The following is a 72,089-nucleotide window of genomic DNA, read 5'->3' on the forward strand; positions in this document are numbered from 1 at the left end:
ACCAAAAAAAGGGCTTGGGGATGGGTTGCATGAAGAAATACAGGGTAACAGTACAAAGCATATTCATTCTATGTTAGTAAGAGGTAGCCATTTGTATGTAACTTCCCATTAGGAAAAGTAAAAACACTGAACCTGAAGCTAGGCAAAATGGGATGAGAAGCAACACCCCATTTTTTAACAAGAGCAGTCAATCACTTTACAGTTCAAAAATTATTTATCTAGGAAAGGAACAAAGTATTCGTATCAAAGAATTAAAGTCAGACAGAGAATCTGGCATTGTGATATGAAATGTTGAGACAAACTTCCACTGTGCTCACCTTCTTAGAGTCTGTTAATAGCTTCCAGTCCCTCTGCTTTAGTTCCGATTGTCTACAGCACTACCAATGGCTCTCACATGGATCAGAGAGGCTGAGGAACTCTCTGAAATGAACCCAATATCAGGTCCTACACCAGAGCCTTGGAAACCCAGGTCCATGTGCGCTGTGAGCTACTGCTTCATCCTTCTGCTCTTTTAGTTCTCAATTCTTTTTCATTCTGCCCAGTTAGGTCATTAGCTTTGAAGACAAGAATACGTTAAAGTACAAACAAACAAAAAACCACAGTGGTGTTATTTTGTTTCTCTGGTGCTAGATTTTCATGTTTAGACACCTAAAAGTGACCTGCGAGTATTCATGTTTCCAATAATCAAACCTGAAGTATTTACATTTCCACATATCTTTTCCAGCAGTTCAAACTCTCCTAAGATTTTGCACTCTTAAATATTGACTTTCGCTATGTTTGCCATTTATTTTTCTATATGTGTACATATATATTTATATATTTAGGTACACATAATCTGTTCCTCCTTTGTTCTTGAATATTCCCAACCCCCCCCCCCCCCCCCGTATCTCTTCCTATTGTGTTCCTCTAAGAATCCAAAGCCTCTGACAATGGCTTGACAAACGATGAAAGATCAGCTTGGTGTTTCTGGACAGAGAGGGTATTTTCTTAATTTCTTCTGTATTTTTTCTTCAAATGAGGTATTTCAGTACAGAGCCTTAAAATGGCTAATTTTAAAATGAGGAAACCTGATAAGAATGTTTCTACCTCTTCTTAATCTGTGCAATGTGATGGCAGGGAGGAGAGGAGAGGAGAGGGGAGAAATAAGGGCACTTTAAACTTGTTTGCTCCTGAAACAATGTTGTCTGGAATCTATGTGCATAGCACATATAACCAAATGGCTGTATCTTGCCTATGTGACTAAAACTGTTCTTTTTACCAGATCTGCCAGTTCTTGTCACTCCACTTCTAATTTTGTAAGGAGGGTGAAAGCCTTAACAGGGCTTTTCCAAGAAAAGTGGAGAAATTTGCACCACACCCTGTGCTTTGAGATAGAAGTGAACCCTGATTTGTTGCATTGAGATTCTTGACAGAGAGCAGCTGACAGCCCAGAACCATGCTCCCAGTATGCTATGGAGCCTCTGTGCCCATCATGTGGGAGAACTGCTGACAGTTGTCCCTTGGCTCATGAGAGCCAGAATAGCAGGGCCTTTAGGCAGGATTCCAGGTGCTGTACTCCAGCACCTTTGCAGCAGACTGGTGCTGGGCTGCATTAACTGGAGCTGGTTGCTTTCTGTTTTGGTTGATAGTGTAAACAAAATGTAACATGAAGATTTGTCACAAAAACAAAACAAAAACAAAAAAAAAAACACTGTCAGGAACAAATTATTTCAAATATTGGAATGGATTTTTCAAACGAGAGATTGAAATACGCTTGTTTTGAAAAAAAAAATCAGTATTCAGATTTTCAACAGAACCTTTTATAGGGCGAAACAGTAGGGTTATTTCTTAAAAGTATCTTACAACAATTTTATTTTTAACCAGCCCCACTGTATGTATCTGTGGACTAAGTAATATTCCTAGAAGGCTTCACTCTGCCTTTTAACTCAGTTCTGCTATATCCACTTGTTCAGAGATTCTCAGAAGTGACAGGCATTCAGATGGACTGATTTCAGTGAATACCAAAGCAATTAATAACGATTAAACACTTAGATTAAATGTCATTCTCTGTATTTCAGTTAGAAAAGAATTTCTGGCACCTATTTTTACTTGAAGATAGTTATATTGCCCACAGAAAATTTCAAGTGCATCCTCAAAGTTTAGCAATTAGCTGAGATCAGAAGGCCAGGAGCAGAACAGACAGCGCTGGGCCTTTGGAGTTTGGGTTATTTCACAGGAGGCACGCACCTTCCCAAGCTGTTTCTTTCCTAGAATCAAGATTAGAGTAAACATGCAGAAAATCATTTCCGTTTCTTTTTAATAAGAGAGAGATGGGAGAGTTTTCTTTGTTGTTGTCACATTTGGTTATGAAAATGTGGAGCAGGAACAGATTGCAAGGCAAATGGAGACTCCGTTGCTCGATTTCCTTTGTGACCACACATTTTTATATGCATAGACATTAATGGTGGGGAAGGAAACAGGAGGCAATAAAGCAGTTTCATATTTCTCAGGCCATATAAAATACAATAAGCTCTGTAGCAGGGGTAAAAAGAAGATGAGGATTTAAGTAACCTCCAGGGATAGTTTGTCATTGATTTATGATTAAATCTTCTCCAAAAATCAAATTGGACTGGTTTCCAGTTCACATTTGCAGACCCTACTGTATTAGCAGCTTTGTTGGCTTCCAAAGGACAAAAGGAAACACAACAGTACAGTGGAATGATGCATATAACCTCAAGGCTATAGAAATTATTCCCCTTTTCTGCCATCATTGTGGACTGGAAGGACACGCTATTGCTGAACTTGTAACAAGAATCATAGAATCACCAAGGTTGGAAAAGACCTAAAAGATCACCCAGTCCAACCGTTCACCTATTCCCAATAGCTCCCACTAAACCATGTCCCTCAACACAACATCCAGTCTTTCCTTGAACACCCCCAGGGTCGGTGACTCCACCACCTCCCTGGGCAGTCCGTTCCAGTGCCTGACCACCCTTTCTGAAAAGTAATACTTCCTCATGTCCAGCCTGAATCTCCCCTGCCGTAGCTTGAAGCCATTCCCCCTGGTCCTATCACTAATGACACGAGAGAAGAGGCCGACCCCCAGCTCACTACAGCCTCCCTTAAGATTCAGTAGCTCTGATAAAAGTAAAGTCACAGTCGCTTTTATAGTCTTGATGGCATTTAGAGCTGCATCACAACTGGACTTTCAGTCCATGGGATGGCTTCTCCTTCACTAAAGAGGAAGATAGCTGAGTAAAGGACTACTATAGCTTCATCCTGGTCACTTGTGTGGTGGCCTTTATGAAGAAGAGAACTAGGGTAGGGCAAAATGTCGTTAATCCACCATAATTAAGACATCAGTTTGGTTGGCAGGCATGAAGAAACCTGAAGCAAAATGGCAGAGCCACTCAAGAAATATTGGTTGTTAGTCTCCAGTAACAGGCTGATGGAGAAACCCTGAGGAGGCTCACATCAGTCTGCTGCTAAGTGGCCTTCAGGGAGGCTGCCTGGCCTCTGATCCTGCAGAGCGCAACACAGCTGGGGATCAGTGTGAGTGCCTTGCTCGGTTATAAGTGCCCCAACTCTATGCCTGGCTCCTGCTGCATGACAGCTCTGTCCCCAGAGGTGCACAGGATTCTGCTGGGTCTCCAGCAAAGGCTGCGGAAAGAAGGAGAATTGACATTTTGCTGATTATCTTGACTGCTTTGACATCTCACTGACAGTACAAATGATCACTTATGTAAAGGTTATTTCAATGAAGGTAACATCCCTTGGTGTGACTTAACTGTGAGTGTTCCAGTTCCCTTCAGGTGTCCCTCTGGGATTTCTAGTCTCCTAAAGAGTGCATGTATTTCTAATTTGCCTGGGGGCTAAGAAAAAGTTGTAATCTCAAGTCTGCTGAGCTTGTTTGAGCTAGCAGACAGCACTGAAACTGAAGCTTACTGCAAAACGCTTTGCAGAGCTACCAATAAGACATGAAAAATGGGAGGAAAATCTGGCTCAAAGAGCTCTTTTCACTAAAATCAAACCAGGGATGGGAGCAGTCAGGAACTGCTGGAATGGTTGCTTGTGCCACCAGCATCACTTGGCAAGCAGTGGGCTTGTTCCAGCAGTGTCAGGCTGCTCTGCTAGGGCTTGCTCCCATCCTAGCCCTGGAACTCTCAGCCTTCTCAGGATGTGCAGAACAAGGAGACATAGTATAGAACTTGATCTTTTGGTAAACTGGTTTTTGTCAAATTAATCATACTTTGCTCAGAAATCAGTGCAAGTCCATGGTCACAGCTCAGCTCCTCCCTTCCTGTGAGTGTAGGAGAAGCACACCACAGCTATATCTTTATTTAGGAGTTATTTTCTTTAGGAGCTCTCAGATCATGTTTGTAGGACTTACTTGGCAGACTCCCTTAGGGCAGGAAAAGACATGTTGGCTTGTTTTGTGTTTGTTGTTTGTTTTGTTGTTGTTTTTTAATAAACACTGAACATTTCTAGATGAAACTATTTAACTCAAGGAGATGAAGTTTTAAGAACCACCATCAAGGACTGCAGAGGGCTCATGATACGGCAGCAAGTCTATGGCTTAGCTGTGACATGGACAGACTTACCCTCCTGCACTCCTGTTGTGAGTAAGCCCAGGGTGGGAATGAGGCAGAAACGTTTGAGCAGAATCCTTCTAAAAGAGGGAAGGCCAACATCCTGCTGCCCTACACCAACTGTGCTGCTCACTGTGCTGCTAGACCTCGCATTTGCATGCCCATACAGGCATTTTTTCAATAATTTTATATTTAACAATTTAACTGATATACACAGATGTATCTGAAATTTCTTTACATATTTGTCATGGAAAAATGCAAGTATAATTTCAGATATTGCTTTTTCTCATGTCTGAAAAATGCTCACATACTTCACTGCACTGATACTGGTAGCTCATGAGATAACAGGCCAAAAGAAAATTACCCCAGGTTACTGAAAATGCCTTGCCTCTGTAGGTCAATAAGCAGTTCATTTTCTAAGTACTTGCCGTGAGCTCTGAATTTGTCTGATGCAAAATCATTTTGAAAAGATCAAACCTGGGGGTTAATCTCAGTGCTATTTCATTGCACTCTAAGGTGGAGATGGTGGTCAGAAGCACTGAAAACTTCCCCATGTCTCAGTTCCCTCAGTTATCTACCTACGATAAACTAGAGCTAAGGGAAGAGCCCCCAGACATAGTATTGTAGAAGTGTGTTGACTATCTCTGTAATTATGCTCTGTCTTATGTCCAGGCTGGAGAGGGGTTGTGTAGAAAGGTAAGTCCTGTGGTTGGTTTACAAAATCTCCTATGAAGTGGTATCACTGTAAAATCATGTGAAGATCATGTAGTAGTTACCTGAACAGATTTCACAGTGCTCCTTTCAGAAGAGTTTATGTCATGATTCCGCATTCTTATCAAGTACACAGAAAAAAGCCTACATTCATATATTCCCTTTATATCTAAATAACAGTATTCTTCAGGAATGCACCAGAAATTCCTGATGTACCTCAAAGATATTAAAATTTGAGCCAAATCTTGTTGCACAGAGAAATTTCCATAGCTCTGGAGCTGGTGGAAGGTTTCTATCAGAGGGGCACAAAATATCAATTACTTTTCACAAAAGAAGATCTGCACTCACTCAGCTGACACGGAAGAGCTGTAATACGTTTGAGTCTGAGTGTAGAGGAGATAAACGGTGTTGTTTTTCTGTGTATTTTGATTGTGAAGTTTTGCTAAAGATCTTTGCTTTAAATAAAAATGTGTACCATAAGTATACTAAGAGCATTAGCTGATGCCAAGCTATAGCAGCATCTGGAAATGCCTGTTGGATTCAAAATTGCAATAAATTAGTATATGATGATTTTTATAACAAATTCTGAAATGCCAAGTTAATTATTATTTATTGGACACTTGTTATACAGTATTGCCTGTCAGTGAATGACTCCATCTGGTCTGAAACTGTTGCAGATACTCTGAAGCAAGACTCTCTAAAAGAGAAGAAAGAGCTTCATAACATGTAAAGTGAAAGGATGACAAAATAAGAAAGAACAAATATTTCCAATTTTCAATTTCATTTGCTTGGTATTTAGATTCAGTGAAATTCTTGTTAAGCTTTTCAGAGGCTAACAGTAAGGGACTGTTCCTCTGTGCAGAGATGACTGCATGAAGTTCCATGAGGCGCAGAATGACTGCTAACACAAGCTCTCACCAGCACGTGGGGCTGTCTTCTGTTCTACAAGAGGAGTCTACTGGCAATGATAGAAGAAAGGATTGTTATTGCCAATTCTAAAATAATTTCTGTGCTGAGGAAAGTTGGGCATCCATATCACCATGAGGGATACTGACTGAACAGTGCAAGGTGAAGTGAATTCAATGTGCTGGAAATCCAAACTAGAGGAGTCATCTTCTCTATAGTCATTCCAGAATGGTGCTGAAGCCATATTTAATGACCCTGCTTTGGCAGGCTGTTGTTAAGAACTAGCCATGCTGGTCAGATTTGTTTGCCCAAAATCAGTATGCTTGATTGCCTCTCACTTTGCTTTTTTCAGCTTTCTTAGTTTTTGTTATATTTTACCATTTGCTCTCCAGTAAGAGCAAAATGTTTCCTGTGCTGAATATATCACTTGACCTCCCACAAGCCATCTTCATTTCCTTCTAACTAGGCTTTTCAAATGATAAGCTGCAAATTAATTGCTGAAAAGCAATTGAGCATGCTTAGTGATAACAATATGATACTGGAAATAAGTGACTTCACTGATGTGACTGTTAGTCACTGTAATCCTGTAATCCAAGTGGGACGTGATGAGCTGGCCAAGCTTTGAACAAATATTGCTCAGACCCAAAGCTATGAGTCTTCTCAGGGTCTGGGTCTAAATATATTTCTTCTAGACTTGAAAAATAAAACTCCAGGTTTCTGTTGGATCTCTCAAACCACACAGTCAATGAGGATGATTCCATGATTCCTCTGTCTTTTGGATTTCACTGTGGTTTGGTTTTGATGATACATCTGCAGTCTCCCATTAGAAAGGATTTTACTTGAGTACACATCTGCCTATTGACAGCCAGCTAATCACAGCCATTTGAAATCCTTGGGCCAGAAACTCCACTGATGTCATTTCAGTCGACATACACTGATTTGCTGAAGGCAGCTGAGGATCAGGCAAGACACACAGACCCATCTTTCAACCTCTATTACCTATGGACTGCTTGATCAGTTTCTACTCAATGACCAGTTATTTTCTTCTCTTGGACCACAGTAGATCTGTAGGTTCTTTTCTCCTTGCTTGTTTTTCCCTTTTCTTTCTTAAGCAACAGTGGCTTTGGGGGTTATCTTTCTGCTTGTGTATGATGTGTCTTCTGAAGCTTCTTCTTAATTCCCTTTTTGAGTCATTTCTTTTTGCTTCCTGCAAAAAAACATTTTGCTTTTATCACTAGGCAACATCTGACAATCTTTCCTGTCCTTCTTGGTTGTCACTGTACGCCCTTTTGTCACAGGAAAAAAACAATGGCTCACTTACCAATCAATTTTCCACTTACCTTCCTGTTGTCCAACTGAAAAGGTTAATTCTCATTCAATCTCCAATTGCAGGCAACTCTAAAGAGGGGTGTCATACTTGCAACACTATTCTTTCTCAATTAAAACTGTTTTTCAAATAAAATGGTGCAATTTTGGGTCTGACTTTACCCAAATGAGCACTCTCTCTAAAGAATTTTCCAGATAATACTCCAGAAGTGCTTTTATTTTGCTCTGAACAAATTGCTTTCTTGCCGACCTCCAGCTGTCTTAAAACACAATCAAAGCAATTATCAAGTAAGACTGATATTCTGTGACTCAGTTGCCACTTGACTGCAGGATCCCTCCAGCATTTTGCTGCTTTTTACCTTTCTTTGGTTAGCACTTCTGGCAGTAATCACCTCATCCATCAGTGAGTTCTGCACACCCAGGACTGAGGCTCTGCTGCCTCCCATCACTACCAATTGTCACGATCTTACTAAGCGTAGATATTTCTGGTGTTTTATGAGAGTAACAGATGCTTCATTTTGGCCCACAATATTTCCAATAGCAGAGGAATTCTGGGCAGAAGAACTTTTTGGGCAAGAAAATGGAGAGGACTCGGAAACGTAAGATCTCCTGAGTGCTTGTTGAGGCACAGCCTGCCCCTTTCCCAGAGCAAGACATCCTCTTGCAGCTTTCTGCGCAGCTCTTGTGCCACAGGCTGATCAGGAATATGGAGGTGCATAGGCGATCTGAGTAAACCCATTGAAGCAGGTAGTCAAAGGAGCACAAATTGTGCTGTTGCTGGTGGTTTCCTGGCAACAGGGTTAATATTTTTGTTAGTGTTTCGGTTGCCCATGACTTCCTGGGCTGCCCTGAGCACCTGTAATCACCTTTACTCCCTGGCAAGCATGAGTGCCAAGGGGGACCCATGGGACCTTATTCTGTGTTATGGCTTGAGAGTAGGACAGCAGATTCCAGGGACAGATCCAGACTTTCAACAGGTGCAGTTACTGAGTAATATCTATTCTAGAGTGTATCATGCAAGAATCCTGGCTTTCTGCTAGAAGTAACTGTCTGTTTTTATGTATGTATTTTTTATCTGAATCCTTGGCACCTAGGGACTAACTGTATTCATATTCCAGAGAACTAGTAGCGAAGGCAGAATTTAGCAGTTTGTGCTCAGCGAGCAAACTACGCTTGTGTTGATTTCTTGTTTATTTTACTTCTGTGTTAAAATGTGGTGCTTAAGAACAGCATTTTAATTGTAAATGAAAGAAACACAGCCTTCTTGCTTCAGCAGGGTGAACGCCTACCTTCCAGGCTTGGTTCTCAGTGACTGGCTGTGAGGAAAAGGCTCTTTTCCTCTTTCCTCGGAACCCCTCAGGAAGATGGGGATGGAGGGGAACTCAGAGGCAGCCCAGATCCCCTCAGGAAGATGGGAAGCAGAGCACCAGGGGGCTCGGATGTGGCCAGGGTGGGTGCAGTGCACAGTGGATAGGCCATGAACTGGCTGTGATGGTGAGGGAGGCTGCCTGGCACTGACAGCTTTGGTGTGTGGATGGAGAGAAGGCTGGAAGAGTTTCCTGCACAGCAGGGGATACTGCAGTAGTTCCTTTAGGCTGTGGAGTGTCAAGGAATCATTAAGCATGAGCTCAGGATCAGCATCCTGATGTATGATTTTTCAGCAACTTGTTTTCCCTCACAGGTGCTCAGGCTCTCAAAACTCTGCATTTGTTGCCATAGCGAGAAGACTCAGCTCAGACAGCAAAGACTAGTTTTTTTTTTTTTTTTTTGACAGAAATCCAAATTAAAAATAAGGAGAGTCCTCCTTTGACTTCAGTGGTTGTCTCTTACCCAGGGAAAATTTATGCTCTTGGAAAGAAATGTGCTCTAGATGGCATGCCCTGGGGAGCTGCATTCAGAACTGGAGCCACTGAGACATGGCAAAGAGAGAAGGAATGCAGGGAAGATGTGGAAAGGGCAGTTAGTGTGTTTACTGGCTGAGAAGAGTAAGCGGTGTGGGAAGGAGGAAGGAACCTTGTCAGTATTGCCCGCAATGTGTGAAGCAGATTTCAAAAGAGAAAAAACATGTTCAGATATTTTTTGGAGGGAAAGACTAACGTGTGTATACAGGAGACATCTATCATGCTGTGTGGTCAGTTGGAATTTTGCCAGTGACTCCAATGGGGATGATTTGGCAAGAAAGGAAATGGGAAATATTGGTGAAGAAGGGAATCGGCTTTGCATTCGTAGAAGAAAATGCAGCTGCATTAGCAACTGTCCCATTAAAAGGTGCCCAGGGAAACCAAGATTCATTACTTCTATCTTCTAGGCATTAACTAAGCATTTTTACTCTACCTACTGATTAGAATATTTAATTGAACTAAGACCCATTTTTTTTCCCTTCTGTATGCAATGTAATCAACTCAAGTAAGAGTTAAGCTTAAAAGAAATGAGACAAGTGGATGAGGGTGTTCTTCCTACAGAGACTGAGATGCCAGGCAATGCCATGTGCAGACCAAGAAGTGACACAACTGTCACATCCAACTAGACATGCAGGGAGAGCACATTTTAACATGACCTTCACTACTGCATAGAAGTAGGAGAAAAGTACTGACCCTCAGCCATCTCACTCCTTCACAACTTTGCCACTACTCAGACTATGAAAGCAGAGAACTTACAAATCCAGAGAGTGGGACATTAAACTCAATCTAAAGATTTGGAGTCCCCTTCTGAAATTATAATCCCTCGTGGTAAAAAAATAAATGTGATTAATGATAAAGGAAGCAGGAATAGGCTGATTTCGTGGACTGGCAAAAGAGCAGAACATGCTCTGGAGGTTACCCTGGCAAGTATCAACTCTCTGTGACCTAATGCCAGTCACTTGAAAAAGTTTGTCTTGACTATCACAGCTGAAAGCAAGACATATCAGAACATCAGATACCATGTTAGATTTGAGCTGTCTGGATCAACATATCTTCCATAGCTGACAGAAGTTTTCTTTATAAAATTGAAGCATATTCCCTGACTTTACTAATCAGCTAAGTTTCCATATGTGGTGTGATTTTTTTCATTAACCAGATTTGTTCCTTCACTCTCAGAAGTTCTGTAAAATACCAATTCTTAAGGCTTTGCCAATCTATTAATTCTTATTTTCCAAAAGTCACTGATAAAAAAAAATTGGTTTTGAAAATATTGCCTTTCTGTGAGCAATTTCAGCTATCTTATGAAGTGATGATATCCCAAAATACTCCTAGCAAACAATACTTACAATTCATTACAAAAGCGAATGATCCTTTTAGTAGAGAATTGATGGCTACTTACATGGCTCCTTTCTTTATCAGTGATGTATATTAAAAAATCAAGCTGAACTAAAATATGGTTGCAGCAAAGATGAATGTTTCAGTATTTAATTTTTCCTTCTTTTGTGTAAACAGTATATTTGCATGTTTTGTATTCATGCATATTTGCATGAATATGAAAAATGAATCCATTGGTTGGACTTGCATTTTCTGCTAGTAAATGGGTTAATGTTATTAAGCAAGCAATATTCCATGCTTGTACCTTTCCTCATTATGTATGGCATCCTTCTTCTTGTAGTAGAATATAGTATAGAACCAAATTCAGAATATCATGAAGAAGGAACTGGGTGATCAGAGGACTAAAATAGATCATGTCATAGAATATTGATTAAAAGGTAATTGCACTTAAGGGAGAGTAACAAGACATTCTGAGGTGAATTAGGAATTCTTTGGTTTGAAATGAGAAAGAAGAAGAAAAACTTAGATGTGTTAGTCAATGACAGAGTGGCTGCCAGCAATAATTATGATAAAATTGTGAAAAATTCAGATTTGATACTAATGTGGCATCTGAAACATTTCAGAAAATAAAAAGTATAAATGTCATTGTACAGTGCAGCTCATCGCATATAGCTTTGGGTATCTATGTGCAAAAAAGATGAATTCAAATTAGAATTGGTGCAGAGTGAGGATGAGCAAGAGAGATGGAGATTAAAACATTTGGTTGATACTGGGAAAACATGTGATTGTGCTCTATAAATGCATAAAGAACATATGTAGTCAGAAAGGAGAGACCTAATAAGTAAAAGAACCAAGTAAGCACAGAACAAATAGATACATATATTAGGGTGGAAATTAGCAAAAAAGTGTTTCTAATTGTTGAAGTGGTGAGATACTGGAACAGCATCACCAAAGAGGTGGTTCTGGAAAGCAGAGATCAGAATGTAGTATGGCGATCTAAGTTTGCAGAATGAGGGACCCATGGGTTTATTTTCTGTTGCAATTCTCAAACTGTTTTCTCACAATTTCCTTTTCAAACAAGCTAAGAGAAGACATGAAAGATTTACAAATAGATAAGGACCTCAAACTGACAGTCAAATTCTACTCAAGTCATCTGTGTTTTGGCACAACAAATTACTGTGGCCAATGACCATGTTCATGGCCATTGCAACTGCTTTTCTTCAGAGAAAGTACACAGAATCACTGTCTGACACCAGGAAGTAAACTGTGAATCACTGTCTTCCAGTTAAATGTCAGAACGACTCAGTATCTCAGGCAGGGACTTGTATCAGGTATCCTTGGTTGTGGCTCAGCACCAGCAGCCTGTGCAGCAAAAATAGATGCAGGGTCCTCCCTCGGTTATACAGACCAACCTGCTGCAAAGCCAACGTTCTGTTGTTAATGTGACAAATGACAAATTCAGAATGTGCTCAACTGTTAGCCTGTTCCAGAAATTTTCTCATCTGGGCAGCAAATTTCATCTCTGCAACAATTTCAATTTAAGCAATACAGGGACAGAAGAAATATTCATAGAAAATTATTCTTTTCTAGTAAAATTCTCTATTTAAAATATTTGTGCTGTTGACCCTTTCTCTGCTTCTCTGATATTCCCTCCCTCCCTCAAGATGGGTATTTTTGTTTTCTTCCTGTGTCATGTGAAAAGTAATCTTTCTCATCCTCCACCACAGAGTTTCAGTTCTGATTAAGCTTCAGCCACTATTCCTTCCACTATTATGTGGAAGGAGTTGTACGCTCTTAGAACAAAGCAGTTTACTGCAGTTTACAGTTTGCTGCAATTCACCCTCAGCATTCTGCTATGTGTTGCATTTGGGGGAAAGCAATGAACTGAAATGACAGACAGAAGAGGCCTCAGACTCGGATTCCATCTTCATGCACTGAGTATAACACTAAGCATCCTTCGGCATCTTCTGTTTAGTATGAGCTATTTTATGCTCATTTCCTCATGATGCAATTTTGTTAATAGCTGAATTCAGTCACAAATCCACTTGTAAGTAAACACCTTGTTACGGATTATGGTGATCTTGATCTGCACGGCTCAGTCTATCACCCAATAAAATCTGCCAATATTGTGTATTAACTTCTGTCATATTCAAGTGTTTTTATGCACTAATGGAGCAGCTTGTAATTTCACCATATAGGCTACCTACTCCTGGATATACAGCACATATCAGATAAATAAGCTGTCCAAAAAAGACATTTGTATTGGATGTTCACTGTTGGTTTCCTCTCATACTGGCCTCAGATGCAGAACCTGCCCTGGGAGATGAATGTGCCAGGATAAGTTATCTGGGGCTCATAAAATCTTTTTTAGAAGATTGAAATAAAGTCAGTGCTTGCAGAAGACAAATCAATTGTGACATTTCTGAATAGAGTGCGATGCATTTAATTAGCACAAGACATACTGGCAAATGCTGAATTACCCAATAAATCACTGAATGCTGGAACCCATACAGCGCCAGGAATCAGCTGTCTTTTGAGATGTACAGCAAGTGATAATAGGAAGATCTGGCCATTTCTCCTCCATTTTCTGCTAAATTTCTTCCATTTTGACATTTGCGCACCAGACCATTTTAATTATTTTAAAGTATCGAAGAATTTCTCCAACATAATCTGAGAAATCTGTACCATTATCTGCATTTGTTGAAGACATAAACTTCTGTCTGATGATGTACTACAGTTTCACCTTTCAGTCTGAGGAAAAGGACGGGAGTTCAGGCTTTGGGAATAAAGGAATTTCTATTTGTAACAAAGTGCAAGGCTGCTCCCAAGGGAAATGTTACAGGACCAGCCTCGGGATCCTCCTGAGGCTTCCCTGTGTGATGGGCAGAAGGGACTTCAGCCTCACTGCAGCCAGACAGAAAGGGAGCAGCTATAGTAATAGAATCAAAGAATGCCTTAAGTTGGAATAAATGTGCTCCTTTGTTTGACGCTGCTGGCTATCAGCCTTCTCACCTTAATGAGGTCAGCAGCAAGGCTGTGGTTACATCTAGGTGGGCACAGGGAGCAGTACCATCCTTATGTGCAATCCCAGTATATTAGCCATGCCCTGTTACCACTGTCTTTACTCCTGCTGTGTGTCAGAAATGATTTGGTAGCTGTTCAGCGAAACTTCTATTAACGTATAAAACTCTTCAAGTTTTTACATTTGCTCTCGTCACCTCGCTGTTTGAACACCTCAAGAGGAGGCAAGCTCAGGAAGATTTTTATCAAAACACCATTCACCTGGGAAAGAGTCAATTCATGTACATTTTGGACTGAGAGGTATATCAAGTTGCTTCACTGGGGCAAACCCTGTTGATTTCCTTCAGTACTTTGGGTAGCACTCCTAAACACGACAAAGTTAACTTGGTTAATTAGGTAAGTAGGTGTCATTTTCCAAAGTTGGACACTTCAGTTACTTAAGAAAAAAAAGAACAAAGAAGCTGTTAAGATCCTGAAGTACGTACATGGCTACTGAATGTTTTGCATGCAGTAAATCTAAATTTACAAAAGCTTCTTGTTTGCTTGTTGTTATACAGCTTAATCTCATTTTCAAAATCTGTTTAATGGGGAAGGATATTACTGTTTCAAAAAACTTGGCCTCAAGCTAAACTGAGCTGTCTTTAGGAATAAGATACAAAAGATATACACAACTGTACTGCTGATTTTGTGCCTGCAGTGATAGAAAACTGCATATGCAACTACAGCCATGGAACAAAGATTTTGCACGCATTATGAGGTCTGTGATTCTTAGGATTTGGTATTTAATGATATTCCACCATTCAGGGTGGCCTACAGCCTCTGCCCAACATCCTCTATCAGGCAAAATATCACGGCCACTTCTCAAGAACAAATTCAGTTGCTTTGGGTGCTGCCAGTATTTGATATTTATTTAAATCTGTGTATCACCAGCATGAAAATAAATATAAATTTAGCTTCAGTTCATGCGCCTAATTTTTGTATTTCTTCTGGCTGAATACATTCAGTGCAGTAGTGATGCAGAATACTTAATAACCCATCCTTCTTCTATAGAGGCTTTACTCTCCTGTCAGTCATGCATGGTCCAATGCTTGTTTTCAGCCCACAGTTAATACTGCCCGGGAAGAGATGGTCTAAGCCTCTCTACCAGGCATGACAGGTAGAATGTATGTGACTCTTTTGTCTTCTCTCTGTTACTGGAGACCCCTTGTCCTCAAGAGCTCAGTGGTCCACTGGTTTTGGTTGAGATTACCCACAAGTAAAACGGGAACAAAATTGAGTAAAGAGGTTCTGCTTTTTTTGTTTTTGTTCCTAAAACATCAGCAGTCTTCACTCTCACCAAACAAGATCATGTAGCTACACAGTCTCTGATTCCATAGTCATCAGCATGGAAAAATTACAGCTATCTAATATACAGATATCTAATTAGCTGATGTTTGATGTGTGACACATGACTGATTTGAAAATTTCACTGAAAACCCTTAACCAGGAAATTCCAGTCTTTTCTTTTGCATTTGTGGAGCTGTAGAGATTTGCCTTCCACCTTAAATGTGCTGATTTCTATCTCCCTTACTTCCTGGTGTCAACAAGACCCAAATCTGGCCTTTTGTTGGAAGCAGCAAGCGACAGCGTGTACACAAAGCTGGGAATGCAGAGAAGGGCAGATGGGATTTCAGAAGCTGTTTTTGATAATTTGTCCTTACACATTTGTCCTAGTACACATGAGGCATAGCAGTAAGTGAAAGAAGGGAAAATTAATCCTCTTGCTAACAGAAAAAAATTCTCCTGGATCCTCCCAATGAAGGGAGATTGCACAGCCAGTTGTCTTTGTAAAATTTAAGACCCAACACGTAGTGGATATACATTGTTCTGTAATATGGAGTTTACCTGCTGCATTTATCTTTATAGAAGTTAATTGTGAGCTTTATTGACTATTTTCTGGATCATATTCCTCTTCATAATCAACAGAATTCCTTATTAGTTTATCTTCTGCAATACCTTGCAGTAACAAAGAAAAGTGAAGCTTTAACATTTTATATTAAGACTTATGTATTTTATTATCTTCTGTTTACTGCAGCTATCATAGCATCAAAGTACCTTTTTCCTTATCACTCCAAAAACAGTTTGTCATTTGACAATATATACATTTTGGTGGAGATAAGACGGAATTAACAGGTTGATGGTATTTTAATTATCTTATTGTGATGGTGTTGGCCCAGGATGCTCGTCAGAATTTACAAATGTGCGTTGATTTGTATTTTATTTTGTAAACCAGGCCCAAGAGGCTGACTAATTAGAAGCATGACTCAAAGCTATGAAGGTACTTATTGATTCAGATCATGAAAAGACCAGAATGATCAAAAGCAAACATCTATCTCCCTCTTCATCTGGGGTTCAGAAGGCTAAGTGCTATTTGTCTCAAATCCCTGCATTAGCTATATCTCTGTAGTCGAGAAGACAATTAACATCTATACCTATTCAGTTTTAATATGCACTATATTATTTAAAAGAATGTGTTGTTTTTCATAACTTAATTAAACCATGCACAACAAACTAATATTACAAGTTATTTCATCATGCGGTATTTTTGCATTTTACTTCCCATAAATTATATTTTCTCTCAATATTCTTAAAGTTTGGAATGTATGGCTTCCTTTTGGAATAAATAATATGACTGGCTAAGTATACAGGTTTTGTGCTATAAATCTCATTTACATGCCATGGCAACATATAACTTCATTGGTTACTTGGGACCAATCTTAAGTGATATTAAGATTTCCATGTTGTCATAAAGCAGTAAAAATACTAAAATGTTAATGCATTCATAGAATAGTCACAGAAAAGACAAAGCAGAAGTTTAATACTGTCTGCTCTGCTCCAGATCTCCAGTAGAGACTAGCTTCAGAGCTGAAAAAGGAGGAAACAGGGATGCTGAAAGCAGGCTCGGCATTTGGGCTTCTCCTGAAGGCAGCTGAGGGAGATTTTGTTCTGAGGAAGAGAAAAGACAGCTCCTTCTGCCCTGCGTCCTGCCAAGGGTGACCCATTCTGAGCTAATCTGAGTATATCCTTTTGATGCACCAAATAACTGCACAGGGATGTAGTGTTTCTGTGGGTGACCCAGATTTTTAGGCAATGCCTTTTTCAGGCTGAGGAGCCTAATGCAAGGAATATGGGTATTTTTCCGTGTGTAATAACACACAGATTAATGTCTGGGTCTTCTGACTACTGCTCTGTCACTCTGTCTGTGTCATCTCACCATGGCAGACACACAAAGCAGAGCTAATTGTGTTAGCACTGGGATACAGTGAGAAGCATGTTGGAGCTGGGGCTTGAAAGCAGGGCTGTGCTGCAACTGCCTCTGCCAAAGCATTCATTACTATGAGCAGGAAATATTCACACCCTCCTACACATAAGGACTGGATTGAAAAAGTTTCGTATTGCAGATTTATGGAAATTATTAAATAGAAAAACAAAAGATGTCTCATATGGGAAATGAACAGATTGAGAGTTTAGTGGTGTTAATGGAAGGCAGGACTTTCCATTCCAGATCAATGGGCTTCAGTAACAGCCACTACAAAGTTTTTCATCCATTCAGTATCAAAGTAAAAGTGGCTTGATGCTTACAGCACAATCCCTGCAGAAGAAAACCTATTTTCTGTAATGGCAACATTCATGGACTCAAGTGCAAGCTGAGCACTCAGCTTTCATGCTGGGAGCTGTAGGTACCAGCCTCTAGTGCTCTCTGCACTCAATGTTGCTCATGTCCCCTGAGTTGAGAATTGCAGGCTGGGGCTGAGGCCTGTTGCAAGCATCAGGCATCATCCCTGTGGATGTCTGCCCATGTTGTTCCTGTTCAGGAGGTAAGAATTTGAACAGTACGGGGAGCAACAGAGGTGGAAGACATGGTGCTGTAGAGTGGTCAAAACATTAGAAAGTTTTTGCCTACCCCAATTACCCCAATCCAGCTTGCAATCTGTTGTGCTAAACACTAAATCAATTCAGCTCATTTGCCCTCGGTCAGCCTTTAGCATGGCAGGGCTATAAACCACAAGTGTACAGGAGCATATTCAAAACCAGATGAAAAAACGTATGCCTGGAAACATCTTCTAGAAAACTGGATGCTATAATCAAACCTGATTTAGACTGCAGCCACTGGGACACCTGATTTCTTTAAGCTAATTGTGCAATTATCTCCCAGAGAATGTAAATGTAATACATAGGTGACTCTGAAAGTAATGCCTCCAATTTATTTTCAGGAAAACTACAAAAAATTCAAAGAGCACACTGGCACTGTTTGGTAGAGCAAATTCTCAGCTACAAAACACTATTTTTTAACATGAATCTCAACATGAAAGATGCTTGTTTCTCACCAGAAAGGAAGGTCCCAATGACTAGGTCAGACGTGGTCCCTTCATTATAGTTGTGTAAAGCTAACACTACTAGTTAACATTCCTACTCAACAAATATTCTTCCTTTCTTCAACATTCAATATATTGCCTTTGTTCCATGAAATATTTGAAATGCAATGACCTTGCCTCCTTACTGTTTTGTTCTGTACCTTATTCATTTCTTGCTGCAAATACTACTGAGAGGACATTGTTCTTTGCCCGATGTACCTACTTACTGCAGAATGCTGTGTACACTGCTGTATAAATAATATCTCTGAAAAAAAAATGAATAATTGAAAAGGATGGAAAACTTTGTTCAGTTAGTTGACCGAAATAATCTAGTAGAAGCTGTATGAGAACAGAATCTACTGGGACAAAATTTTCTGACCTTATCTCTGAAGAATTAATGTTGGCAGTTCTGTCTGGAGTTCTGTACAGATACAAGCAAGTCAGCACACAGCTTTGGACACAACAAGAGGATGACAGCAGGGAGCCCTGCTCCAGGTGGAGTTCATCTTGCTGATGCCTGTACCTAAAACTCTTTGACAGCTGGAATTCCTGTTAAAAGAACTGTTTTGTAGTCCAATGTGAGGAAGAAGCCACTGTTTCCAAATAGGCCGAATGGTTTCATTTTCTACTGAGGTCATGAAGTGTTTGGCAGTTGTGTTTCCACACTGGGTTGTGTTCAGTTTTCCAAGTCCTGCTGATGAAGGTGCAAGCACTTCTTGTGGGTAGAACTTGCTGTCCCGCTGTCTGCTATGACATGAAGATTGGACTACAAGGACTTTCAAGGAAGACCCTTCAGGGCTGAGTAAAAGACTGGTCAGGTTCAATTTGCATTGCATTAGATGAGGGATCTGTGGTGAAGCCAATGATCTTAGTGGAGGGCAAGTGACTCTTTCATATCTGTTGTTCTAAGGGACATGGTCTAGTGGGGAAATAGTGGTAGCAGGGAGATGGTTGGACTAGATGATCCTGGAGGTCTTTTCCAACCTTGGATATTTCTGTGGACAAATTCAAATTATTTTACTTTCTCTTTGTGCCCTGCTAAGGATTTTGTAATGTGTGAAGAGACGTACCATGTCTTTTTCCCTATCTTATTTAGAGGAAAGCTCTTGGCTGTGCATTTTATTGTGTACATTTACACTATCTTACACACTGCGTCTCTCCTGGGGATTCTGTATCTTTCAGTAAAACAGGCAAATAATTTATTAGTTAAAATTAATCTACCTTCATGTGGTCTCAGTGGCTCTAATGCTTAAGTTATAGCAACTTTTATTAGTTCCACAAAAATTGTAAATATTTATTTAAAAAAAAAAAATCAGAAAAAAATTATCATTATAGAATCACAGAGTGGTTTGAGATGGGTTTCAGGGGCAAACATTACTTCCACAGACCAAGTTATCATCTTAAAGTAACTTAGGGGGAATTAATTGTGGAGAGCGTATGTTGCAATTCTTCTTTAGTATAAACAAAAGACACATTTAAGGAAAGTTACAAAATGAAATTCTTAAGTTCTTGAATTTTATTGACAAGCAAAAAAAAAAAAAAATCAACCCCCCCCCCCCCCAAAAAACAAACAAAAATAAAAAAAAACACACAAAAAACCCCTTTGTGTAGGAACTGTTGAGTCACAGCCTGAACCACTGATTGATCACCTGAGGCAATGGCAGAGTCAGCCCTGGGAGCACAGGTGAAGGCAATTCAGCTGAGTGACCGGAAGAGGTGGAGCCTGGCTGCACCTCTCCTAGATCCCGTTTAAGGGCTGACTGCCACGAAGGAAGGGGTTTTTTTTCTGGAGCTCTCTCCTTTTGAAGTTTTCTACTTTGAGCCTAGGATACAGGTGGGTATTTTATTTTGGATCATTAGTCCCCTAATGAAGTTTTTGGTCAGTGTATGTGACACTGTATGATTTTGATGTGTTTTGTTGCTATTTAAGATTGCTTTTAACTTTAGACTTTGTCTTTCTTGGGATACAGTTTGCTCTCAGAGACTTCTTCTTATAAGTCAGATATGGATAAGGAAAAGTCATTTCTGGAGCTATTTCTTGTAAGCCTCAATGAGAGCTTGTGACCTGAATGTGCTGGTGAGGAGCTTGCTGTGGAGCAGTAACTTGCATGGAAGGAAGTACGAAAAGTCAGAGAAAGAGGTTACATTGTACATCATAAGCTACAGTGAACACTGAATTAACAAATAATATGATGTTGAAAAAAAAAATAAAAATCAGCTTGTGTGGGTTCTGTATCTTCCTTGCCAAGAAGAACTCATGGAAACCTGTAGCTCTTCATGATAAAGTCTTAACAATGTAGCAGCTCCAAAAGTTTTGCAAAGAGATGAGTATTAAATATCAATTATTAATGACAAAAACCTCAAGAAATGACCAAGGGAGATGGGATACAACTGGGTCCACTTCACAAGTGGGAAATGGCATGTCCACAAGGGGCAGGAGAGGCATACGCACATGGGTTAGATGCCGCTGGGCAGTCTCCCAGCAGGGATCAACCACTGCAGAAAGAAAGGCTTCAGAGGAGTAGCAAAGATTTTCCATTTAGAGAGACTGTATAGCAGCGTGCTGGGGAACTTGCAAATCCAGACTTTCTGCCTCCTCCTCTTGTGAATGTGCTTACCCCGTGCATAACCCCATTTTACCATCTTCGTATGTTTGTGTAATTTTTCTATCACAGATAGACAGAGTGTTAGCAAGGCAAATGTTTCCCTGAAAAGTAGCATCTTCTGTATGCCTGTATCAGTACTGTCTTTTTTTTTTTTTTTTTTTTTTTTTTTTCAGTTTTCAGCTGAAGGTTTTATTTTGTTTGAAGTTATCCCTTTGTTTTTTCATCTTTTCCAGCCTTGAGTTGAATGTAGCCTTGGTGGAAGTCAAAGAATTTTCTTTTGCTCTAGTGACTGATACTTTCTACAACTATTTTCTGCCTGTAGTTGTCATTTTGTTGGCAGTCAGACTTGGTCCTTCTGTATTTGCTGTAAGATTGGCTTTAAGATCATATCTCTGATAAAACCCATAAACCTTTGCAAATTTTGTTTGCCACACTGTGTTAGACCTTAACTAATACATTTTCCTTACTCTTAAGATGTGAATGTATGCATATATAAGTTGCATCTTGTATAGACTTGTGAGCTGTTCATAAGGAGCTAAGCATCAATTGATAGATTACTATAAGAATAGTATAGATACTTCCTGCTAATAACAGCCCACATGAATCCTTCTGCAACAAAACCCACATGCATGCAATGCAGCCAATAAGGAAAAAATGTTTGGGAAAATATTTGCCCAGGCTTAGGTTACCACAGCCCCCAGCCCTCCCTGTTCCCTGCTTCAAGTACCCCCATGACCCTGATTAAAAGTTCAGAGAGCAGGAGTTCAGACAGTTCTGTAGCTGGATGGGGGTCTTTTGCAGTGCAGCTCTCACTACATGCCTAGAGTTACACCTGAGTGCGTGTGAGAAAAAATAAACACAAAATCTGGCAGCTATGAAAAGCTAGGTGCTTATTGGGTATGTTATTGCTGCTGCCTTATATAGCTGCTTCATCATGTTGTTTATATTGGCCAGTGATCCCCAAAGGCTTCTTGCACAGCAAGGCACCTCAAGTGTGTTGGAGGTCAGTCTGACCTTGCTGAACTGCCTGCTAGCACTTTTTTTCTTGGCAAGATCAAAGTAATCAGCATCTGGAGTTAACTTTCTCTGCCTCTTCATTTCAGAGAGAGCCTTGAGTGACCAGGCTTGCAGCTAGCTACCCATGACTAAGTGCCTAAATTTAGATGTTTATCATCATCAGTGTTGCAAGATACTATAGAATTTATATTGTAACTATGGCTTCTTGTTAAAGGTGAGAAATGGATCAATCATCTTGATGGATCACTGAAATGATGTGTTGGTATTTGAGTTGACTTAGGTACCTTTACTTGGGACTGCGGTGTATTGTACAGGCAAAAATATGCTAATTGATGATTATATACCACATATTAGATCACATTTAGACCACAGTGTTATGATTCCAGCTCTGCACGTGGGTCCATTAGCTTCAGCAGCAGTTTTAATGCATCGTGGTACTCCTGGATTTAAATGCCATATTGCTACTAATTCCTAGACTGGACAGAGATGGCATTACAGTTCAAGACAGATTCATAGAGAGATGCCTAGTGAAATCTGGTCCTCCTCTGGACCACCTGTAAAAGACTCTGGCTATTGCCTTCTTCAAAGCATGGCATTCATACGTGAAAGAAATTAAAAAATTGTGCAAACAGATGAATTGGGACTGCTAAATGATAAACTACAAAGTGCTTGTGGGAATATGGGAGGATGTTTACTAACTGGCTTAAATAGCAAAAGTTTTCATATGTGGTATGACGCCAAAATGAGGGGGTGACAACAGAGGTCCAAATGCCAGCAGGGATTATTAATGTTAATACTGCTTTGAAAAGTACTTAGCAATCATTTAAAATCATGTTTTCACATTCCCAACTTAACTTTAGTCTCCCCTAGTTGGTTTCTGTTACAGCTAGATTTGCAGATCAAATAGATATGTTTCCACAGTGTTGGACATTCGTACATCTTTTTGTTCACATGTTTTGATTTCCTCTCTGGTCACTTCCATAGTTACAGAGCAGACATCCTTCAAATGCAGTTAAACTACATAAATGCAAGAACTTTAAGTGTGAAAGAATGGAGTGGACCTAGGCTAGGTTGAACGTCTTGTCACTGGCAGTAGGTAATTGCTCACACAAACATGGCAAGGATCTGAATTGCCTTTTAAAGAGTAATTCAAATCTTGCCAGCTTGGTAGGCAATGTTTTTACAATGAGCTGAAAGCAGAACCAAATATTAGACCAGCCTACAGTTCTCTGCCAGTTGCTGTGACTTTACAGTCTTTTATTTCTGGATTGTTGTTTTTTTGTTGTGTTTTTTTTTTTTTTTTTAAGTTATGGTTTGCAAGCATGTGTATGCGTTTCTGCATTTGAAGTGAATGGCAGATGACTGGCTAAATTCCTCAAAGGGAGCGCTCCCAGAGACACAGTGTCAATAAACTGAAACATGCAGGATTATAATTATCTGCAATCTGTCTAATATAGTAATAATTTAATATGGGTAGGCACAGGGGGTCAGCTCTTTAGTTCAAATTAGCGCGCCTCCGTTGAATTAAATGGATCTCTGCCAGTCTTAAGCAGCTGAAGAGCTAGTTCGGTATTTTCATGCAAATCGTGATTTCTAATCAACAGTTCACCTTAAAAAGCCTGTGCACTGGTGGTACCATCACACTTCACTGCAGAAAAAGCAACACCACTTTCTGTGATTTGCCACCTCTTTCTCTACAGTCGTCTGGAGGCATGTGTGAGCTGAGTGGTGTTGAGAGTTGTTCACCAACGCCAGGAAGAGGGTGTTGATCTTTACCATAAGCAAGATGCCAAGTGAGGAACAGTTTAATAGAAGAAATTACTAAAGAAAGACAAAACATCTCTTCCATGAATGCAGAGGTGTTTTCTGATTCCCTAAACACAACCTGTGTTGATTGGATGACATGACATTAAAACTGCTGACACGCTCGGAGATAGGCTGCTTGTTTACAATGAATTGAAATTCAGATCCATACTGTCTGGCAAGGCTGGCCACAGACAGTTTCCTATTTTTTCCTTTCTCTGCACTGCTTCTCCAACAATGTTTTCTCCCAAGAGATACTGGCTTCTGCTAATCACACAAAGTAGGTCCATGCAGCAAATTCTGAAGCATGCACCAGCTCACAAGCTTTATGATCTTTATGATGCATGAAAAACTTCATGTTATTATATTTCTTATTTTCAAAAGATCAAACCCCAAGAGGCTGATACCTGAAGGAGCTGGTGGATACCTGTCAGGCCAGGCCATGTTCAAGTCTCACAACTCCATTTCTTGGCATTGGATGCTGAAGAGATAACCTGTCTCAGAAAAAGGCAGCAAAGGTTTATGGCCTTTAAAACACTGCCTCAGCATGCTGTGCAAACACTTGTTGTGATAATAGTTGTCCTCCTTTTGGAATTTGTTGTGTACAGAACACTAAAAACAGGAAGGAGCTCTCTGACAATCACCTGTTTGAGCAGGGCTGCAGTTCGTTGTGCTTCATCATTCAGGACGTGTTGGTTTGAAATAAAGTTCTGTATTGATATGGGACATGAAAACTGTTGAAGCATTTCATAGCCAATGCTCATTTTGCTTTTTGTCTGAAGGCAGTGATGTCCTCTTATCCTGCTAGAAAACTAAAGCTTTTATCACTTCCAGCTTGCAAGTTAAGTGTGCGTGTATAAAGTTCTATATGCCTTAAGAAACAGTACTGTCATGGCATGGGAGGTTTATAAGATAAGGAACAGCTCAGAAAGGGTTAACGTGATATGACTGTTTCTGACACCTGTAGTTAAAAGATCAAGGAGACATGCCTACATCAGTAGGTGGAAAGTTCAACAGTGGAGGTGTTTTTACGTACCATGTGGATAATCTGTGTAACCCCTTGAGTCTGGAGGCAGTGAATACTGAGTATTCACATGGCTTTAAAAAACCAGCTAGACAAATTCAGTGAAGAAATCATCAGCATCCATTAAATGTGAAGACAACATTCCTCATTCAGAGAGCCTCTGAGCTGCACATTTCTGATGCAGGGAAAGGCAACTCCCTGCTTCCCTGTTGTGCTGTTCAGCTGCGGCTGGCAACAATCAGGAATGTGGCACAGCACACAATGAACTCATGGCCTGACTCAGTAAAACTCTTGCATTCTTATGTCATGCTACATTATTGAATAGAATCAGAAAGCTACTGTAAAGATCCACTGCAGCTGAGAAAGACAAGGGGCTGGAGAACCTGCTCCACGACTCATTTCTTTATTTTGGTTGTTCATTGGAGTGGCTTTTAACCATAAGAGTTGTAGGTCTGGACCATAATGTATTTCTTCAATCTGTTGGGATCTTAAGGAATTTTCTGAGGTGTGGTAGTGGTTGAATAGAAACCTCACAGGAGTTTTTCACAAAGATCCATGGCATGTACAGGCATTTTGAAATGAAGCATTCCCGTTTGATTATGCTCAAATCAACAAAAGAGCCAGATCAAGCTAAAACGATTTGCATTTTCTGAAGCTTACATGTATGTAATCTTACCAGATAAAAGCCACAACAAGCTTTGCAGAACAAAGGGCAGGGGAAGCTCCTTATGCTGTTTGTAGTGAGAACAGCAAAAGCCTCGATTCCCTCCCATTAAAGGCAGTATGTTTAAAGAAGCTGGGAAAGATGCCCATGTTCAAGTTAATTTTTACTTGCCTGTAATATAAAGCAAGTTATTGTCATGAAAAAGAAACAGGCTTTAAAAATGATAGAAATGTGCATATATGTATACGCATATATTTGTATGTTATACATACATGTATTTATTATTCCTTACAAGAGGGAAGCGTATTATATGATTACCCACAGTGAAGGGCTACTGGAGAGCTCATAGCTCTGTGCTCTTGTGCTTGCAGAGCTCTCCGCTGCAGCCCAAAAGTCCTTCCCACCATATGCTCTTTGCCTTCCTAAATTCAAATCTATTGCTTCAAAAAGCAGTTACTTTGCAAAGCACAAAGATGTATTTTAATAAAATAGTTCTAACCAAATTGCTGACGGCAGGATAATTCTGCAGCTTCACAATAGGAATTGTAGGGTTCCTGCTGCCTGATAAATGCATGATAAATTGCAAACCTCCTGCTTCTATACCACAAGCTCAGAGTGTTGTGTGATCACCATTGTTTTCCTGATTTATTTTTCATGCCTACTGGTGCCCATATAAAATCTCAGTCTATTTATGCTCAGGCTTCCTCCATTTTTTTTCATGGATTATGTAGCACAATGATCGGATGGACAATTAATGTAAACATATATCACAGATGTGAATTACATTTTAATTCTCTGCGTCCATCACATGTCATATCCATTTGTGTGATTGCCTTAGCTGTGTGAATATTAACTCCGTCAGCAGGGCTCTAGAGAACAGTTTGCTTCGGCTTCCACAAGTCCTGGGCCTGTGTAGTTCTTGTATTATGTAAATGAAAAATCTTCTGGTTTCACTCAAATTTTGCAGGGTTAATGCCATGCAAAGTAAGGGGTTTATATCTTACTACTGTTTGAGTAAGGCTGGAAGGTAGCTTCAAGCACTGGTAACACAGCAGGACTTGTTTTCACCCAGACCTCTGTCCCTCAGGTTTTCTGACAGCTGTTTGAACGGATCCTTGGGGGCATTGGTCAGCTGGGCTTTCACCACTGCTTAAGCACAAGGAATTTGTGCAATTTTGATTATTTGCATGTTGCTTTGGGAATCTTAACAAAAGTCCACTGATAATGGTTGAGATAGGATTTGCTTCCAGCTCAAGAGTGAATTTCTTTGCCTTGAGCGCTGTGAAATCTTAATTGATCAGATTAAAAAATGCTATCGTAAGAAAAACAAGGAAGTAGAAATGAGTTTGTACCTGCAGACATAGAGGCCTACATGAGACCCTTGCAGTGCTAGCTAGTCTTTGCCTAAACTGCAACCCTGCCAGGACATAGGAACAATTTGATGGCTTCTGTTCCTCAATAGAGAGACTTGAACACCTTTGAACCTAGAAAAAAAGAACTCATTAATGATTTCTTTCCAAGATCCATCAGCTAACCAGTTTTTAATCTATTTAGTATGTGCTTCAGTGATTCAGTTAAATGTTTTTAATCAGGATGTCATGTTGTATTAAGTAAAAGAACCTGTGGAAATCTGTGTGTGTTATGTCAGCTGTCACTTTTCATTAACTAAGGCTTACCAAAAATGCTAGCAATATTTTTCTGGTAAGTGCTAACATTTAAAAATTTACGTTTAACAAGGGTGCTATTGTTTCTGTTAAAGAGTGCTGATATTGTTCACTGCATCTGCATCCCACCTTCATCAATTCTTTACAATAACATATTATACCATGCTCAATATATGCTATGGTTTTGCTCAGGATCAGTGCTAGACTAACGAGCCTGCTGTTAGCCACATTAAAGCCTTTTAGTCTTTAGAGCCTTTGCCCACCATTAACATTTCAGCTGTTCAAATGCATGCACCGTTGTGCAGCATCAAACACAGAGTACTTCCATGGAAAGGTGCATCTTGGTGAATATTGGTCATTTCTACATGCAAAAACTTCAGTTCTACCAAAAGCATCTACCAAAGATTTTGCAGATATAGAGAAGGTAAACGCAGCATATATTCTAAATTTTGATGCAGTCTCTGGCTTTTAACACCTGTAGTTCACGCTAGCATTGTTCAGTGAAGTTTAAGGTGTGCATACATTGGTTAACATTTACACAATATTTTGAATATACAGATAACACTACATGATTCTGCTGATTTAGTAGAGACAGTAGAGACATGAGCCACTTGAAGCATTGCAAAACCTTCGTGAGAGGACGGAAACTCTGGCTCAAAGCTGACATCCCACTGTGACAGACAGGGTCCTGGTTCATAGAACAAACAAAAACTACAACAAAATCACCCTATAATTACTCAGACATTTACAAAACACTGTAAAGCCTAACTAGTGGTATGGTTACAAGGAAAGGACACATGCAATGACACTGAGCGATTGACTCAAATATATGCTATAAAATAACAGTCCCAAAATAGTAAACCTTGCAATGAATTATTAAAGTTGCTTATTTTAACATTTTATTTACTGAATTTTGCATTATTAAAATTACAAATCATCAACTCACATTGTGTTGTCATTGAGTCTGGCCTCCCTGAGATTTACCTTGTTCCCATTCTGTCTACCCAGTTGGTTAACAAGATCTCAGATGCTGACCTTTTTCTCATTATACCCTTATGATTCATGCCACTGACTCTCTTGCCCATTCCTTCTCATTTGAAATTTCTTGGCTGTGTCTGCAAAGCTTTGCAAGGCTCCATCACACCACGAATCTCTGATCGTGTGTTTTCCCTTATGCAGCACCTCTTGTCCTCCCTGTCCCAGGGTGCTATGTTACTGCTTCTATTTGTTTAATTTTATCCTTGGCACTCATCTTTCCTGCAATACTCAAATAAAAAAATTAAAATTGCTTGGTGAAAAGAAATCCCTTATGAAATGCCCAGTATATGTCATCTTTCTTGTGATTCTTTTCATACTGGGAATTTTTTTTTAAGTGTTCCAATAATATCTAGCACCATTTCACATACCGATCCATCAGTGGATTCTTTGACATGCTGGCAAGTAGGGATTACTCATGTGACATGCTTCAAATAGACCAAGGCTTTGAGATGAAATTCCTTATAGTGAACACCCCAAAAGGAAACAACCTGTAATTCTAAAACTTGTACACTAAACAGGAAGTGTTTTAGATAGAGTGAAATAACAGAAGAGTAGGAACAGCTCTACAAGCACGCGTCTGAGTTCCTGGGAAAAGCTTGTGTCTTAGTATCTCATTGGAGGAAATAGCACCAGCTGCAGGATGGTGTCCTGGTTTGTTCCTTACTGTGGCTCTCTTACTCCCCAGGTCTTCTCTGATGTCCACCTACAACCTTCTTGCCACTCACTCTGTGGGAAGCTGGGGCAGCCTTTTAGCCACAGGTGGTGGCACTGCCAATGTGAGACACAGCCATGGTACTGCTGAGCTCCTGGGATATCCTGCCTGGAGTCTCCCAGCTCCTGCTCTTGTGCCTTCAAGGTACCTTGAGAATAGTGTTAGCTTCATTAGTATTTACTGAACTGTTTTTAAGGACACATAAAGCAGAATCCATACATTTCTGGCTTATTGTTAAAAATGATTGTGGGTTTTTTATACAGCAAATGTTACTATATATTTTTTCCTATTCCTAAAAATGGTATTGCTTTTCTGTTGAGCTTGAGCTCTCTTTGTCATTACAAGAAAACCCAGGGCATCAGGTAATCATTCCCAGACTGTTTTCATTTCAGGCTAAAGATCAAGAACAACTCCTCAGGTAGAAAGCAATTCAATACTGTTGCCAAATTCCTCAGGTTTCCCTTAAGAAACGGTCTTAGAACAAATGCTCTCTTGTGAATGATTCTGTGGAAGGTTAATCAAAATAATGTCAGCATGCATTTTCTTCTTTGGTTTGGCTGTCTGTGCCAAAGCAGCATACTCTACATGGCAAAGCCAGGATATGTTTCCAAATGCAATACCTAGCACCAAGGCCTTCTGCATCTCATGGTATTAGGACAATGACTTGCAGATGCCAGCCTCGGTGATGTTCTCAACTTGGCACAGTGTTATCCTGGTAGGATTCCGCTCTTGGTGGAATGCTTGCAAAATCTGTCAGCCTAGATGGATGCTCATTGCTGAATAAGCTTTGTTTACTATTTGTTTGTGTGCTGGAAACGAATCGAAAGGCTCTTCGATCACCTTCTGGCCAAAAGGCAGTGCTCGAGTTTTCTCTTCAAAGACAATTTTCAATCTTACTTAATATTTTCTGAAACTTTAAGAAACAAAATAAATATTGTAATCAACAGATACTTAAGAGCATGTGAAATAAGGTGCAAGTGTGTGTTCCAAAGTCTCTTGTTCAAGCTGGAACAAGGTGATATCATTCTGTTTCCAGGATTTATGTATTTATTTTAACTATCTCAACCAGACAACTTGACAGAATGTAAATCCAAGAAAGTTTATAATATTTGGAATTAAGTACTGCACAGATATTTTGTTAACATCTGGCTGCTTCAGTTGAGAGAACAGAAACTGATTCATCTGAGGAAGCTGCTGGCAAATGACATATAGAAAGCTGAATTACAGCCAGCATCAGAATCATATAAATGAACTATTTTGTTCAGAGGAGCAAATTTTGTCATTAGCCATGCCAAAACCTGCCTTCATTGACAGAAATGGATGAGAGCACATTGTCTTATCTCAAAATCCAGTTTACCAGGTCATACACTGATGATATCCTGGTCGCATCCCTGATTCTCTACAGATGACAAAGCAAAGATTGTTCCTAGCTCAGGGGAAGTTTCTCAATGTCTGTATCTTTGAAACTGCGGTGTGTGGCCACCCTGTCTCATGGCAATGGATAGCCCTTGCAAGGAACTCCTCTGTGGCACCATTCTGTCCTCCCCTTCATCCCACCCCGGAAGGGCTCTGTTATCAAGGAGGTACCAATGAACATTGCAAATACAAAAGTGAGAAAAAGAGGAGGATAAGTCATTCGTCTCCTAACTTTTTGTGCTTTGTCATCTCAGAAGGTGCCTCAGGTGTTTTTTTTCCCTTTCTCTGCAAGTTGTTTATATCTCCTGGGAAAGAATCTTAACAGATGAAAAACAATTAACTAGTGCAGGGAAAGTCAGGAAAACTACTGCCTTCTCTTGGCTCTCTGAGAGCAAATCTAAGGCTGAGCTTATTAATGTGGACAGATGCTTGAACATTTTTAGCACACATGATAAAAACTGAAAGGCTGCAGTGATTCAAAAGCTCAAACTTCTATTCATTTGTTAATTAGAGCACAGTTAAAAGATGAGTAAATACCTTCATCCCAGAAACAATAAACATATAGGCACAAGTACTACCAAGCTGTGTTAATCCTAGGAGAATATACTTCTCCTAGTTTCAGCCAGTTACATTTGCCTTTGTTACTACATTACATGGCTTGCTTATACATTGCTCCTTCTACATCAGGAAGACTTGAAAGAAATTGGAACTTTAGGAAACATGTTAGCTATGAGTCAAGGAAGCGTTTGCATTAACAACAAAGATTCAGGAAACAGGATTATGCACCTTTGCTCATACATTTGGCACTTCATTAGATTCTAAAACAAAGGGATCTCAAACTGTTTGCATATTCATTCTCATGTTCTTGTTCCCAAGAAATCACCAAAAAAAAAAACAACTGAGGAAGGACTGCAGTAATTCACTGAGTACTTTCATATGCTTTGAACTTTATATATATATATATATATTTTTTTAAAGAATTAATAATGTTATATGAAGGGGGTTGTTTTTCTGCTGAAATATGTATTGAAGTAGTGCTGTAGTGAACAACCATTCACTTCCAGAAATGTTTTGAGGAGACATCTTAGGTCCCTCAGATTTTTTTATGACCTTCAACTGAGTTTCTTAATATGCATTATGTTTCCATTATTACATTTTCATTTTAAATTGAAATGATAGAGACACAATGGCTCCAACCAAACCACTTTCCCTCCTGATCTCATTTCAAGTGTCCTGAAGTTATTATAGTGGAATAATATTTTTTGTTAAGTTATACAACTATTCCCATACACTCCATATTTTCAGATGTAAAGAACCCAGAAAAAAAATATCTGTATCAGTACCTTATTTATCCACACTCATTGGAAGCCCTTAAAAAATTAGAAGAACAAAACTGCAAATTTGTTTTTCTTATTTCCCAAGCATGTTATCTCCCAAGCACCCTTCCCATTTCATGGAAGTTATAGCAACAGATATCCCATCTAAATGTCCCATAGTGCTAAGATAGAAACACTTTCCAAATATACTACCAAATATGTGCTGGATTCTGCAATATGTGATCAAAACCTATTCTGAAAGTACTCAGCCTGACCCATGGAGCCTGCAGTAGGGCAAGGGGATGCAGCCTTGTGTGTGCTGGGGGGTGATAGGCAGCACATCGAGGGAAAGCTGGGGGGACATAGTGCAGGTGCTGCTCTGCATCCTGTGGAATTAATACTTTTTGAAATTAACAGACCATCTCTAGATGGTGTCATTTATTTTATCACAAGCTTCCCAAATAAACCAGCTCCCAGAGGAGCCTCATGTTATTAAAGAGCTGAGAACAGGTAAGTTTCTGCTCTAATTAAGAAAATATGAATAAAAAGAAAGGACACAATGTAAAGTGAGGGGTCAAATGCATGCTGTTTAAAAGTCTGTTACCAGAAAGCAGGGCCAGACTCACAGCTGTTGTAAATCACTGACTTCCCTGTTAATGATCTGAAACTCATTTGTTGCAAAGTGCCCTGTGACATCCTTCTGAAGGATGCTGTGTGACAATATTCTTTCATTGTGCTGTAACTAAATGCTTTTGTACAGTAAGGGTTAAATCCATAGGGCTGCAGGATTGCTCTCCTTTAGAAGAGCAGCATTTGAATGATAGTTGCATAAATGAGCCATTCTGACCATGAGTGAAGATGTGGAAAATCAGATACAGGTGAGCTGTGGTTTGTAGCCAATAGAGTGGTGCTGACCCAAATTCCAGTGGCGAAGTATTGGCTGCAGCTGTCCTGGGAACATCACAGCCACCAGCAACCTTGTAAAAACACACACATACAAATTTGGCCTCTTTGATCCAAAACTAAATGTTGCCCTCCGTCTTCCATAATTTTTCATCAGGAATATTTCAGTAAGCAGTAACCTATAGGTGGCATTCAAGGACAGCAAATTACTCTGATTTTGCACACGTGTAGTGCTGCCGCAGCTGGTCATACAGGAATGCTATGAATGGGTTTATTTGTCATAAACAGTGAGCTTTACGGCCACAGCCTGGCTGCATTCTTGCAGACCACAGTTTGAGTCCATAGATAAAATCCCAAACAACGTTGTTTCCTCACAGAGACCAAACCCTGACAGCTCAGCAACAGGAGCATGCCAGGAGCCATCAGGTGTCTCCTCAGTAGATCATGCATGGGCTTGTCCAACGGAGAGGACAATCTGCCTAAAAGCAAAGGAAAGTGTAGAGCATAAAGTGATAGCATTGCTCCTACCCCTGTCTTACATCAGTGTTGCAAGGCTTGAGGCTAGATGTGAGCGAGGGAGGAACGAAAGTGTGCCTGAGGGACTGTGCAGGACCATGGGTGGCTGCTGGGATCAGGGTGCTGGCTGGAGTGGGGCCACTCATGGCTTCCCCTGCTGCATCCTAAGTGGGCCCCATCTTACCTTTATGAGCTTGGGTTGAAAGGTGGGCTATCGTGGGAAGAAGGCATGCAGACAAGACATAGCATTGCCTCATCTCCTTGCCAAGGTATAGACTCCAAATAAACATCCTGAGCTGTGCGGGAACAAGCTACTCTCCAAAAATCAGCCTTTAATCCATGCATCTGCGCAGGCCTTTCTTTCAGAACATCCTCATGTGTTTGCATAACCCCAATATATCGGATTTCATCCCAGCAGGGCTTGAACTGCTTCTGATGCTGTCCTTACGTCATATCTCATTCTAGCTGGTACCAGGGGATGTTGGTCCACACCAGTTTCGTTTAATCTTTTGTAGAGTTGGAGAGAGCAGTAATAACCCCCCTCATCCTTTTTACTTCCTTTATCTCCCATTAATCTTCACAAAGGGGAACCTCCCCTCCCTTTAACATACACAGCTGCTTCGTGCAGGCCATGGGGCAGATGGCACAGCCTTTCTAATGAAGCAGTGAGGTGCTGCTGCCTGCATTGTCTGCCTTTGCTATCTTCAGTGCACTGCGAGGGTGTGCAGTACAGTAATCTTGTGCAATAAAGGTTTCCTTAACGAATCTACGGCTTGGACGTTGTTCAGGTATCATTCCGAAGGTCAGACCTTGTTTTGCCAAAGTTGTGACAATCCCCTTTGCATAAGCAACCTGTCCACACAAGGACTTTTTGTCTGCAAATTCGGTAAGGTATTGTATCAGGGGTAATTAAAGCAGTCTGTTTCTACAGCACGTTCTGTCTGTTTCTTCTTTTCATTATTAGATGTGATGACACATTTGCCTGTGTGGCTTCTTGCAGATGGCACAGAAATTTTGTGATCAAATGGCAAGAGTAAACCAACTGTCAGCTCCTATCACAGCTTCCCATATTGCCCCGCTGGTGTAAGAATACTGCTTTAATAAACGGCTCTTTCATTTTAAAGTGGTACAGTGTGCAGCAAGGATGAAATCTGAGAGTATGATGTCAAATTTGATTTCAACAGATTCAAGATTATTAAGAAGATATAAGCTATAGAGTTTATTTGCAAATGTTTTATAAAAAATGAATGTAAGAAAAACTCTCATTTCGTCTTTTCTTTTCCCTCAAGATAATTGTTCTTCTAAAAGCTCAGGAGTTCCCCTTAAATGTTTGAGAGAACTAAAATACACAGAAAAATCACTGAAACATTTATATATAGAAATATTTTGAGCATCTTGAAGTATGTTTTATTCAGCTTTAAAAATCTGATAAAATCAAAAGATCTAATTTTCTTTGTATTGTTTTTGAAACGTATTCTTGAATATGTATTTATACAAGAAGGGCCCATTGTTTGAGAATACACTTTAAATCTGTGAGTAATTTTCCTAGCAAACCAAATAAAATACAAAACAATCTAGGTGGCAAAAAACTGAAATGCTTTGAAAATTCTGTCTTCAAAATAATAGTGTAAAATAATACCAAAAAGGGAAGAAAAAAAAACAAAAGAAGAATCAGTTATGTTGCCTGCTTTTGTTCAGTTTACTGCAGGTAGGTGGTTTGCAGGGAGAACAGCTGTAGGTTAGAGGTGCCCGGAGCCTCTTGTGCCAGACACACTCATACCTGGCACTGACCAGCTCTTGTCTGCCTCCTCTGAATGCATCAGATTTGTCATGGGGGCACAGGAATTCTGATGTGGCACTCAGGAATTTAAGGAGGAATTCTAATTGGTAGTTCGAGTGCTGAATGAAGAGTATACAACATGCAGGAAAATAAAAAACATTTATTTGCAGTTTTAGCCTTTTCTACTATTCACAAATTAACTGTGAACAGAATTTGATCTTGACAGATTTGCTCAATATTCAAAATAGTCAGAACATATTCCAGGCTTGTTTGCAAATTATTTGTATTCAACTGTTTGCGAGCACCATCCTATGTTGTTGGGTAGAGGAGGAAAAGATTTCATAGCAAATACAGGAGAAAATAAACTTCACACACTCATAAGCACCTCCACACTAAGGTCAATTTCTATTCTTCTTGCAGAGAGCTGTTGGGATAGAGACATTTGGTGAGCTTCTCCCCACCTTCCATCATGTAACCTAACCATAAGGATGGAGATACTCTTGTTTTGGTGTGAGTATTTATGAGAAACTCAGTGCTGGAAGCAACCAATAGTCTGGGCTTGGCAGAAGGGAGGGGAAATACTTTGCTATGAGGAGCTAGCGCTCAGCTCAAATCCCTCACAGGCTGCCACTGGCACAGCAGTCAGACCTCCTGCCAATCCCCCTGCACTCTCAAGAGACTGATTAAGGGAAGAGATCAATGTATGGCTCTGCAGCAATTTCACACTCAGAGAAAATTCCTTTGGCTCTTGATATAATTAAAACAACTGACATTTTTCTATGTTAATAAGTTACTTTATTCCTTGGCTGTGCTTTTTGGGGCATAACGAGCTCAAGCATGGGCAGGTTTGATGTTGTAAGAGGTCTGTTCTGAAAGTAATGTCTATTTCATTATGTTGGCTCACAACTCCAAAGGTGGATGTTGGTGATATAGCAGTAGAGATTGAACCTTTCCACCAATATTCCACTACATTTTGTTGCTGTGTGACAGATGGCAGCAGAGAGGCACTCTGACAAAGTGGTGTCTGACATAGGGGTGTGAATGAAGCAAAGGTGTGTCACTGAATTACTCAGTGCAGAGAAAATGGTGCCCATTGACATTCACCAACTCTTGCTGAATGTTTATGAAGAGCAAACAGTGGATGTGAGCACAGTGAGGTGGTGGGTGGTGCATTTCAATGGTGGTGACAGCAACAGTGCTCACCCAGTGGTGCAGATTGTTACGAGCAGAACAAGTAGGCTCTTGTGCATCACTGGTGAGAAAGCATAGCTAATGGTGGTGATTGTTGAAAGCAGTGTTTTGTAGCTGAGAATTTGATCTCTCGAATAGTATTATTGTGCTCTTTTTAGCTATTGTAGATTCCATGGAAATATGTAGGAGGCATTACTTTCAGAGCGACCTGCAGTCACTGTCCTTTTTAGTTCTATAGAGATAGATGGTTTCTCAATATTACATGAAAGATCAATTTGACTAAGATACAATATTTAGAATCATAGTTTCTCATGCGCATATTAAATACTATTTTTAAAGGTCATAGCAATTTAAACAGTGATCTGCTGAACCTTTGCTATTTAGTGCATTATGCATTAGATACAAGTATTTTCAGATTTTTAAGTCAAAAATGTTAAAAACCATTATTCTTCTATTTTGTTCAATAATTTCTGCCTTCCCTGCTGTCTCTGTTCATGGATATTTCTTGTGTGCTGAGCACTTATGAAAGAAAGGAACTGCTCTCACCTGAGGGAGAGTACTACGTGCAGCTGTGTGCAGCCCCACACTACAAGGACATAGAGAAGACCAACCAAGCTGGTGAATGGAACAGAAAACAAGAGTTTAGAGGAGTGCTTTGGGGAAAAGGGGGCTGTTCAGTCTGAAGAAGAGGATGCTGAAGGGAGACCTCCTCACTTCCACAACCACCTGAAAGGAGGTTGTGGCGAGGTAGGAGTTAGTCTCCTTTCTCAGGTGACAAGTGATAGGATGTGAAGAAATGGCCTCAAGTTGTGCCAGAGGATGGTTAGGTTGGATAGAAGTAAGATTTTCTTTGTGGAAGGACTGGTTAGGCATTGGTATGGGCTGGCCGGGAAGATAGTAGAGTACCATCCACAGAGGTATGTAAGAGATATGTGGATGAGTTGGTTTGGAACATGGTTTAGTGATGGACTTGCAGAGTTAGGTAATGGCTGGACTTAATTATCTTAATGGTCCTATCCAACAGAAATGATTCCATGACTGTAATTTCTACCTCCCTCTGCTGCTGTCCCCGTGGTGACTGCCATGCCCATCAGTGCCCGGGGAGCAACTCCCACTGACACAGGGGATTGGCCCTGGAACCCCAGCAACACGATGACAGAAGTGTTTGCAAAAGAACCCATTCCTGAATACACGCTGCCTGGTCCTATTTCAGCTACCTTGGAATAAACGACCTGGTCTGGGGAAGAATCACATTGGGTAAGGGCCGCTGTTACTCTGCCAAGTGCAAATTACAGTTGGAATTGAGTGTTAAAGATCTGGGTAGAGCAGGTTAAACATCTGCCAGATTTATTACCATTTTATTTGTACTTCATCTGTAACTGGTACAATTAGGCCAATCAGAGTAAGTGAATCAAATCTAATTTACTCTCTAATGGACCAAAAAGGAATGGATAAACACAATGCTACTTGATCCAAATGATTAAACATGTCTCTGAGGTATTTTTTTCTATTTCAGCATAGAAGAATCATGGTGTTTATGCTATAATTAACCACTAAGGAGTGATGTGAAGCACTTTGAGCATTCATTCATTTTTCATATAGTTTCATATAAATGCTGTACAAAACATGTGAATGTAATGAAACAGATTCTATTGGAATTAGGTACATTTATTTATCTATTTACGTTATGCCTAAGATCCTGATAGGATTGATACAAAGAGAGATACATATTTATCAAACAATTTGAAAGTACATTGCATTAATCTTTTTCACAGGCAATTTAAAGACAAAAGGTGTCTTTAAGATAGACACACACCTTATTCAGCTTTGTTAGTTGACCATAAAAGTTAAAGGAACATAACGGAGGCTGATTTGATACTTTATATTTTAAAAGTGTGCAAAGAGGAGGGGGATTCCTACCTACTCCCCAGTATGCAGGAGCTGCACTGCTCCCTGCTGACTCCAAACCCTTTTCCTCCTCACCTCCAGCAGGAACCTTCGCTTGCAGCTCACATCACCAGCTAGAAAGACCATTTAGCCTGAAACGAATTAGCCAAATGAGAAAAACATTTAAAACGTCTATGAGTACACAACATGATTTAGCCATAGCATTCAGAAACAACCCTTATTTTGGAACAAATTGCTTTGTAGCCCCAGTGTGACATCGAGTTTTTTCATTTGAGGAGCACCTATTTATAAAGTAGTTTCCTTTAGTGCATCTGGAGACCCATGGTGCTTCTTTGCCCCCTTCTGCTCCTTACTGCAACTTTTACCCCTTCTTTCACAAATGTGCTCTCACGTGATGATTTAACTCCCCACCATAGAACAGAAGGCGTACGCTGCCATATATGACATGGCTTGAAATAGTAAATGCATTGTAAATGTATTTCATTTTGTGTCGAGGCACCCCTGCCAATAAGTCTTCTGCAAGGGCTCCTCATTTCTGTAACCTCCCAAAGTTTCTTTGTTAGAGCATTGGTCCCTATGCAAGAGACTAGTAATTCCAGGGCAGAGACACAAGGAAAGAGAAATTCTTCAGTCTTTTATGAGAAAGTATGTTTTCCTGTAACTTCTACGCGCACATAGAAATTTAGCAAACTGCTGAAGATATTAATAGCAGCATTCATGCTCTGAAAGCAGTACTTTTCACAACTGAGGCTATCATCATCCATCAAATCACTTAAACAGTAAATTCCCAGTGACAGTTTTCAGTCTGGGCTGGTACAAAATCTAGCGTGAAGGAGTCCTGGCCCGCAGCTGAGGCTTCGGAATAACATAACCACCAGACATACTATGTTGCTATAGCAAATTTACCACTGTCTTGGCATAGACTAGAGCGCATATTTTTATCAGTCGTTACCATTCCCAAAATATTTTCCCAAGTGTGGCCACCATGATGAGGAAGCATTTTCACAGCTGGTATCAGAGTGCTCCCTAGGACTGGGAGCAGCACCCACTGCTCCGTGAGATCTACAGCCTGCCAAACTGGACTGAGGAGAGCACACTGAGCGTTGCTGCTGGCTTTTGGGATGCTGAGAGGAGAGAGATGCCACTCCAAGGCAAATTGGTAAGTTCCTCAGTGCTACATGCCAAAAGCCAGCCCTGTAACCTGCCTGTGTGCTACCCAGTCATCCCAAGACAATACCAAGCTGGGCTCCAATAGCAGGCACCTTGAGAGGCATGGGAATGGGTGATCCTTGTGGGCCCCTTCCATCTTGGAGCAGTTTTATTCTGTGATTTTGCACTGAGATGGCATGGGAGAACCTATGTGGTAAGTGAGAGCTTAGCTGACTGGAAGTGAAAAATTGATGTGAATCTGCAAAATGATTCTGCCTGGGCTAACCACCAAATATAAACAAAACCTCTTGCTTTTTCTTAGGCATAAAATGAATGAAATCAACAGCAGTGCTCAGATGCAGATCCATGTAAACATGCTGTTCACATACCTCCTTCCAATTGCTTGGATTGCTGCCATGATGTGACACAATCTCAATGCAAAGAAACAACCCCAATGCAGAGGCACAATCCCAACCACAAGGCTGGTCTCCTCAGGTGTTTGCACTGTGCACTTTATTTCAGAAGCAAGATACACGCCACGAGCCTGCTGGATAATCTGCAGATCTTTTGCAATACTCTTTTCTTCGTATTGTTTTATTTAAGATATTGAATCAATAAACCTCATCTTGTAATACTGCCCAGGCACCTGTTGCCTTTGGTGTGTGACTTTCAAGATCAGTGATCCATAGAGTCAGTTCAAAGGACACTCGTATCCTGCCCCGCTGTCTGAGGATAATGGCTGGTGCTGAGTCATTGGTTATGAACTGAATCACTCAAGGAAAGGGAATTCTGCACACAAGGATTTTGGAGCAGAATGTGGGAATAGATGCTGAAATGCAACATCTGCCTACAGATTTCTGTTGCTTTGATTTTCACTTAGGCTTACAGCAGGGTGTTAAGTAATGCAGTTCTGAAAACATACGTAAAGGACAAAACAAGATGTTTATTTTCAAAGTGGCAGACCAATTCAAAATTGCAATGAATAATTTATCTAGCATGATTAATAATTACTTTCTTTTAAAAATATAATGAGTATGGTTTTGATAGGTGGATTTAAGGCACTGTACCTAGCAAATATTTCTTATGAAAAGTGCTTCAAAATACTTTAACTAATCACCTGGAAAATAACTGTGTACCAAACAAAAGGGACAGGAGCACCTGAGACTACAGATCAGAGCCTTCAGTGAGTTAGCCTTAATTAGCAGCAAGAGAGTGAGGAAATACACAGATCTCTCAAGTAAAGCCTCCTGTTTATTTCTGTGGAAACTATAACAGATACAAAGAGCACAGTAACGCTACTTGATAGAGCAAATTGTCAGCTACTGCTTTTTAGCATAGTCACCATCATGAGCTCTGCATTTTTGCCAGTGATGAACAAGAGCCTTCATGCTGCACTCGTAGCAAAATGTAATGGAATATTGGTGGGAAGGTACAGCCTCTACTACCATGTCACCAACATCCGTCTCTGATGTCATGAGCCAACATAATAACATGGGAGGCATTACTTTGAAGGCAGCCCTTGTATATTTCCAGAGCCAAAGCTAAAATTTGAAGTACTTATTCCTAGAAATGCAAAGGTACAGATATGCACAGGAGTATAAGTACCTAAAAATGGGTTAAGGGTAGGGCAAGGAGAGACACAAAGCCAAGAGCTCCAGCTGGAGTGGGAATGGGCTGCCAAAGGGAAGGCTGCAAAGATGTTTGGATGAGAGCACAGACAGAGGCAGAAGATAGAAACAGCAGCTAGATTAGGAGAAAAATGTTTAGTGAGAGGCTTTCTGCTCAGAAATGGGATTAAGGGTTTTGAATATTTGTAGCATTTACTTTTCTTGCACATCCCAGGGTTTTTGTTCTTGATCATCATACTATTTCATGTATGCTTTCTCCCATGGTATCTCCTTCTGACACTAAAAATCTCCCCACTGTTACTCAGTGGAATTTCCATTCCTCCATACCTAGCTCTCCTTGTGGCACAGGGAGGTTTTTGAAGGAGCTATGCTGCTGGTGCAGGGATCGCTAGTGAGCATCTCCAGATGGGAAACCCACATCTGTAGCAAGCTTGGAGTGCAGTTGATGTCAGGTTCAACCTCAGACTATTCATTCCAGCTCCTTATAAGTATGGTTAAAAAAGTAAGGTTGGTGTGGAAGCTCATAAAGGAGAAAGTCCTTCATACCACAGGTTCCTACAGGAAGCAGACGTGTTGGAGAAGGAAAGCTGTCCACGTTTGTGGATATTACCTCTTAAGAGTCGCAGATAAGTTTCTTGCTTGAAATTTCTATTGTGTAGGATTGCCTTTGAGTAGAATAAAGGGCTGTTTGAAGTTCTCTCTTGACTAAGTCAAAATAGAGAAATACTGAAGTGCCGCCTTGGTATGATGCATACATTTCACCTCCGTGAAAATTCTGCATTTTTGAATCTGTATTTCTTCACAGGCAGCTGTATTGCTAGCTCTTTTGGCAGAATAAAATAGCAGAAGTACTGCAATCAGGAGGAGAAGGTGTCAGGCACAAAGAGAAGGAGCCAAGGGGCCCAAGGCTGTAGTAACATTGTGGAGTGATGTACTGACAACATGAAAAGCTCACTCTGTGATCATTAGATGGATCACAGTATGGTTGTCTTCTATTAGTGAAGCAACATGGCTTTCCAAGCAGGAAGGGGATATTTTTCTTTAGATTACAAAAGATTTACTATTACACTAAAGATGCTGCAACTTCTGTTTCAATTTTATTTTTAAACTGGGAAATATTAGTCATCTATTCCCAGTCTACAGCACCTAAAATACTCATCCTGAATCCACTTAAGCTTTAACTGTGCAGTACCATCCTTGCCATGAAACTTGAGGACTGACTGTCCGGCAGGCAGTCATTTCTCCAGCAAAGCCACAGCATGCAGGTAAGACTGTGCTTCTCATCCCATCTCCACTTCTGCAACCCACAGAAAGAACTTAGGTCACACACAGCACGAATCCCAAAGGCCACCCAAACAGTAATGCCAGTCCTCTCCCTTGTAGCTCATCTACAAAAGAGTTTGGGCAGAGATACGAGAAAGTAGATTATAAATTCCTGCCTCCTGTGTCAGGGAACATGAAGCATGGAGACAGCAGACAAAAGGTGTCAATGAAACAGTAAGACAATCATGCTGCTGCTGAAAAATGAATCGAAGATATGGACACATTCAAAGTGAGCTTGAGGAAGGCAAAAGATGTTCATGTAAATGGAGCAGTTCAGGTATGAGAAAGGTATGAGAAGCTTCCAGATGACAGGGCCACTTACTGACCTCAGCGTGCAATTAGCCTGGGTTAGCTCTCACAATCTCACAGCAATCTTCTGTCTGCCTTTCTTCTTCTGTACAGCTAAAATTCAGGCTACCCCTTGGTGTAATCTCTGAGTGGACTAATTGTGCAAACCTTACTGATTAATTGTAGACTAAATATTAATATTATAGAGTGCATGATTCAGAATACCAATTTTCATGATACCGTGAGGATATATTTGGATTACATATGTCTCCTTATGTAAAAGAGATCTTCTTTTAGCAACACATTGTCTGCTGCACTTGCCTAGCACCCCCTACCATATGCTCTTTAAAACAAGCTGTTGCATTTCAAGAACTGTCCCTAGTAATTAACAGGAAAAATATTGGGCTTTTTTTTTCCAGAATAAACTAGAAGACCTTGCATCAATTATGTCTTATTTATACCTCCGGCTAGTTGTTCCCATGAGCCATAAAATCACTTCCTTCTGTTCAGTCCCTCAGCCCCTGCCTGTCAGTTCAGCTTCCAGCATCAGTGCTCACAGTAAATGCAAAGTAAGATTTTCCCAACCATCTTTTCATCTCTCTTTTTCACTTTGCCTCTAAGCTTCTTGAAATCATTAAAATTAATCTGCTTAATCTGCTCCAAGATCTCCTTTTCTTCTTTATTTTATTCCCTTTATTCCTCCGCATGGGTCTTTCTTTCTTCCAGAAACCTGTATCTGAAACAGTCTCAAAGCGGCCACTTGCATCCCTTTGGACTCCTGGTTTTTTGGATCAAGAAGTAGCACTCTTCTTTCATTCCAGAAATGTTTTCCCTCTATGGCTTTTTTTCTTCCAAATAATCTCCCTGACAATAATATCAATCAATATTTTTGCTGCATGATTTCGTCATTCCTTTCTTATCCTTTTAGTCTCTGCAAGATTCTAGGTCTTCAAATCCTTTTACCTTTCCCCCTTGTACCTCAATTCTGGCCCATTTCGTTTGCTTATTGATATTTATATAAATATCTACAGATACCTATAGCACATTTTACAACTGTGTGAGTCATGATCTTTTAATTCCAACTTTCTTCTTACAGTTCTTTTCCTTTATGCTTTGCCCCATATCCCCTAGACACTCAAAAATCCAAATGCAGATGTAGCAATTACTTCTACCTGGTCTTCAGTTTGTAAAGAGGGCAAGTTTTCCTAGAAAGATAGTGTGAAAAAAATGTTCAGAAAAGTTGTTCCTGGTGACCTGCTCATCTGAGCTTCACAGGATCTGACCAAAGCCTGAAGCTGAAGACTGTTATCTCACGAAGGTTGAGTGGTGTGGGAGACAAAAATAATACTTGGGAAGCTTTGAACTATTTGCTCTATTGAATACTTTGAATTTTAGCTCTATTTTGACCAGCACACATTTGGCCTTGCTTGGCTTAAGCAAAACTAAGCAAGAGGTAATGTTCTGTAGGTATTCTGATGTCCAGAAACAGTAGAGGCTTCCTCTGCTTATTGTGGCAGTTTTTCTAGTCTTATTTCAAGAAAGCTTTCTTTCAACCTTGACAACTCGTTTGCGTGTCCCACATACACAAACAGTTATAAGGTATCCCCTCTTGGGAGATCTGTCACAATGTCTCTTTCAAGAAAGCTGGAAAATCCCTATTTCCTTTAGACTGAATCACCATCTAATTTTGGCATGCAGGGACTTTGTTCAATTTACAAAGACAGTCAGGTGTCTGGATCAAATACAGCAGCAGTTATATTCCTGCCTCACAGGGAAAAGTTAATCCAACACTTTGACGTATCAAGTGATGATTTGACTCCTCTTGGGAGTCCTAAGTGATGGATTTGCTTCTTCTAAAACAGCAGCTGTTTCAGATACGTGTTACCGATTAGGAAATCATTTTCCCATACATTTAGTCAGCAGAACATATGGTGTGTTGAGGTCCCCATAATCACATTCATGCACCTCCCCACCACTGATCACTCCATAGGGAACCTAAAACCATGCTAAATACAGTTGTGTAGGCCCTCAAATAGACCCGTGCACAGTCCAGTTATCAGTACTGCAGGATTAAATAACTGCTTCCAACTACCTTTCCAAAATTGCCCTTACAAAACAGCTATAAACAGAAAAAAATAAAAAAAATTAAAAAGAATCAGTTGTAATTACTTTAACCATAAAGATTTATTTCACAATCTGCTCGTGTCTTTTCCCTGTGTTCCATTTTACAACTCCAAATAAGAAGATTTTTCCTTGAACTTTGTTGCTGGGGAAATACACTGCTGTATATCATCCTGCAATAGTGAGCATGACAAAGGAGGCATTTGCAGCTTCAAGCCAGCTGGTGGGCCTGAAATGGTAATACTGAATGGTTGTATTTTACAATACCATCTTTTGCATGTATCGTGTTTTGCAGCTTGGAGGGTTTCCTAGAGAAAAGTATAAGACTACAGTAACATTACACTATGACATGGTAAAAACAAATTAGGAGTAAGATCTTAGCCATAGCCATGTACTACAGGGAAGTGTGAGAGTCAAGGAGGAACTCATTTTATCCAAGTCAGAAAAATAAGTTTTTCCCATTCTGTGCCACAAAGAGGTAGTGTTCTCTCCCATGTAAGACTGGAAGGCTGCTAAGAGCTGGCTGGAAGGAAAAGCTGTTGTGGGAGAACCCCCGAACTAGCTGTTGCAGAATCTGCAAACTGTCACCACCTGAGACAGGGCTGTCCATGGTCTCATCAAAGGTCTGCTTTCTTTACAAACGAGTGCTCCACCAACAGACTCAAATCTTTCCTCTGAGTGTCCTTTCTAACAGTCACCTTCACCACCACTTCCCAATAACATCATCCTCCTTTGCAGCTTGAAGGATGGTGGTCTGGTTAATTTCCAGTGGAGTAGATGTTAACAGCAGTGGGAGTTCTTTCCTTGTTTTGGAAGTAATGATAATGAATAAAAAATGAGGTTGCCCAGTAACGAGGTTTTTTTTTCATGGATCTTGGAGAATGTAGTGTTCTTAAAGATTCAGTTCCAAATATTATCCCAAGGAAAAGCTACCTGGTCTTTCATTCCAATGCATATTATTGTATAGAGATATTTGGAAGTGTAAGTTACAATCCAAATTTTTTAAAGTCTCAAATATTTTTTAATTTTATGTTCATTTCATTTGAGTATTTCTGCCTAGTAATGACATATCTGACATTTAGCACAGCAGCTGTCGAAGGAGAGAAGGTTATGTGAAAGAAGCAAAGCTAAGTGAAATTTTTGTGAGTTTTCATGTTGCTGGTTTAAGCGTCTCACCTGATATTTTAACTCTAGCTCAGTCAATTTCTAAACTGTGAAGTAGTACTAAGTTATTTAAATGTTAAAATAGAATTCAGTTTTTTAACATTTTATATTAATTAATAATAAAAATTTAAGACAATTTTAATAAAATCTTTTAAGACAAGAACAAACCCTGCACTTTTTGAAAAGTATTGATACTTGAAGATACACTGCAAAACCAATTCTTTTAAAATAAATTACAGTGGAATGGCAGAGAGGACCAGTAGTGATGTCAAGGAACAAATTACAGTGGAATGGCAGAGAGGACCAGTAGTGATGTCAAGGAACATACAGTAAGGAGAGCAGTACCAAAAATTCGGTATTGACAGCTTCATATACTATCAGAATGGAAGTGAGAACTTTCTTACCACAAACTCATTTTTTTCAGTGGAATTTGGAATGGGGAATTTGATTTTTCCAAGCTGAATTACAAAACATATAGTTCCAATTTTGTGATTAAAATAAGTGTACTTCTATGGCACATATATCAATCATTCAAAAGACTAGCAAGAAAGATATATTAAGAACTTCTTACCATGCAGTTACCATACAGGACTTTTACAGTGTCAGTGGTGTAACAAACATGCAGGTAAAGCAGGGAGAAATGCCTTTTTGTTGTGTTTTTTTTCCCCCATACTTGGATGGAGAAGTTCAAAAAATATGTGACTGTTCCCCAAAAGCAGCCACATGCACCATCAATTCAGTGCAGTGAACAACACTGCACCCTGCCAGATAGAAACAAAATTCATTTCTCTGTGCACCTATTGAAGAATGGCCTGATTATTTTTTTTTCTGTTCTACGTTATCTAAACATTTAGAAATTACCTTTAAGCCTGGGATGAAATATGAACATTTGTAGTTCCTGTCTTTGACAGGTGTATTTAAAAGATTGTTGGTACATTTAGGTGTATGAAATATTACATAAACAAATTCTGATCCTATTCCTCTCACAGATCCTTTGCTTCTTGAACATCTTAGACTTCAGAAATTGTAAAGAAAATACACAGGTTTATAGTATTCTGCCTCTGCCTCTCCCACTCCCTCTCTTTCATTAATCTTGAACAAAAGCTCTGAAACCCAGCAATATCTTTGGTGTATGTACAGTTCGCTGGGGCACCAACCCAGATTGCTGCATTACAAATTACTATTAATAAATCATTGCAAAAACTCAAAGAGTTTAATTGTGTTGGAATAACAGATCTACTATAGAGAGAATGCACAAGGGGTGAAATTGCACTGCAAGATTGGCAACTGTTTGCCTTTAATATTAATAGATTAATTAGACAGTGCATTTGAGACATGATTGCCTGGAAATTTTTTCTTTGCAAACTAATGCAGTGAACTCAACAGGATGAAACTTTGGTTGTCAATGGTTACTCTGTAGATCCTTGAAGAAAATAGTTATAAAAATATTTTTATTACTTAGAAAACGTCGGCATCATCATTACGTGCGCAAATGTAATTAAGAGTCAGTTCAGTGAGTGTGATATTTTAAAACACTCAATATGTATAATGTCAAATCTTCTAACATGCCTTCCAAACGTAAAGATTTGCCTTGGCCTTTCTTAGAATTGTAGAATCATAGAATCGCCAAGGTTGGAAAAGACCACCAAGATCATCCAGCCCAACCGTCCACCTATCACCAATATTTCCCACTAAACCATGCCCCTCAGTATAACATCTATATGTTTTATTGAACACCTCCAGGGTCAGTGAGTCCACCATCTCTCTGGGCAGCCTGTTCCAGTGCCTGATCACTCTTTCAGAGAAGTATTTCCTAACATTCCAATCCAAATCTCCCGTGGCACAACTTGAGGCCATTCCTTCTAGTCCTGTAGCTAATTACAAAGGAGAAGAGAATTATCCCCAACTCACCACAACCCTCTTCAGGTAGTTGAAGAGAGTGATCTCTGAGCCTCCTCTTCTCCAGACTAAATAATTCTAGTTCACTCAACCAGTCCTATTAAGACTTGTGCTCCAGAGCCTTCAACAGGTTCATTGCTCTTCTCTGAACACGATCCAGGGCCTTGATGTCTTTCCTGTACTGAGAAGCCCAAAACTGAACACAGTACTCAAGGTGTGGCCTCGCCAGGGCTGAATACAGAGGGATGATCACTTCCCTGCTTCTGCTGCAACACTATTTCTAATACAAGGATGCCATTGGCCTTCTTGGCCACCTAGACACACTGCTGAATCATGTTCAGCAGAATGCCAACCAACACCCTCCAGTTTGTTTCTTCTACAGAGTCTTCCATCCACTCTGCCCCAAACTTGTAGCAGTGCCTGGGGTTGTTGAGGCTTAAGCGCAGGACCCAGCACTTGATCCTGTCAAACTTCATCCACTGGCCTCAGTCCAGCTAGTCAGCCTGTCCAGATCACTCTATAGGGCCTTCCTGCCCTGTGCCAGATTGCCAGATAGCCACTTCCTGACTATTTGGTGTCATCTGCAAATTTACTGAGAGTTCACTCAATGCCCTTATCCAGACATCAACAAAGATATTAAACAGGACAGTCCCCAGTATCATCCCCTGAGAAACACCACTTGTGACCAGTGACCAGCTGGATTTAACTCCATCCACCACCACTCTTTGGGCCCCACCATTTACCCAGTTCTTGACCCAGGAAACAGTTTATCTGCCCAAGATGTGGGCTGCCAACTTCTCCAGAACAATACTATGGGAGACAGTCAAAGGCTTTGCTGAAGTCTGGGTAGACAATGTCAACAGCCTTTTCCTCACTGACCAGGCAGGCCACTTAACCATAGAAGGAAATCATGTTGGTCAAGCAGGACCTGCCTTTCATGAATCCATGCTGGCCAGGCCTGATCCCACAGCTGTCCCACACATGCCATGGGATCTCCCTCGTGATGATCTGCTGCATAACATTTCCTGGCACTGAGGTCAGGCTGATTGGCCTGCAGTTTTCCAGATCCTCCTTATGACCCTTCCTGTAGATGAGTGTCACACTGGCAACCCTCCAATACTCTGAGACTTCTCCAGTTGACCAGGAACACTGATAGATGGTGGAAAACATGTTGGCTATCAGCTCCACCAACTCCATCAGCTCCCATCACCAACTCCCTTTGGCGCATCCCATCTGACCCCATAGACTTGTGGCAATCCAGGTGGAGGTCTCTAACTGTTTCCACCTAAACTGTGGTGGGTTTCTTCTGTTCCTGATCTGAGACTTCCAGGTCAAAGACAGAGTATGCTGAGGATAACTGTTCTGACTTTTAAAGACAGATATAGAGACGACATTGAGAACCTTAGCCTTTTCCTCATTCTCAATGGTCACGTTCCCCCTGTATGTTTCAAGACTGCATTACCCCAATGGAGACATATGAGCCCAATGGCATCTTTTTAAGCATTTTTTTGTTACTCATTGGAATTACCAAAATCTGAATGAAATTATCTACTTCAGTAACTGATCAGTGGAAAACAACCTGGATGAAAATGAGTGCAAAGCAAGGGAATCAGAAAAAATATGATTCTAATGCACATACAGTTGTACAGTACTGAGTCAGCGCAGCTGGGCGTTCGAGATGCCATTCAGACTAATTGGTGATGCACCATCAATGTTGGGGTGATATGTTTGAAAATAATGAGACATAATTGCAAAACACAGCTCCTATAATGTCTACCAAGAACCGACACTGCAAAAAATAATTGTTGCATTTGGTCTGTCAAACCTAGCATAAATAATATCCTTAACTATCTTTTCTTCTGCATTTTGCTTCAGTTTTGTATGTACACCTTGACTATCAGCTTCATTTAAACCTAAAGAGTGTTCTGTGGGGATCTATATAGTTATTTGCTTCAGTCAGCATGAACTGGATTATAGAATGAGGAGTCAAGGTTTGATATTGAAAAATGAAAAAAAAAAAAAACCATAGAAAAACCACAGCACTACACTGATATGAATTTATTTACAAAATGAAGCTGTTAGCCTCTAGCCAACTTGCTCTCTTCCATCTCAGAAGCTGTCAGACCTATCATACCTTCTAGTTAATTAATAATATCCTGTAACATATCGTGAGGAGATCTGGCAGGATTTGATTTAATCCAGTATGATGCAAGCTTGTCTCAGAAATATTCCTAAAAGGCACAGTATGAAGGCTTCATAGTTGAGTAGCAAAATAGACAGAAACATGCTCTATAAGAACAGAGTGTTTCATGATCTGCCTTCCCCAGCTGTTAAGCTGCTGTTTTGCTAACAAAGTGTCTGCTAACCTCACTTTCCAGACAACATTTTATTAAAAATGAAACAAGCTTAAGCAAAAATAGAAGGGCCTAGCAGATGTTTCAAATAATAATGCAAGGATTTCTGAATTCTGGCTTTGACTTGAATATCACCAATTTTAATTAACTTAAGGGAAACAGATGAAAAAATAAGGGGGAATTGTATGCAAACTGCTGAATCACAGCCTGATTGACAACCTGAGGCAAGCAGTAAGTCAGCCATGGGAGCACAGGTGAAGGCAATTCACCTGTGCTGCCAGAAGGGGGTGGAGCCTGGCTGCACCTCTCCTAGAACCATTTAAGAGCTGACCACCAGTGGGTGAGGATCTCTTTTGGAGGTTTCTCTTCTTGAAGTATTCTCAGCGAGCCCAGGGTATGGGTAAGGTTTCCATCTGTTCTTCTTTAACGTGATAACCTGTTTAGCTTAACTATCTTGTGTGTTTCTTAATTGTAACGTCTGTACGTTCATTGATAATACAGGAATAAAATAAAAAGACACCCAGAGCTACTCTGTTTTCAGAAGTAACTACCAGATTACCTTGTTCAGGAACTACTTGCAGAACTCTCAGCATTTGAGATGTAGTGAAGGTCTCTGTTTCAATTGTACGCAGGCTGTTTGCAATCAACAATGAGATATTCAGTCCAAGTACTTGGGCTAGGGTTACTGAAGTATTTTGTTCATTTGAATTGCATTAGTCTTTGTACTTATTACCCAAGGTTTATGCGTTACAGTGATTTCATAATTAAGGAAAAATGGAGAATGCCGCTTTAAGTCCAGGCTCTCTCTGTGGCCTTGGATGGATGTTGTCACCGTGCTGCACCTCAACTATCACGCTGTCATACCTTGGATAAACAGTGTTTTTTCCTAGCACACCCAGGTACTCTGTGAGGTTAACATCTGACAGTAGAGTATTGGAAATAACCAATTACTAGCACTTAAGATGCTAAACAAGGTAGTGGGAAACAAAGGTGAAGTTCCCTGTGTACTTCAGGTAGAGCAGCGGAGGAAATGGGTTTCTATGCCTTGGATATCTAATTCTGGGGTGAAAACCTTATTTTCCAGTTAGAAACTCTGCCTAAAAATATTTAAGTTCTATCTGAAAGATATTCCTCAGTGAAACTACACGTACATCCTGGAAATGCAGTTGAAAACTTGAGTTTTCAGACCAAACTGCAACACTGAAGAGCTCCGCTCAGCTCTCGTGCTTAGCCTATGCGTGATAGAGTGCACTTGGGCAGACCTCTGGAGAGGTGATGGGTGCCAGCTAGGATACTGTGACAACCAGCAGAGTTCCTCACAGGGTTGCTGAGTTTGTTATTTTGTTCATTTGTTTTACTTCATCAGAAGTAAAATTTGCCAAAACCAAAGCACAATGAAGTAATACTAATGAAGTAATAGGAGTAAACTCAGAATCAGAGAGACTGTTTCTGACGGACAGTCAGGTACAAATACAAAGAAGTAGAGAGACAATCCTGCTGTTAATCTTGCTGTTATTATTTTCTTTTTTAATGTATGTGTAATGTTAAACATAATACTGAGATCAATCCAAAAGTCATGAGGCTCCATATTCATTTCATTTGTGATAAGATGATAATGCTAGCAACTGTAATTCTTAATCATTTGAATATGTGATAAAGAAAATTGCACAAAACTTCAAACTGGCAATGTGTGGGGGAAAAACATATCTTCACCCTGGAGGGACTGAGTTAAGCCTCCTGAAAGCAACAACTTCCAAGACTACCCAGGATTTTCTTTTTACATTTCTCTCATTCCTCTTGCTGTGCACCTCACTGTATGGGTTGCACAAGCCTTTTAAAATATCTGATGTGTTCTTCCTGCACACCAGAGGAAAGAAAGCTGTAAAAAGAAAAATTATGATGCTGCTACTTTCCTTTTCACAGAACCAAACTCAGAGTTTGGTTTTGCAGTTAAAGCTCTTAGAAATGCAGGAGTAGAACACTGGCTTGTGGTGGATATTTAGATGCCTCTTTCTCTGTAATCTTAAGCAAAGCACCAGTGTGCTTTCTTTTATAAGAAAAAAAATCCTGAAGTATTGCCAACCAATAATAATGAATGTCAGTATTTTGATACATGGAGCAGCTGGTATCTCCTACTAATATTTCAGTTAGCAGTATGAATGCTGGTTATAAATATTTCTGTGCGCTTTGGGAGTTTACAGTTGGAAGGCTTGACTGCAGGAGAACTGGAAGGGCTAGCATTTTCTGACATTGCCTGAATATCTCTTGAAACAGCAGTTAGACAGGATGACATTTAGATACTACTTATGCATGTGTTCATATCACGAACAAGATCCCAGCATTGGCTGTAACTGCGATTTGTTGCTGCTTCAATTTGTAGCCCCTCCTTCTGGTTGCTTATAACTTCACAAAACTGTGATTGTTCGTAAGTTTTCTCCCTGAAACTTTCTATTTGGAGAGTAGATTTGCTTTAAAGATTTCACCAAAAAAACTTTGCAGCAAAGCTGGATCTCTCACACAATTTAATGTATTTGAAAAGCTGGAAACATCCATATGGGGAGCCAAAGCACTCCATTCATATGTTCCAACTCTTTGCCCAAATTCCAAAAGAATGTGCAGTTGGCTTAGAAGCAGTAAAGTGCTATTAAAGGTTAGTTTCTAAAATCCCTGGTAATTTCAACAATAATATGCATGATCTAGTATAGTTGAGGAAATGTGGAGCCTGCAGAGAGATGAAAACTGAGACAAAGGGAAGAGATGCAAGAACACAAAATGGTACTGAGTGGAGAAGAGTGCACTTTGCTGATGGGTTATGAACTAGACTGGGAAATGATCTGGAATCTGAAGGGATGCATGAAACTGGACTCGAGTGAGGAAATCAGCAGGGAGACAGATACTGAAACTGGACAGTAGGATTGAGCAAACACACTTCCTGGGGAAGATTCACCTTTGCCGTCCCCCGTGATATGAGTTAACTATATAAATGCATGCAAATCTTTGGCAGGACAGAAAAGTAATGACGTTCTAATACACCCAGAGATTTACTTGTTTGGATTTTCCTTTTCCCTTTACTGAGACGATTGGGTAACTATTTCACTTCAGCTTAAAAGCAGAACTGGAAGAAGAGATCGGTCCTGCCCTGGGCCTGCTCAATGCAGCAGTGCCCATCTCTGATGGGGAGTACTACTCCGTTTTCTATTTCTGTGCACTCTTCTCCCTCCTATATTTTTGTAGTCTGGCCACGTAAAGGAGCCTGTGAATATTTAAATCTTGAAAATTAATGCAGAGTTGTTAGAAATACTGTCATACCTGTTTGAAGAAAACAGGTAGCCTCTCCAGAATGAGAGGGGAACAGCAGGAGTGTTTTTTTCTTAATGTAAGTTTAATTACAGTAGCTGAGTAGCTCAGTGCTGGCAGAGCATAAGTTGCAGCTCCCTGATTATGAAGAACCTGCCAGGAGGAATTTCAAATTCCTTAAGATATGTCTAATAACTGGTGTCACCCCTCAAAGGCAGAAGTTTTTGCTCTATATCCCTTTCCACTTCAACTTGCTCAGTTTGTATTGGCCTGTGAAAATACATAGCAACAAATCCTTTTAAATTAATAACTTATACAATGAAGTTAGATTAATGAAATGCTTTATAAAACAGCTTAATCAATGACAAGGCTAAATGCTGCAGTTCACAAGTTCTGAACTTAGAAATTCACAAAATAAATCATCTCTGTTTACGCACGCTGGGTCTGTGCAACTCACCCAGTAATGTTCAGTGGATGTGCAGAGATTCAATGGAAGTAGAACAAAAGAGCCAACAGATGGCACTGCATGTAATTCGTTAACAGTGCTCACTATTTTTTCATTAAATTATGTAATTTTTCAGGGCTATTTGTGAATGCATCAACAATACTCAATTTAATGTGTGACACAATGTTTTTTTTCATGCCCATGAGTAGCATGTCTAAAATTTTCAAGGCCAGTTTTAGCACAGCTATAGTAGCTTGAATGGGGGCTCAAAATATTTTATATCTGGAAGCTGCTTTTTTTTTTTTTTTTTTTTTTTTTTTTTCCCTTTCTGCTTTTTCACTGACTATCAAGACTATTCCAGGAACACCTCCCAGGCATGCTAGCATAGAACTTCTGGTGGGTGCGTGATAGTCTTCAGCTGTGTTCCTGTAGGAGTGCTGGGCAGCAGGCTGGGGCTGTTTTATTGACTGCATGCCAGTATCCAAATCTGGTGCTAAACTTAGATGCCTGCTGTCAGCAGTACTACTCCTCAGAGTAGCACTTGCAGGATGAGGTGTTACCTGCACAGCATTGCACATACTGCATGGCTCTGCAAGGCTGACAGTGAGTGCTCTAGAGCTGTATTCAGGTGTCACGGCTGGCTTTGCTCGATTCTAACTCTATTCTACACCACAAGGACCATCTTCACAGCACGAAGGACAAGAAGCAGCAGAATCTGAAAAAAATCTTAAATGGTGATTTTATAGAATTTTAACTACAATTCTGGGGGATAGGCTGAATGATTCTGCCCAAAGATTCTTTCTGGTAATGCTACCATCTTCTGAACATTGTAATAAAGCCAGTGAGGACCTGTAAACTGGTTTTATCTGCTTCTCTTTTCATGAGAACTTACTAGGTTCTCCAGTTTCATTCCTTCTGGTTCTCATTAACTTGTGTTCAAAAATAGAATGTTCTCATCTAGAGATCATCTAGTCCAACCCCCTGCCAAAGCGGGCTCCCTAGACCAGGTTGCACTGGTAAGTGTCCAGAATGGTCTTGAACATGTACAGAGAAGGAGACTCCACAACCCCCTCGGGCAGCCCTGGTCATTGATGGGTTAGTGATGTCTCATGAACACTAACCACATTTATATTAAATTATTTTGCCTCTGGTTTTCTTCTGCCAAACAGGTCAGTTGTCTGCTGCACCATATACTTTCTTAACATGTGTTTTTCTCTTTTTGGATAGTGCATCCCCATTGGTACATCCCTGAATGCCATTTCTACTTTGAAAAAAATCTGGGTTTTAATTCTATTTAGGTTACAATTATTTAGATATTGTAATAGTATTAATACTATCACATATCTTATCTTGATGAAATTTTCCTGGGACTGTATTTTAACAAACATTAAACAACCAAATCAATTTTCAGACATCTGAATGAAATATTTAATTTCCAGGAGCGTGGAGATAAAACTGAGTGGTTTTGAGGTCAATACTTAAGAGTGTACAAATTATGAAGGAGCCTAAATTCCAATGCACCCATTGATAGTGCTGGCCCCTGAAGTAAGAGTGACGCCAGAGAGGCAGTAGGGGCATTCAAAGGATGGCAAAGAAAAGTATGTATTTTTCTTTATTCTGCTGATATTGCCATTCCTATCTCCTGTCTGTTGTTGTAGCTGCTGTACCATGAATATGCTTTGTTGTCCGTTCTCCAGGAAAAGAGACCCATAACAGCAACAGAGAGTCCTTGTGCCAAGTGGCCATGTGAGAGAGAAAGAGTAACCCCTAGAAAAACTACAACTGTTATGCCTAAGTCAGCAGACCTACAGCTGCACGCCTAAGGAGCATTTTGTTATTTTCCTTCATTTAATAGTATTTAGGGATACTAAATCTGGAGTTTTGATGCAAGCAGCTGTTTAGGAAAAGAAACAAAGGGAAAAATCACAGGACTATCTCCTACCAAGAAAAAGAGTTGTGTAAATCGCAGCTTAAAAGACAGATAGAAACAGAATACACAAAAACAATCAAAAACAAAAGGGAACATCATAGTCCTTTAATTACAATTTTGGAAGGAAAGAAAAAAAAAAAAAGGTTGGAAAAAGACAAGTTGGAAGTGGATGATTCCTCCCACAGACCCTTTCTGGCAGCACTACATCTGTGTTTTGTAACATGGTAAATGTCACAAGAATCCTTAAGTTGTTCTCTGATTGAATTTAGTCACCAAAATCTGAACTTCCACTGCTTAAATATAGACTAACATCACCTTTAACAGCACTAGAGCCAAGCTGGAGAACACTGCTGCAGCCTGCCATGCCAGCAGCAGAGCCTGGTGCAGGACTGGGGCCAGGGGCGATGCAAACTACACACGAGCATAAGGATCAACAACAGAAATCTGCTGTTTTGCTCATTTAAAGAATTAACCCCAACAGATGACATTGCCATGCCACATTCAGAGATCAAGCAGTCAGGAAAATGTCAGATGTGGGAAATGCCAGGGGCTGCAAACCACTTGGTTTGCCCACACTTGTGGTACTTTATTCATTTGGAAAGTGGTAATGAGGAGACATTTAGTTAAAGGCTGATATTTAAAATAACAACCACAATTTTTACAAGCATTGACTTGTACCAGTTAATAACTGTGCCAAGAAAATGGAAAGTATTTTTAACAGCTAGTTCCTCGATCTGAAAGCCTTGACATGTGAACAAGCTACTCTGAGAATAACAAGTTACCAGAAGGCGATGGCTAAATTCAAAATTGCACCAGTGTGGCTCCAGATCAGCTTAAAATATATTTAAATAAATCAAACAAAACCTGCATTTCTTCCAGTTTATCCAAAGTTTATGCAGAGTTCATCTGAATTGACTCAAGTTCACACAAACCTGTATAAAATACGATTAAGATCTGCTGATGCATTGGCCAGGTCCTGAGTCCTGCTAAGTGATGGGAGCACTCTGCAGAACCTCATGACTGCAAGTAAGCCAGAGCAGGAGAGAATGTTTCTCCTTGTTAATAAGGTGGCCATCCTCATGGTTATTCAGGCTGGAAAGAAGGGTCTTGTGGCCATGGAAATGAAGGGGTGGTGGTAGAGACCTGCCAGTGCCCTTGGCTCCTTTCCTACACTGGCAGCTTTAAGCTGGCAGCCATGTTCAAAATAGACAGACTATTTGCATGGTAAAAAAGCACTAACAGAGCTGCAGAAAATTGTCTGGCTTCTTTTTTCCTTTTTGTTGACTTTTTCACACATAACATTTTCTGTGACTGTTTAAGTCTGTGAGAAAAACCGAACTCTGCTTATTAAAAATATGTGTGTTTCTGAAGGGATATACATACTCAATATAACCTTCATTATGATGCTTCTAATTAACCGATCTGCTTCACAATAACACATCTAGCTGTCACCAAAATCAACACTTTTCAGCTATTAATAGATAAAGGAAAGAACGCTGATTTCTCCAGGCTCCTCTTGGGCTGGTCTCATTACTTTGTGAGCCAGATGGCGGCAGGGCCGGGTCTGTCAGCAGGCACCAGGAGGAAGACGACACTCAAGAAGTGCCAAGATGCAGCCACATCCAACAACCCGTGCTCTGGGGCAGCTGTTCGCCCTTCCTGTGGAGTTAACTCCATAGAGAACCCAAGAAGCCATCAACTGATCTAACGCCGTTTGATTTTTCTCACCTCTCCCCCTACTCCTACCAAAATCACCTCTGAAACAGTGCTGGCGCTTGCCTCCAGCTGTGAAGGATGTAGCTATCTCTTCTTTCCAGGTGCCCAACTAATTGCTTTTTTCCTTTACGCTGATGGATTTTACTGTCTCTTCTGAATTGGCAGAGGGGTTGCCAAGTTGGAAGAGATACTGCCATCTCCATCCAATTCGCTAGAGACTTTCTTACTGCAGGAAAAGTCTAAGGAAAGAGACAAGCATGTTTTCACTCTGATCAGTCAGAACGTGTGGCTCAGGCCCAGCCCCACGTGATAGCAAAATCCAGGAGCAGAACGTACCTCCTCACGCCTGGCATAAAATGGCTCTTGAGCTGAAATTACAAGATTTTTTGCAAAATTACAAATTACGATTTTGTAATTCCTCTTGGAAATAAATTCAAGAGCCAGGGGGTTTTGTAAGAGAATTGCCATCAAAACTTCCAAAAATGAAATGATGCCTTCTGTTCTACATAACCATTCTCCCAAATTTTGGCTTTTCATTAGAAATTAAAAGAAAAAAAATCAATTTGACATGAAATTAAAATCTAAAATTTTCTTATTTTCCCTCTTCCCCCTTGAAACTGTGCAGGGAAGTGGTTCAGAGAGAAACAGGGCTCAGCCAGGTTCTCCCTCCATAAGGACGTGGAATGGAACAGACTGAGGCCATGCTGGAAATCTGTTCTTGAAATTTTCCATTGTGGGGAATCCTGCCATCTCTGCCAGTAGCCTGTAACAGTAATTTACTGTCATTATTATTTGCAAGGTTTTTGTAAAGTCAAACCTAAATCTTCTCTGCTGCAAATTAACCCAGTGTCATCCTTCCCTCATGCTGAACAATTTATTACTCATTCTCTTCAGCGTCCAATTTGTATATTGCAATATTGTTAATGTGTCCCTCTCCTCACTGTTGTCTGTGCGTTCACTGAATATCTTACTTTCAACAAGTGCTGAAGTTCCTTTCAATTTTTGTCCTATCCTGGATTTCCTTCAGTTATTTTTTGGTTTCTTCTCAGCTTATCAGACATTCATAACTGATTTCTTTTTCAGCTTGTTCAGCCTCAATACAAAAATAAAAATAATTTAATGTAAACTTAAATGATTGTCTTTTCCTTAAAAAAAGAGGGGAGAGAAGGAAATAAAACTATGAACATTTTCCACAGAAAGTCATTTTCCATTCTCATATAGAAAGTGCCCTTGGATGGAAGCATTCTACCATCCCAATTCTATCTAAAAAATTTTTCAAGATCAAATGTAGAAACTGTAATGTTTCTGTGAAATTTTACAGTGAAATGGTTCTAAGTTTAGGGCATAAACATAACACAGCGCAGGGAGACCTGTGAAGACAAAGTATCTGTTCTGGTCCTCCTTTACTTTGCCCTTTACTTCTCTCTGGCGAGACCAAGTTCATATTTTCTTGCCTTTCAGAAGGCAAAGCTGAATGGGGCTGTGGAGCAGGTGAGAGCAGGCAGGACCCACAGCCCCATCCCGCTGGTGCCATCAGCAGCCATAGCAACAGCCTCTCAGATAAAGGTAAAACTGTTGGCACACAGACACAGATAAAAGTCGGAGAGCTCTAGTTATAGACTCAAGTTACAGAGTTTAAATATAAAAAGTTTTCATGCAGACTGATATGTATGATAGTCTAATGTAATTAAATGCTGTAGAAGACATAGATTAATAGTAATGAAGGCCATTTTAGAAAGCCAGCTAAAATTACCCAGAAAACAAATTGAGAGATGGAGAATGGAAGCACAGATAGGGGAATTTATCTGAAAAAGATATATATCTTGTCCTTCATCTGAATAATACTGAGAGAGGGGAGGAAAGTAGTAATACCAAAATAGTAACCTGCCAAGATAAAGACAATAAATCCTATAGTTTTTAAGAAGCAAAATAAGCTTCTGCTGGTAATGTGTTGTGAAAACCAGCCAACAAGCAAACAAAAACAACTATGCCACTGAGGCATAAAGAGTTGGTCCTGCAGTTTATAGGACCTTCAGCAAAGCAAATTTTCCCATCAAAGCAGGAGACAACCAAGTTAAGACCTAGACTGATACATTTGTTAAGGCTGAACTTATTTCAATTACTCATATACATTCTTGGTGGAGTCAGTAGACAGAAGGATGGATGAGCATATGGAAGAAAGCCAGGCATTTGAATTATTTTGATTGAGGGAACCAGCTAAAGAAGTCAGCATAGCTGAAAAGCATCAGGATGGGCATGTGAGAGAGGGTTCAGGTTTCTCTGCCTCTTAAATATAAAAATGTCTGAAGCTTGTATATCAGCCTAGAGGTAAATTGCTTATAAAAAGCAGCTGCTGACCTGACTGCTGACCTGGAAGGAAATACTAGGCTAAGCAATAAGACTACAATCAAAGGAGGAAAGAATTGATCGATAAAGAAAACAAATGTGTTGAGAAGTATTAAGATAGAATGAGAATCTTCAAAAGTGAAACTGAGTTGGACCTGACAAAGAAAATGAGAAAAAAATAGGCAAAAGAAAAAAGAAGTTAGCCACAATGCACTGAGAGTGGGAGAGAATGATTAAAGATATACTGGGTACAGCCTGAAATGTAGGTCCTAAATTTTCACTAAAGATACACTGGAATTCCTTCCAACATTTTGGAAGTCTGAATTGTAGAAAAAGACTGTTGACAGTCTCATAAAATCAGGAATTATGCCAGAGGACTGGAGAGCATCAAATACAGCATCTATTTTTAGGAAGGAGAGGGCAGAAAAGTGATTCCAGCAGCTACACTCCAGTTCAAAATCATCCAGGAAAGCTGGATGCCTGGAGAACTAAACATGGGAGCAGTGTTATCAAAGGCACAGAAGTAAGAAAAAGAGGATTTATGGAGCTAGGGGAGAGGAATGAAACGTCCCCACACTCTCTCCCAGCAGCAGTGGCTGTTGTTATACAGGTGGTGCAGTCAGATGCACAGAAGAGGGGTTTCCACTTCGCTTTATGCATGCAGAGCAGTGCTCTTTCCAGTCCTGTAGATGGGAAGATAGACAAAATTCACCATGAAATCATGAAGCAAGAGCTATTAAATTTAACAGGCAGTATTAGTCTATGAGGAACACTGAGCTGAAAATAAACTTATGCTGGAAACTAATGAGTCTCCAACTATCAGAAAAAAACTGTTCTCAAATTGCCTTCCTACAGAAACAGCAGGAACGAAACCCAAAAAACAGACCTCTAAGACATTCTACAATTGAAACAGATAATTTTACGGAAGGGATTGCATAGTGTGACTACTTGAAACAGCAGCAAGACAGACTTTATAATGAAAGAGGGCAATCCCAATTCTTCTCTCATCTTTCTCTATGGATAAATGCACTTTGCAGGTTAAGCAAACATTTCCATTTCCTATGGCAAACAAGATGAGAACAGTATAATGCCTAAATATGAGAGTTCTCACAAATAGCACAAGGCCTTTCCATATGAATTTATCAAGAAAAAAATTGTCTTTAGGCTACTGGGTAACCACAGAATTTGCACTTTTAATATTTAATGTACTTATGTCAAATGAAGCCCATCTGTGTCCTGCAAATTACCAATTAACTGCTGCAGCCTAATATCTCCAAGAAGCAGCACTGAGCGTGCTCCAAGCTGCAACCTGCAAACATGGCATTTGGCACCCAGGCCAGAGAGCTGACCAGGGTTCAGTGCAGCTCTCTTCTCTGCTCGTACGAGTGTCCTACTCAGTGTCCTGCCTGGGTGTGCATGCTGGAAAGCCTAAACTGTATCACTCAGTTTCAAATTATATGTAGATGGAAGAAAGGCCAGAGTGGTCACCTGGCTCTGAAGAAATTTATTAATTTCCTCCATCATGCACCTTCTCTATGTTCCTGGTTAACTTTCCTCAGTGGACTGTCTATAAAATGACCAAGAAATTTTTTCCAGCCTATAGGATAAAGGAAGGGGAAATAGCACATCAAAGATCACGAGAAGAGGACATTTTTCAGCGTAAAAGGGTAAGTACTGCACACAGTAGGATTTCGTGTACATAAATGCCACAGCAGGCAGATTCTATTTGTCAATCCATGTCCATTAGTTTAATTTGCTAATGACATATAATGAAAATGCAATGAAAGATAAGAAAGCTCCAGAAAAAGTAGCAGGAGTTTGGTTATTCGTAGCAATAGGCTAGTGGATTTAACTCTATATTTACACAAGACAACTTGAAACCTAGACTGATGTAAAGTCCAGATTCCCTGTGTACGATCACTGAAGTCTGAAGCACTCTGGCTTTGCTCTGACTAGTCATAATTCCTCACTACCCTCCAGTTGGGCATCTAACAGTATTTAGTCTGAGACTAAGATGCTCTCAGAAAAGGGATATCCCTCTGATTTTCTATTGGAAAGGTCAAAGCAGGGTGCAGTTTAGAAATTCAGTGTTAAGTCCTTGGACGTCACTTGTCCTTTCCTGTTGGTTTCACATGTATAAATGCAGCTGCCGCAGTCTGAACCCTGGAGAACTGGGAGCTTTGGAAAGCTGCAAGGCATCACAGAAAATAAGTTTAGGCAGCACTGTGGAGAAGGCTGGAGCTGGAGAGTGAGGGCTGGTTGCTTTATTCTGGAGCAGCTCTTTTTTTATCCATTTCTTGGCCCTAACTTTTCTCCCCAGCAGTCCCTCTGGCTGCTGGCTAGTGACTGACATGTAGGCTACAACCACAGCCCAGACCACTGCAGCAGCCCAGGGCCCTTCAGCAAGCCCTGCTGTGCTGCTCAGCTGGTTCCTTGCCTGCAGTGATTGACTGTGAATTTTAATGACTTGCCTGAGATTGAGGAGGATTCTCAGCCTTTCTTCCCCAAGTTAATGACAGCATGCCTGCTAATATGGGATAAGCTCCATACAAACCAGCTCTTTTCCCAAGCTAAAACAAACCAAAAGATTTCAAAGACATTTCATGCAGATTTTTAGGGGAAAACCCTGCCTGTACTTACCTCTCAACATTTTAACCTTCATTCCTTCTCTAACCCATCCTCCCTGTGATCTGAGGGAAACAAAAAGTACTGGGGAACCTGTCTCCTTATCTCTCAATCTTGAATGCCTTTACTTCAACCCACATCAAAACTGCAAGGAACACTGCATAAAAATTATTTTTTGTTTGTCTTGCAGCTTTCCTTCAAACATATTATGTGCTCTGCTGAGAGCATGACATCATCTCCAACAGGAATGGTTTGAGACGGAATCACAAAATCATTAAGGTTAGAAAAGACCTCTAAGGTCATCTAGTCCTGCCATAAGGTGAAGGAAAGGTACAGGATGCAGCCTAAAGGAAGTAGCTGACACAGCCATGTGACTTAATTATTAACAGATCTAGTAAAGATTTGTCTTTGTATGTATTGTAAAAATTGGGTCAATTTGTATGTACTTAAATCAGCCTTAACAACTGTCACCAGCAGCTCCACACAGCCCTGGTGGGCTCCCCATCAAGTTGTACAGACTTATTCTGAGGTTTTTAGTTTGCTCATGCTGTTCTGGTAGGCAGATATTTCAAATGTGCCCACAAAGCCAATAATGGGGAAAAAAAAAAAAAAAAGTCGATATGTGAAAGTTTTTATTAATACCCTTATAGTAGAGCACTTATTAAGTACTTCCAGGGAAAGATCTCTGAAAATACTTGTGTATTTGTTATTTGCAGCAGTGGTTGGGTTGTTCTTCTAGAAGAACTTCCTCTTGGATCACTGCTTAACTTATTAGTTAATTATTACATGTAATTACTATGTGTGTTCTGGCTCTGCAACACTCTGCTGGCGAACACTATCCATCTCTTGGTTGGCCATCCAGATGGGTTTCATTTCCTGTGGCTGCAAATTTCTCCATCTGTATATTTTGCAGAAAGTTCTTGTACTTTCATGGAGTGACCCATACACTTTGCCTTATTCTCACAGGTGTCTGATAGTAGTATAATTTGACACATATATAACACTTCAAGAGTATTGTACGTGTGCCGTGGAAGCACAGAGAACATTTTTAGAAAGGAAAATATGACCAGTCAGCCTTATATCTGCACACTCCCATCCCTAAATATCTCTTGTGAAGCCTTTTGTCTTTTCTCCTGACACTGTGCTTTTCTTCTTATCCACTTTTCTCACCAAAATGCTTTCAGGAAATATGAGTGTTTGCATCCTGTGATCCCCTTCAGTTTAGCACAAACTGAATCATGCTGTAGAGTTCAGCTGAGTAATAAAATATAATCTGATTGGCATGGGGTATTAGAGCGAGCCACATCATTACAGATCCTCTTTTAACCCAGTTTAACAAGTTGCTCCTGAGAAGTTATTTATTTTAGCTGTCAACATCTTGTTTCTGATATGACAGCGATCAAATCTCTGTTAGATCCTAATCTTATTCTTCTTACTCCACTTTCAAATATTTGAGAGCCTCATTTAAGGTGTATCTCTTTTTGTCATCAAAATTATTTGTTTGACATTGATCATTCACTGAAAGACACAACAATGTATTTTTAAATGCCTACAACAATTATTAGCATGAGATAAGGACAGGATAAGTAGCAGACAGTAGTGAAACATGGAGCACTGAAAGTCTGAATTGTTGCTGTATTGAGCATGCTGATCTGTATACAGAAGGAGAATGTATTTCATCGTTAGAAATTTTTCTTAGGTGCACAGATGTCACAGCAACAAGTCATTAGCTAGCGACTGATGTTCTTGTAGTGTCTATTGGAGACCTCACTCACAAGCAGAGTGCCAGTCTCACCTCAGATATGAAGTTATAAGAGTTTTTTTTATTGTAATATTGATGCTGGGAACTGGGGAGGGAAAACCTATTTATTATCTGTCAGGAAGTTTTCACCTCCACGTGAACAGTCCTTAGATTTCAGAAACTCTCATCTCTGGAGAATGCATTCTCTGATTTTTGTCCATCTCCTCAGGCCCAGACATTAGTGTACCTCCAGTACTCCACACTGTTTGCATTACACTTAACAGTGACATTATTTTTATGCATTTGTAGACTATTCTATAAGGCTACTATAACAAATAAAGCTTGGAAAACATCTGGAATTGTGTTGAACATAAAGTTTAGAGTTTTATTTGGAATATGCAAATCATTTTTTAATTGTGGAAAGCTTAAGACCTTAGGTTTAAGACACATTTGAATTAAAATATACCACCTACTGATTTCAAAATTATTCATTTAGTGTGTATCTGTCTCTTGGGCCATTTGTGAATGCTGGGAAATCTCATTCCAGTAAGAGAATGTGAATGCAAGCTCGGTTTTAATGTTGGTACTCATCTCAGACCACTGAGGAGAGTTCTTCCATGGACAATAATGGTGAGCTCAGTATGCGGTATATTTGTGTTAGAATGGGGCCAGCTGGTATATTTAAAGGTATCCACTAAAGCGTGAAAATCTTGTCCCCGTTAGGGAGACAGCTGATCTAGTCAGCTTTGCATCTAATTGCCTGTTGCAAACAATCCTGCACCAGGAGTCAGAGGAACCGTACTTGCCCATCAACAAACAGCCACTGCCTATGCTGCCCATCCTCCTCACTGTGTTCTGTTCTTGTTGAGCCTTGGAACTGCAAGGTGTAGGAAACACCTGTCATAGTAAAATAAGGCAAAACCTTTCACCACTGACTGCCTCTAAGACAACCGACAGTGCAATTCCCTTCATGTCACCTCAAGCATATTCAGCCCTGTATGGGAAGTGGGCAAATCCCTGCTTTACTATTCATGCAGCTCCCTTGCTAGTTGTGCAAAGTCTGGACCCGCCCAGCTGGTCATTTTTGCTTTAGTGAAAGATGATGGTTTAAAGAAAAAAGAAAAAAAGCCATTATGTATTCCCTCTCCTTCTTCTCCTGAACAACTGACAACCTACACAAAGGGGTGTCATTTTTAAGATTTTCTTTAACAAAAATAAGTGTGGCAGGTACTTGTGGAAATGCTAATTTGTTTGTCAATTTTTTAAATTGAGCATCTCTTCACCAAATGTCTTGTATGTTGAGTGGATTTTGACACTTACCTCTTGGTTTCTCGTTACACTGATTCATTGCTTTTATTTTGAGATCTCATCTTTCAGAAATAAGCATTTTGGGGTGCTAATGCAAAATGTGTCGCCTTCTGATTCTCTATGCATGAGTTGGCTTTCTGCAATGATATACAAAGCCTGTTTCATACATGTATATTATATATATAAACAAATCTATATTGCCCTTCATCTCCTCATTACAGCGGAGAGTTTTGCATCTTTACATTATTTTTCCTTCTTTTAAGGAACATATTTCATATTTTGTTATAGTTTATGAAAGCAAACAGCCTTTGAATTCTTTCTAAAATGCTAATACATTTATTTTGCTGGATTTCTTTGCAATTTCATTGCAACTTTTATTTAATTAAAGTAATAATACTTCTACATTTGTTTGTTTTTGCACAGAATGGGAAATAAGCCTGATATGTTTTTTTGGCTGTAGAAATGATTTTGAGAAATACATTGATTTCTCTCATTGTTGGAACTACAAATGTTAAGTTCTTTGGAGCTTTCCAGGGTGAATAGCTGGCATTGCTGCAGAATTTTCTGCATTTCAGAGCAACATTTTTCTGCAGAAACAAATGAAGGAGACTTATAGATGGAAAGATGGTTGTAAAACTAAAGAAAAATGTTCTCTTAAATAATTAGTCTAATGAGGTTATTTCCTGTGGATTTGTTTCTTACGTTTGCAGACTCTGATACTAAGTAACCCTCAAATCTAGATATGCAATTTTGTAGCAGAATGCTCTAAAAGCAATCTGTGGAGCAAACACAATGGGATCTCCCTTCTTGCTCCCTCCTGATGGGGTGAGACACTGTGCTACAGAAAATATATGCCTTCTCCAGGCATACAACACACTCTCACTGAAAGAAATTATGGGCCATGACCCGTGTTCCATGAAAGGTCAATGCATTTAGGATGAACAAATCATGGATCAGTCCTCTTAACAGTTTGCACCTCTGCAAGAGCTGTGGAACTCAAGTTGTACGTTGCTAGTTACCAGTATGAAAATTGAGCTTGTTTTGTAGTTACAATGGTGATGTTGCTGGATATCAGTGTTGTGCTGGTGTGCATATTTCAGACATTAGTTCCCTGAGTAATGAGGGACTCCAGGCAGATACTTATCTCGGTTTGAAACATTGGACTGGCCTGCAATGGATGTTGGATGCCCCCTCCTTTGTAGCAAAGCATTCAACTGACTGTACCAGGAACTGTCAGATGGAATTTCAGGCAGTTCTAGGGATTTCCCCAGGCAACAATTTGTATGCTCCAATATGTTGATTAGCATCCTGGATGGAATGTCTTGGAGATACTCAGGCTGCTCTTGCTGTAGAACTGATCAAAATGTACATAGATAAAATACTTGGAAATAGTAGAAATTCTTCCTGTAGTTGCAGACATTGTCATATATATATATATATATAATTATTATTATTATTATTATTTTTTATGCAATTAGAGTACTTCCCAGCCAGTGGGATCTCAATGCAGTTGTGAACAAGTTCTTCTGTAGAAGATGGGAACTTCCCTCTTCTGTGATCATGTTTCCAAGCAAAAGCAATTCTTAGAAATTTGTGCCCTCGGTATTTAAAAATGCCAAATGGAGCTAGATGGAAATAGGTTCTAAGCGTTCAGAAAGAGCACACTCCTGAAGATGGATACCCAAAGAAAAGAAGTGAAGAATACTGAGCCAGAATCCTCTTGCTGGTGCAGTGGCAGGACAAGGGGTGACAGACACAAACTGAAATAAATACAAGAAATTCTGCCATAACACTGGAATAAAGCTTTCTTATTCTACGTGTGGTCAAACACCAGCACAGGCTGGCCAGAGAGGTTGTTGCATCTGCACCCTTGGAGACACGCAGAATTCAACTGGACGTGGCCCTGAGCAACCTGCTCTAGTTGACCTTGCTTTAAGCACGTTGGACTGAACGATCTCAGGAGATGTCTTCCAGCCATTCTGTGATTCTGTGAATCTATACATTTAGTCTAGTGGTATTTTTATATAATTTCTGATCTAATATTTTGTCCTTAATTGTAAGGAACATGCCACATCTCAAAAGTAGCATTTCAAGAAGTTGTTCTCATTTAAAGGATTTTTATCTGTATCTTAAACTGATTTTCTTACATAAATTATAAATAACATACTTGCATTTTTGTCTAATATTTAATCAAATTTGCTTCTCAGAAAATATACATGAGGAGCTTGGAGTTTTATTTGTAAATCTGAACATACTTAAGTATCAGAGACTTTTATCTGAATAACCACACTGTACAAGTTAATCTTATTTAATTTTTTTACAGGGCTTTATTTTGGAAACCCTGCCAGGTAATAGAAAATTTCCCTAAGACTAAGGAAGAACTTTAAAGATATATTGCTATATTGTTTAGATGTGAGATATTCACAAAGAATTGGAGCATGGATTTCATACTCTGACCTGATTCTTACCTAAAGCTAAATGAAGAACATATTGAAAAATGTGAAGTTTATCTTTTGATCTTCAACTGTGCCTAATTAGCACAGGAGTCTTGTTTCCAATAACAAAAAGAAATGCTCCCGATGTGAATTTTTTTTGTTGCTTTTTATTTTATTTTATGGTGTTTTTTTTCGTGTGTGAAGTTAAGCCTGTAGAATGGTTAAATTAAAATTATATTTGCTTTGTCAAGAAAGTCTTGAAATAGCATCTTTGTAATGTAGTAAATGGAAAATGAATGAGCAATATTCTTAGCAGTAGGAAAGTGTGGCTCAGAGTTCCTTTCTTTGAACCACACTGAAGTGTTTGGATAAAATGCCAGTGAGGTAAATAACACATCAATAATGTTAGCAACATTTTCTTAAGTTCCTTATGCAAAACAAACAAGAAGTTTACTTAACGTAGGCATAACTATTCCCCCTATTAGTTTTGATCAATTGCTTTGTGGTCATGTTCATTAGACAGCCTAATCTGAACCGCAATTAGATTTTATCCTTTTAAAAGACAAAGCAGAATCCCTAGGCATTAATTAAAGAGCCTGACTACAGTTGGTTGCAAGATGGATGTTGCATCCCCTTTACTGATGACTCAACTCAGCAAAACAGAGTACTTTAGTTTTAAGTAGCAAACACTCTAGCAGTAATTGAATGCAAACTTTTGCTCTGGTACAGCTGAAAGAAAGGAAATCATTTCATGTGTGCATTCTTGAAGACATGAAATCCTCATGAGAACCATGTGAGTAAGCCGATTTACATAGGAGAAGCTGCAAGTATGAAAGCATGATCAAAATGTTTGAAACAGGGGAAAGTGATTGATAAACATTCCTACGCTACTTATTTCCAGTGTTGTTTCTTTCAGATACAGAAAAAAAAACAGATCCACTGTTTCTAAGGCTGCAGTATCCCAATGGCCAAAAACAATTCGTTCCTCAGAAATCGAAAACCTCATTACTTTCTTACTACACCTGAAAGCTACTGGTCAGCTAGAACATTAATGCATGTTTCAGGCAGAAGGTTTGCCTCTGCAGATGGAAGGAAGCTGTCTGCGGGTAAATAAATCCAATCAATTACTTACTACATGGTTCACTATCTCAACAAATGCTCCCTGATTGCTCTCCAAGGTGTCCCCGAATCCTTGCTTTGTTGGAAGCTACTCAAATGCTATTCAAAATGTAATATGCACATTACCCTTCCTCATTTTGAATAAATCCATATTCTCCACTGCCTTCCTCCAGAAAACACAAAAAGCCTTGAAAGAGCTACTGGTCATTATGAAAGTCTGATACCACCATGTATGAGACCATGTAATATTGAGTGTTCCAGGTTTAAGACTTTGCTTCTCCAAAAGTTTCCCAAAAATATGAAAGGGAGCTCAAATACCTGACTTCAAAGACAGTTAAAACATGGTGCCTTTATATCTGGGTCTTTGTGGGTAAGATTATGGCCTTTCTCGAGCTCTAGAGGGCCCTGTGAGGTTCTTAGTTTTTGTGGTAACTTGAAGAAAGCTCCAAGTGTGAGCTGAAAGTTAAAGGTGAAATATGGGAGTATTAACAAAAAGAATTGTTTAAGAAGAATACACATGTAGGTGAAGGAAAGTAAGTTATATATATTATTAAAAAAAAAAATACAGGACTTGTTCTCATCTAATGTTTCTTTGGACTTTCCCTTTCCAGTAGTTTGAAATAGTATTACCTAGAAGAAGAGGAAAAGGCTGTTCACTGTCAGTGAGGGAAAACTATATTGCAGACCTTGGCAATAAAAGCCTGCTGCTTGACCAGTCTTCTCAGCATGCAGCCAGAGCTGCTAACTCAGCTATAAGTGAGCCAAAGCACACACAGAGTTGTTTTTTTTTTTTAATTAGCTTATTGTCCATTATTAATAGGAAACTCATGGAAAATAGAAAATACAAATGGTAAACAAACACAAAAGCTTATTTTTGGACTGTGAGTTACAGAAGAAGGAGGTACATGGCAGCCACAGGAGATTATCTCCCACTTCTCTGAAGTTCTCCCCAGCAGTTTACACACAGAGTTCACAGCAAGGTTTATCTGCCAGAAACACGATGGCAATACTGCATCATGCCCTTGCACAAGTTGGAGGGAATGGCAAAGAAAAGCCTTGCAGTTAGAGTAAGGAAGATTTGTCCTGAACACACATCCTGTAGGACAACAACAAAAATGACAAAAAAAACAGAGTTCTCTCATGATATCCAAGCAGAGCAAAACAGTCAGAGGATAGGATGACCACAAAGATCATCGCTGAAATATCATAGCTTGAACAGGCTTTGCTTCCAAGCAAGACTGCTGGCACAGGGAGACAGATTGTCATAATTATTTTCGTCTTATAATGATCTTTATACAGAAACCCATAGCCCACTCGACACCCCAGATATCATTCAGCAAAAACACCTTTGCTGTGTGTTTTCAGGAAACAACTGGCACGGAGGACTGTGCCCCAGAAGTGTATGCTATACATTATTAAAATTAGAGAACTTTGAGGAAATTTGTCTAGGAAAAGGTGGAAAAAAGAGGAAGAGCTCTGTCCTGCTGGTAGTGATTATGATGTTTGTTGTTTATGTTTTTTTTTAATAAAAGGCTTTCACACTGAAAAATGTTTCAACCAAAACATGGGAAAGCATCTGGTCTTTCAGCTTTGGAAAAGAAAAAAAAATGTACACAACAAGTACAGAGCTTACAGTGTTAATATATAAGGAAAAGGTTTGTTAGATTTTCAGTTCAAAAAAGTTTCTAATAATATTTCTTATAATAGGATTATAAGGATATTTTGCTTATGATTAAATAAACATCGTAGTGAACTTGATTCCTATCTTAAAAGTAAGAAAATTCGATTGATAATTCATTGAAATCAACATTTCCATTGATTTTGTGGGTCATATCTCATTAACACCAGGAAGGGCATTGCTTTTCAGAAATGTAGATATATAGTTACATGTTTAAACGTGTAGGTGAGTAGCCATAAACTTTTCTACTGATTATGTGTACAGGTTTTCCTTCCAGTCTTGCAGCTATTTACACATTTTTGAAGTTGTTATGCATATATGTATGCTCGTCATGCATATACATAGAAAGGAACATTAAACATTTATACATTTTAGACTTCATGTTCAGAACAAGTACACTTTTCTACACTTAAAAGACACACCAAAAAGAACAAGAAAATCCACAGATTGTCAGCAGTCTAGGTTAGGGTTTTTTTTTTATCTATTGCTGCCTACCTGCTCATTAAGCAACCTTCCTCTTCCAAATTTATCACTTTAACATCAGATTTAGCACAAAGAACCTGCCTGCAAAAGGTGCAAAATATACGTATTCATTATATTGACCAGTTCACAGTAGTATGAGTATTAGCATCACCGAAGTGTTTCTACTTATCATCATTTGCTTTGATGGAGCTCCATTTGTTTCATTTATTGTTCAATTCCTTTTAATTATTTCTTCTTGGAAAGAAGTGCAATCAGCATTATTTAGTTAGGATTGTGTTTGCCCACCAGGTTTTGTAAAGTCCATTAAAGGCAAAAGTTGCTAGATCTTTGTGCACTGGATTTAGATTTCTCCTCCAGTATCTGTCTACTTTGTAATTTAAAAAATTTAAAAATGCTTTTTTGTTGTTGTTGTTGTTTGTTTGTTTGTTTTGTTTTTCCTTACAGGAAGCAAACAGAGATTTAAGTATTTAAGATCAAAAACAATCTAGCAAAAATCACATGAAAGTTTTTTTTCCAATTTCAGGGTAATACTCTTCTGCATGTAATAAATGTCAATTTGAAAATCTTCTACTAAGCATTGCAATTTACCTTACTGATTTTGGGGGAGGTGTTTTGTTGTTTGGGGGTTACTGTTATTATTATTGCTGTTGTTGTTGTTATTATTATTGAAATGTTTGGAATTGTAAACCAAGACATGGGACATATGAATCTAAACATGAAATAAAAATGACAAAGTTTAGCTCAGGTGTTGCAAACCCTGCTTAAGTCCGCTGAGTCATTACATGTAATGAGTCTGCAAATTACTTCCACTTATCCTTCCCCATCTTTCCAAAGAAAAGAGACCTAGATGCATACATTGAATGGACTACTTAGTTGCATGTTGCTGAGTTCAGAAAAGACAGACTGCAATCCTAAAGCAGCTTCCTCCTTGGGTCTCTGCACCACTCCCTGCCAAACATCTGGATATATTGTGGGTCATGAATTTCATCCTAGAGACTTTAGCCTCCAATTGCTCTGGGAATCACATTGCTAGACCCTGGCTATTCAGACACAGCCATGGTCTGTTGAACTAGCAGCCAAATCTCAGCCCCTTTTTGAATTTAAACTGTATTCTTAAAGTATCAGAAGACACAGCATGGTGAATAAATACAGATGTGCCACCCAGTAGGATGAGGTAACATATGTAAATTTACAAGTTTGAATTGGTACATACAATAGTGAATTCTTACTTTTGGTAGTGAGTTCTCCTGTTTCTGCATTCTCATGGAACTTGTTTGGTCATAGGCACCCAGATACTTAAGAATGTTGAAAATGAGAAGA

At 39.7% G+C, this 72,089-nt stretch overlaps 1 long non-coding RNA gene across 2 annotated transcripts; it reads left to right on the top strand.

The window, feature by feature from the left end:
• The first annotated feature begins 21,874 nt into the window (after window positions 1-21,874).
• On the top strand, window positions 21,875-25,387 carry LOC128086128 (uncharacterized). Of its 2 annotated transcripts, none has more exons than XR_008209249.1 (3): window positions 21,875-21,999; window positions 23,390-23,578; window positions 23,973-25,387. It is a non-coding gene; the product is annotated as an uncharacterized LOC128086128 (long non-coding RNA). The 2 variants fall into 2 exon arrangements; XR_008209250.1 differs by having other exon boundaries at window positions 23,486-23,578.
• Window positions 25,388-72,089: the final 46,702 nt, after the last annotated feature.

The sequence above is a fragment of the Tympanuchus pallidicinctus genome, unplaced genomic scaffold (assembly GCF_026119805.1).
Source record: "Tympanuchus pallidicinctus isolate F22 unplaced genomic scaffold, pur_lepc_1.0 scaffold3, whole genome shotgun sequence".
Taxonomy (NCBI): Eukaryota; Metazoa; Chordata; class Aves; order Galliformes; family Phasianidae; genus Tympanuchus; species Tympanuchus pallidicinctus.